General features: G+C 35.1%; 5 protein-coding genes across 8 annotated transcripts; 3 read left to right on the top strand and 2 right to left on the bottom strand.

Annotated features, from left to right (window-relative positions):
- Nucleotides 1-20,739: 20,739 nt before the first annotated feature.
- Nucleotides 20,740-24,824, top strand: LOC139862761 (uncharacterized). The gene is made up of 8 exons (XM_071851386.1): nucleotides 20,740-20,944; nucleotides 21,480-21,517; nucleotides 22,403-22,474; nucleotides 22,636-22,719; nucleotides 22,800-22,834; nucleotides 23,394-23,479; nucleotides 24,160-24,225; nucleotides 24,572-24,824. Exons 1-8 carry the CDS (start codon nucleotides 20,878-20,880, stop codon nucleotides 24,604-24,606), a joined length of 483 nt encoding a protein of 160 aa, XP_071707487.1. The 5' UTR covers nucleotides 20,740-20,877; the 3' UTR covers nucleotides 24,607-24,824.
- Nucleotides 24,825-25,986: 1,162 nt separating this feature from the next.
- Nucleotides 25,987-26,945, bottom strand: LOC139861955 (ras-related protein RABA1f-like). The gene is made up of 3 exons (XM_071850482.1): nucleotides 26,931-26,945; nucleotides 26,558-26,763; nucleotides 25,987-26,416 (listed from the first exon to the last, which is right to left on the bottom strand). The coding sequence occupies exons 1-3, from the start codon at nucleotides 26,943-26,945 to the stop codon at nucleotides 25,987-25,989; spliced, it is 651 nt and encodes a 216-aa protein (XP_071706583.1).
- A 5,363-nt stretch (nucleotides 26,946-32,308) lies between these two features.
- Nucleotides 32,309-32,926, top strand: LOC139865034 (pathogenesis-related genes transcriptional activator PTI5-like). Its single transcript, XM_071853589.1, has one exon. The coding sequence runs from the start codon at nucleotides 32,393-32,395 to the stop codon at nucleotides 32,903-32,905; it is 513 nt and encodes a 170-aa protein (XP_071709690.1). The 5' UTR covers nucleotides 32,309-32,392; the 3' UTR covers nucleotides 32,906-32,926.
- A 6,765-nt stretch (nucleotides 32,927-39,691) lies between these two features.
- On the top strand, nucleotides 39,692-42,095 carry LOC139865035 (uncharacterized). 4 transcript variants are annotated; one of them, XR_011764575.1, is made up of 6 exons: nucleotides 39,692-39,957; nucleotides 40,076-40,135; nucleotides 40,344-40,495; nucleotides 40,850-40,970; nucleotides 41,209-41,361; nucleotides 41,840-42,095. XR_011764575.1 is itself a non-coding variant. In XM_071853591.1 (4 exons), exons 1-4 carry the CDS (start codon nucleotides 39,930-39,932, stop codon nucleotides 40,945-40,947), a joined length of 390 nt encoding a protein of 129 aa, XP_071709692.1. In that variant the 5' UTR covers nucleotides 39,692-39,929; the 3' UTR covers nucleotides 40,948-40,970. The 4 variants fall into 4 exon arrangements, 1 of the variants encoding a protein (XP_071709692.1); XR_011764574.1 differs by having other exon boundaries at nucleotides 40,300-40,495; XR_011764576.1 differs by lacking the exon at nucleotides 40,076-40,135.
- Nucleotides 42,096-42,447: 352 nt separating this feature from the next.
- On the bottom strand, nucleotides 42,448-43,299 carry LOC139864425 (ethylene-response factor C3-like). Its single transcript, XM_071853003.1, has one exon. The coding sequence runs from the start codon at nucleotides 43,297-43,299 to the stop codon at nucleotides 42,448-42,450; it is 852 nt and encodes a 283-aa protein (XP_071709104.1).
- Between the last annotated feature and the right edge of the window lie 28,790 nt (nucleotides 43,300-72,089).

Here is a 72,089-nt window from a genome sequence, read left to right as displayed (position 1 = left end):
CCCTAATTGACGCGAATCCTAAAGATAGATCTATTGGGCCTAACAAACCCCATCCAAAGTACCGGATGCTTTAGTACTTCGAAATTTATATCATATCCGAAGGGTGTCCCGGAATGATGGGGATATTCTTATATATGCATCTTGTTATTGTCGGTTACCAGGTGTTCACCATATGAATGATTTTTATCTCTATGTATGGGATGTGTATTGAAATATGAAATCTTGTGGTCTATTGTTACGATTTGATATATATAGGTTAAACCTATAACTCACCAACATTTTTGTTGACGTTTAAAGCATGTTTATTCTCAGGTGAATACTAAGAGCTTCCGCTGTTGCATACTAAAATAAGGACAAGATTTGGAGTCCATGTTTGTATGATATTGTGTAAAAACTGCATTCAAGAAACTGATTTCGATGTAACATATTTGTATTGTAAACCATTATGTAATGGTCGTGTGTAAACAGGATATTTTAGATTATCATTATTTGATAATCTACGTAAAGCTTTTTAAACCTTTATTTATGAAATAAAGGTTATGGTTTGTTTTAAAAATGAATGCAGTCTTTGAAAAACGTCTCATATAGAGGTCAAAACCTCGCAACGAAATCAATTAATATGGAACGTTTTTAATCAATAAGAACGGGACATTTCAGTTGGTATCCGAGCGTTGGTCTTAGAGAACCAGAAAATTTGCATTAGTGTGTCTTATCGAGTTTGTTAGGATGCATTAGTGAGTCTGGACTTCGACCGTGTTTTCTTTAAAAATGATTGCTTAACATTTTTGTTGGAAACTATATATTTTTAACATATGAATATTATGTGATATATTAATCTCTTAACGTGTTTGATATTATGTGATAGATGTCTACCTCTAGAACAAGTCTCATTGACTCACCTAATAATAATGAAGAGTCAAATGTAAATTGGAATGATTCATGGACTGATTCACAAGTTCCCGAAGAGGAACCGGAAGAAGAGTCGGAACCGGAAGAAGAATCAGAACCGGAAGAAGAATCGGAACCGGAAGAAGAAATAGAACCGGTGGGGGGAAATAATAAAACGGTTAAGTAAAAGAGAATCCTCAACCAACCGACCAAGGTTAATTATGGTCAATGGTGTTTCCACCAAGGAAGTAAAATATTGGGAGGATTACCAATTCTCCGATGAATCAGATTCCGACGAGAATTCCGATGATGTTATAGAAATTACCCCAACTGAATTTAAAAAGGAAAAAGAAAATAATAAGGGAAAGGGCATAAAAATAGAGAAATCTAATTCCAACCCCGATGAACTTTATATGTATCGTCAACCCCCGAAGTCCTTAAGTTGTAATAATGACCCGGGAACCTCTAAACCACCAGGTTTTTCTAAACCAATGTGGACAACGACGGCTCGTATTAGGGGAACATCATATATCCCTAGAAACTTGGCAAAACGAACCAAAACCGAACAAGAAGAAACGAGCGAGTCGGAATAAGATAGTTATATTCGTGTGGTGTAATATATGTAATATAGTGTGCTTATGCTTTATGATATATGTAAAAATTGCTTGTATTAATAAGTATTTTTTTATGAATCTAACTCTTGTCTATTTTACAGTATAAAAACACAAAATGGATAGACAACCCAATATTTTAAGAGACCTACCCGGAGACATGATTGATGAAATCTTGTCTAGAGTCGGTCAGAATTCCTCGGCACAACTATTTAAGGCGAGATCAGTTTGTAAGACATTCGAAGAACGTTCCAAGAATGCCTTGGTTTATAAAAGGCTTTCGTTCGGAAGATGGGGGATATCACATTGGGAAATCCATAAGTTACGATGTGTTTACTTTGACGCATATATTGCGGGGAACCCAAATGCTATTTTACGCAACGGGTTAAGAAATTATTTTGACTCAGTATATCCGAATATAGGACTTCGTGATTTAGAAAAAGCGGCTAACATGCAACATAAAGAAGCATGTTATGCTTGCGGGTTAGTAATGTTCGCTTCTCACCAAAGTGAGAACAAGAACATCGGGCTACAACTATTAAACAAAACGTTCCCACAAGTAACGGAGTCGGTAATTGGGATAAGAAATGAGGTTTTTAGGTTATTACGAGACTGTTGGTCATTACGTAACCCTCGTCCCTTTGACGACGTTACAACACGCTGTCTTATCAACGGCCATAACGGTTATGTTCCACAAGACCAAGGATGGGAAGTAGTCCTAGTAAAACCAGAATGCATGACTTGTTTCTGGACGTATGAATTACGTGTCTTTATTGCCTTTGCTGAACGACTTGTGTACTAGCTAGAATTATCTTCACAACTATCTTGTATCAAAGTTATTGTGTGCTATATTTCATGCTTTATGTAAAATAAGCGGTATTGTAAGTTTGTAAAATATTGTATAAAAGTTTGAACGTGAAATATTATTACAATCAGTTTTTCATATAGAATTGTAGTAGTTGAATTGTATATTAGCTACTAAGTATGAACTTAACGGGTAGGTACTACCCGAATTTAAACTTATAAAATGCTAATATGAAGAAAAAGCTTTTATAAATGAGTTCATATTATGCTACGAAATACTATTAACTACTCTTAATATTTTGTATGATTAACTTGTTCCATTTAACTATTTTGAAGGAAATGGCACCGACTACTCGACACACCGTGAATATGAATGAAGAGGAATTCCGTACTTTTCTAGCTTCAAACATAGCCGCGGTACAGGCTGCGCTACATACCAACAATAACCTTGGATCTGGCAGTACAGGAAATCGTGTAGGATGCACCTACAAAGAATTCACTGCCTGCAAACCTTTGGAATTTGATGGAACCGAAGGACCGATCGGATTGAAACGGTGGACCGAGAAGGTCGAATCGGTGTTTGCCATAAGTAAGTGTACTGAAGAGGACAAAGTGAAGTACGCTATGCATACCTTCACAGGTTCTGCGTTAACATGGTGGAATACCTATCTAGAGCAAGTGGGACAAGATGATGCGTACGCACTACCGTGGTCAGCATTCAAGAACTTGATGAAAGAGAAGTACCGTCCCAGAACCGAGGTCAATAAGCTCAAGACAGAACTTAGAGGGTTACGAACCCAAGGATTTGATATTACCACGTACGAAAGACGATTCACAGAATTGTGCCTATTGTGTCCGGGAGCATTCGAAGATGAGGAAGAGAAGATCGACGCGTTTGTGAAAGGATTACCGGAAAGAATCCAAGAAGATATAAGTTCACACGAGCCCGCCTCCATACAACAGGCATGTAGAATGGCTCACAAACTAGTGAACCAGATTGAAGAAAGAATTAAAGAACAGACTGCTGAAGAGGCCAATGTGAAGCAAGTCAAAAGAAAGTGGGAGGAAAACGGTGATAAGAATCACCAATACAACAACAACAGCAATTACAACAATAATCGCAACAATTATCCCAACAATCGCAACATCAATCGCAACTACAACAAACGGCCCAACAACAACAACAACAACAACAACAACAACAGCAACTACAACAATCATCCCAACAACAATAATAACCGCAACAACAACAACAATCAGAAGCAGCTATGCCAAAGGTGTGAAAAGTATCACTCGGGGTTCTGCACCAAATTTTGCAATAAGTGTAAAATAAATGGTCATAGCGCGGTGAAGTGTGAGGTCTACGGACCAGGGGTTAATAGAACGAAAGGAACAAATGGTGTCGGAACGAGTAATGGCGGAGCAAGTAGTGTCGGAGCAAGTTATGCCAATGTAGTTTGTTATAAATGTGGAAAATCGGGCCACATTATTAGAAATTGCCCGAACCAGGAGAACACGAATGGACAAGGCCGCGGAAGAGTTTTCAATATTAATGCGGCAGAGGCACAGGAAGACCCGGAGCTTGTTACGGGTACGTTTCTTATTGACAATAAATCTGCTTACGTTTTATTTGATTCGGGTGCGGATAGAAGCTATATGAGTAGAGATTTTTGTGCTAAATTAAGTTGTCCATTGACGCCTTTGGATAGTAAATTTTTACTCGAATTAGCAAATGGTAAATTAATTTCAGCAGATAATATATGTCGGAATCGAGAAATTAAACTGGTTAGCGAAACATTTAAGATTGATTTGATACCAGTAGAGTTAGGGAGTTTTGATGTGATAATCGGTATGGACTGGTTGAAAGAAGTGAAAGCAGAGATCGTTTGTTACAAAAATGCAATTCGCATTATACGAGAAAAAGGAAAACCCTTAATGGTGTACGGAGAAAAGGGCAACACGAAGCTACATCTTATTAGTAATTTGAAGGCACAAAAACTAATAAGAAAAGGTTGCTATGCTGTTCTAGCACACGTCGAGAAAGTACAAACTGAAGAAAAGAGCATCAATGATGTTCCCATTGCAAAAGAATTTCCCGATGTATTTCCGAAAGAATTACCGGGATTACCCCCACATCGATCCGTTGAATTTCAAATAGATCTTGTACCAGGAGCTGCACCAATAGCTCGTGCTCCTTACAGACTCGCACCCAGCGAGATGAAAGAACTGCAAAGCCAATTACAAGAACTTTTAGAGCGTGGTTTCATTCGACCAAGCACATCACCGTGGGGAGCTCCTGTTTTGTTTGTCAAGAAGAAAGATGGTACATTCAGGTTGTGTATCGACTACCGAGAGTTGAACAAACTTACCATCAAGAACCGCTACCCACTACCGAGAATCGACGACTTATTTGATCAACTACAAGGCTCGTCTGTTTATTCAAAGATTGACTTACGTTCCGGGTATCATCAAATGCGGGTGAAAGAAGATGATATTCCAAAGACTGCTTTCAGAACACGTTACGGTCATTACGAGTTTATGGTCATGCCGTTTGGTTTAACTAATGCACCAGCTGTGTTCATGGACCTTATGAACCGAGTGTGTGGACCATACCTTGACAAGTTTGTCATTGTTTTCATTGATGACATACTTATTTACTCAAAGAATGACCAAGAACACGGTGAACATTTGAGAAAGGTGTTAGAAGTATTGAGGAAGGAAGAATTGTACGCTAAGTTTTCAAAGTGTGCATTTTGGTTGGAAGAAGTTCAATTCCTCGGTCACATAGTGAACAAAGAAGGTATTAAGGTGGATCCGGCAAAGATAGAAACTGTTGAAAAGTGGGAAACCCCGAAAACTCCGAAACACATACGCCAGTTTTTAGGACTAGCTGGTTACTACAGAAGGTTCATCCAAGACTTTTCCAGAATAGCAAAACCCTTGACTGCATTAACGCATAAAGGGAAGAAATTTGAATGGAATGATGAACAAGAGAAAGCGTTTCAGTTATTGAAGAAAAAGCTAACTACGGCACCTATATTGTCATTGCCTGAAGAGAATGATGATTTTGTGATTTATTGTGACGCATCAAAGCAAGGCCTCTGTTGTGTATTAATGCAACGAACGAAGGTGATTGCTTATGCGTCTAGACAATTGAAGATTCACGAACAAAATTATACGACGCATGATTTGGAATTAGGCGCGGTTGTTTTTGCATTAAAGACTTGGAGGCACTACTTATATGGGGTCAAAAGTATTATATATACCGACCACAAAAGTCTTCAACACATATTTAATCAGAAACAACTGAATATGAGGCAGCGTAGGTGGATTGAATTATTGAATGATTACGACTTTGAGATTCGTTACCACCCGGGGAAGGCAAATGTGGTAGCCGATGCCTTGAGCAGGAAGGACAGAGAACCCATTCGAGTAAAATCTATGAATATAATGATTCATAATAACCTTACTACTCAAATAAAGGAGGCGCAACAAGGAGTTTTAAAAGAGGGAAATTTAAAGGATGAAATACCCAAAGGATCGGAGAAGCATCTTAATATTCGGGAAGACGGAACCCGGTATAGGGCTGAAAGGATTTGGGTACCAAAATTTGGAGATATGAGAGAAATGGTACTTAGAGAAGCTCATAAAACCAGATACTCAATACATCCTGGAACGGGGAAGATGTACAAGGATCTCAAGAAACATTTTTGGTGGCCGGGTATGAAAGCCGATGTTGCTAAATACGTGGAAGAATGTTTGACGTGTTCTAAGGTCAAAGCTGAGCATCAGAAACCATCAGGTCTACTTCAACAACCCGAAATCCCGGAATGGAAATGGGAAAACATTACCATGGATTTCATCACTAAATTGCCAAGGACTGCAAGTGGTTTTGATACTATTTGGGTAATAGTTGATCGTCTCACCAAATCAGCACACTTCCTGCCAATAAGAGAAGATGACAAGATGGAGAAGTTAGCACGACTGTATTTGAAGGAAGTCGTCTCCAGACATGGAATACCAATCTCTATTATCTCTGATAGGGATGGTAGATTTATTTCAAGATTCTGGCAGACATTACAGCAAGCATTAGGAACTCGTCTAGACATGAGTACTGCCTATCATCCACAAACTGATGGGCAGAGTGAAAGGATGATACAAACGCTTGAAGACATGCTACGAGCATGTGTTATTGATTTCGGAAACAGTTGGGATCGACATCTACCATTAGCAGAATTTTCCTACAACAACAGCTACCATTCAAGCATTGAGATGGCGCCGTTTGAAGCACTTTATGGAAGAAAGTGTAGGTCTCCGATTTGTTGGAGTGAAGTGGGGGATAGACAGATTACGGGTCCGGAGATTATACAAGAAACTACCGAGAAGATCATCCAAATTCAACAACGGTTGAAAACCGCCCAAAGTCGACAAAAGAGCTACGCTGACATTAAAAGAAAAGATATAGAATTTGAAATTGGAGAGATGGTCATGCTTAAAGTTGCACCTTGGAAAGGCGTTGTTCGATTTGGTAAACGAGGGAAATTAAATCCAAGGTATATTGGACCATTCAAGATTATTGATCGTGTCGGACCAGTAGCTTACCGACTTGAGTTACCTCAACAACTCGCGGCTGTACATAACACTTTCCACGTCTCGAATTTGAAGAAATGTTTTGCTAAAGAAGATCTCACTATTCCGTTAGATGAAATCCAAATCAAGGAAAAACTCCAATTCATCGAAGAACCCGTCGAAATAATGGATCGTGAGGTTAAAAGACTTAAGCAAAACAAGATACCAATTGTTAAGGTTCGATGGAATGCTCGTAGAGGACCCGAGTTCACCTGAGAGCATGAAGATCAGATGAAGAAGAAATACCCGCATCTATTTCCAGAAGATTCGTCAACACCTTCAACAACTTAAAATTTCGGGACGAAATTTATTTAACGGGTAGGTACTGTAGTGACCAGAACTTTTCCATGTTTATATATATTAATTGAGATTGATATTTACATGATTAAATGTTTCCAACATGTTAAGCAATCAAACTTGTTAAGACTTGATTAATTGAAATAGGTTTCATATAGACAATTGACCACCCAAGTTGACCGGTGATTCACGAACGTTAAAACTTGTAAAAACTATATGATGACATATATATGGTTATATATATAGTTAACATTATATTATGATAATTAAACATATCATTAAGTATATTAATAATGAACTACATATGTAAAAACAAGACTACTAACTTAATAATTTTGAAACGAGACATATATGTAACGATTATCGTTGTAACGACATTTAATGTATATATATCATATTAAGAGATATTCGTACATCATAATATCATGATAATATAATAATTTAAAATCTCTTTTGATATTATAAACATTGGGTTAACAACATTTAACAAGATCGTTAACCTAAAGGTTTCAAAACAACATTTACATGTAACGACTAACGATGACTTAACGACTCAGTTAAAATGTATATACATGTAGTGTTTTAATATGTATTTATACACTTTTGAAAGACTTCAACACACTTATCAAAATACTTCTACTTAACAAAAATGCTTACAATTACATCCTCGTTCAGTTTCATCAACAATTCTACTCGTATGCACCCGTATTCGTACTCGTACAATACACAGCTTTTAGATGTATGTACTATTGGTATATACACTCCAATGATCAGCTCTTAGCAGCCCATGTGAGTCACCTAACACATGTGGGAACCATCATTTGGCAACTAGCATGAAATATCTCATAAAATTACAAAAATATGAGTAATCATTCATGACTTATTTACATGAAAACAAAATTACATATCCTTTATATCTAATCCATACACCAACGACCAAAAACACCTACAAACACTTTCATTCTTCAATTTTCTTCATCTAATTTATCTCTCTCAAGTTCTATCTTCAAGTTCTAAGTGTTCTTCATAAATTCCAAAAGTTCTAGTTTCATAAAATCAAGAATACTTTCAAGTTTGCTAGCTCACTTCCAATCTTGTAAGGTGATCATCCAACCTCAAGAAATCTTTGTTTATTACAGTAGGTTATCATTCTAATACAAGGTAATAATCATATTCAAACTTTGGTTCAATTTCTATAACTATAACAATCTTATTTCAAGTGATGATCTTACTTGAACTTGTTTTCGTGTCATGATTCTGCTTCAAGAACTTCGAGCCATCCAAGGATCCATTGAAGCTAGATCCATTTTTCTCTTTTCCAGTAGGTTTATCCAAGGAAATTAAGGTAGTAATGATGTTCATAACATCATTCGATTCATACATATAAAGCTATCTTATTCGAAGGTTTAAACTTGTAATCACTAGAACATAGTTTAGTTAATTCTAAACTTGTTCGCAAACAAAAGTTAATCCTTCTAACTTGACTTTTAAAATCAACTAAACACATGTTATATATCTATATGATATGCTAACTTAATGATTTAAAACCTGGAAACACGAAAAACACCGTAAAACCGGATTTACGCCGTCGTAGTAACACCGCGGGCTGTTTTGGGTTAGTTAATTAAAAACTATGATAAACTTTGATTTAAAAGTTGTTATTCTGAGAAAATGATTTTTATTATGAACATGAAACTATATCCAAAAATTATGGTTAAACTCAAAGTGGAAGTATGTTTTCTAAAATGGTCATCTAGCCGTCATTCTTTCGACTGAAATGACTACCTTTACAAAAATGACTTGTAACTTATTTTTCCGACTATAAACCTATACTTTTTCTGTTTAGATTCATAAAATAGAGTTCAATATGAAACCATAGCAATTTGATTCACTCAAAACGGATTTAAAATGAAGAAGTTATGGGTAAAACAAGATTGGATAATTTTTCTCATTTTAGCTACGTGAAAATTGGTAACAAATCTATTCCAACCATAACTTAATCAACTTGTATTGTATATTATGTAATCTTGAGATACCATAGACACGTATACAATGTTTCGACCTATCATGTCGACACATCTATATATATTTCGGAACAACCATAGACACTCTATATGTGAATGTTGGAGTTAGCTATACAGGGTTGAGGTTGATTCCAAAATATATATAGTTTGAGTTGTGATCAATACTGAGATACGTATGCACTGGGTCGTAGATTGATTCAAGATAATATTTATCGATTTATTTCTGTACATCTAACTGTGGACAACTAGTTGTAGGTTACTAACGAGGACAGCTGACTTAATAAACTTAAAACATCAAAATATATTAAAAGTGTTGTAAATATATTTTGAACATACTTTGATATATATGTATATATTGTTATAGGTTCGTGAATCAACCAGTGGTCAAGTCTTACTTCCCGACGAAGTAAAAATATGTGAAAGTGAGTTATAGTCCCACTTTTAAAATCTAATATTTTTGGGATGAGAATACATGCATGTTTTATAAATGATTTACAAAATAGACACAAGTACGTGAAACTACATTCTATGGTTGAATTATCGAAATCGAATATGCCCCTTTTTATTAAGTCTGGTAATCTAAGAATTAGGGAACAGACACCCTAATTGACGCGAATCCTAAAGATAGATCTATTGGGCCTAACAAACCCCATCCAAAGTACCGGATGCTTTAGTACTTCGAAATTTATATCATATCCGAAGGGTGTCCCGGAATGATGGGGATATTCTTATATATGCATCTTGTTATTGTCAGTTACCAGGTGTTCACCATATGAATGATTTTTATCTCTATGTATGGGATGTGTATTGAAATATGAAATCTTGTGGTCTATTGTTACGATTTGATATATATAGGTTAAACCTATAACTCACCAACATTTTTGTTGACGTTTAAAGCATGTTTATTCTCAGGTGAATACTAAGAGCTTCCACTGTTGCATACTAAAATAAGGACAAGATTTGGAGTCCATGTGTGATATTGTGTAAAAACTGCATTCAAGAAACTGATTTCGATGTAACATATTTGTATTGTAAACCATTATGTAATGGTCGTGTGTAAACAGGATATTTTAGATTATCATTATTTGATAATCTACGTAAAGCTTTTTAAACCTTTATTTATGAAATAAAGGTTATGGTTTGTTTTAAAAATGAATGCAGTCTTTGAAAAACGTCTCATATAGAGGTCAAAACCTCGCAACGAAATCAATTAATATGGAACGTTTTTAATCAATAAGAACGGGACATTTCAGTATATATATCAAATCGTAACAATAGACCACAAGATTTCATATTTCAATACACATCCCATACATAGAGATAAAAATTATTCATATGGTGAACACCTGGTAACCGACAATAACAAGATGCATATATAAGAATATCCCCATCATTCCGGGACACCCTTCGGATATGATATAAATTTCGAAGTACTAAAGCATCCGGTACTTTGGATGGGGTTTGTTAGGCCCAATAGATCTATCTTTAGGATTCGCGTCAATTAGGGTGTCTGTTCCCTAATTCTTAGATTACCAGACTTAATAAAAAGGGGCATATTCGATTTCGATAATTCAACCATAGAATGTAGTTTCACGTACTTGTGTCTATTTTGTAAATCATTTATAAAACCTGCATGTATTCTCATCCCAAAAATATTAGATTTTAAAAGTGGGACTATAACTCACCAACATTTTTGTTGACGTTTAAAGCATGTTTATTCTCAGGTGAATACTAAGAGCTTCCGCTGTTGCATACTAAAATAAGGACAAGATTTGGAGTCCATGTTTGTATGATATTGTGTAAAAACTGCATTCAAGAAACTGATTTCGATGTAACATATTTGTATTGTAAACCATTATGTAATGGTCGTGTGTAAACAGAATATTTTAGATTATCATTATTTGATAATCTACGTAAAGCTTTTTAAACCTTTATTTATGAAATAAAGGTTATGGTTTGTTTTAAAAATGAATGCAGTCTTTGAAAAACGTCTCATATAGAGGTCAAAACCTCGCAACGAAATCAATTAATATGGAACGTTTTTAATCAATAAGAACGGGACATTTCAGTAGCCACATCACCTTTCAAATTAGGCCACCAATACAGCTCCTTAAGATCATGATACATATTTCCTGAACTAGGATGAATAGAGTACCTAGACTTATGAGCCTCATCTAAAATAAGTTGTCGCAGTTCACCAAACTTCGGAACCCAAAGACGTCCTGCAAAGTATCTAGTACCATCTGCTCGTACCTCAAACTTCTTAGCCATACCTCTTACGTTCTCATTCACAAAATTCTCTTCCTTTAAGGCTTCTTGTTGTGCCTCAAGAATCTGCCTTGCGAGGTTTGTTCTAATTGTCATATTCAAGGCCCTAAACCTGCGAGGTTCAGCCATTTCTTTACGACTCAACGCATCCGCCACAATATTGGCCTTACCCGGATGATATAAAAGTTCACAATCGTAATCATTTAACGTCTCAATCCATCTTCGTTATCTCATGTTCAACTGTTTCTGATCGAGGATATGTTAAAGATTTTTGTGATCTGTGTACACAGTACTCTTGACCCCATACAAATAATGTCTCCAAATCTTAAGCGCAAAAACAACGGCCCCCAACTCTAAATCATGAGTTGTATAGTTCTGCTCGTGAATCTTCAATTGACGTGACGCGTACGCAATAACTTTCTTTTGTTGCATCAAAATACAACCAAACCCTTGACGCGAAGCATCACAATAAACAACAAAATCATCATTACCCTCAGGTAGTGACAATATCGGAGCGGTAGTCAACTTCTTCTTTAAAATCTGAAAAGCAGTCTCTTGTTCATCCTTCCACTTATATTTCTTCCCCTTGTGCGTTAAAGCAGTTAGAGGTTTTGCTATACGAGAGAAATCTTGAATGAACCTTCTATAGTAACCTGCTAATCCTAGGAACTGACGAATCTGAGTAGGAGTTTTTGGAGTTTCTCACTTTTCAATCGCCTCAATCTTAGCAGGATCAACTTGTATCCCTTGTTTACTAACAATATGTCCAAGGAATTGAACTTCTCGTAACCAGAATGCACACTTAGAGAACTTAGCGTACAACTCTTCTTTTCTTGTAACAACCCAACCCGTATTAAAACCGGCCCATAAAATTTTTTCTTTTTAATACGCGTTAAATAATACTTTAGGTCCCATTACACAATTTTCAAAACATATTTGTTACCAAAGTAAGTTCAACAAACTTAAAACATTCATTAATAATTTAAACTCCCTAATACAATGGTTCATTAATTAAATCGTAAACCGGTTATAATCATTATGACCCGACTAGTTACGTTTACACAAAACCGAGCATGGTGATTTGGGACTACGCTACCCAAATCCTAATAGAGTCCAAAAGCATGCCTCTAAAGCAACTACGCAAGTCCACTAGTCCCCGCACTTACCCGAGCCGCCGCGTCCATGCAATCTATAAAAATGTCAACAACGAGAGGGTAAGCTAACGCTTAGTAAGTGAGAATATACTACATACATATATATGCATAAAATGGACACGCCACATAAATAAACAAATACCGCATACCGAAGCATCCAAGCATATAGGCAAGCTAATCTAAGCATACCGTACAATCACTAAGCAACAAGCTAACAACATCAACAATGAGTAAGTTCACCAACGACAATGTGAACAAATGCCAATAAACTACACCCGGAGGGTTAGCTACATCACGACGATACAACATTATACGTATACAATATTTAACATGCTAAACAATTACAAACACAAGATGGCTAACCATAACGCTATGGTGCTACCAGCTCGTGGTTCACACCATACGTATTTGAGTCATACTCTTTTATAGAGCTACCGGCTCGTGGTTCACACTTCGACGCTACCGACTCGTGGTTCACGCCTCGTTTTATAGTGCTACCGGCTCGTGGTTCACACTCGATGCTACCGGCTCGTGGTTCACATCTATTTTTATAGTGCTACCAGCTTGTGGTTCACACTCGATGCTACCGGCTCGTGGTTCACATCTATTTTTATAGTGCTACCAGCTCGTGGTTCACACTCGATGCTACCGGCTCGTGGTTCACATCTATTTTTATAGTGCTACCGGCTTGTGGTTCACACTCGATGCTACCATAACATCCACAAACAAATACGCCATAAACATGAACGCATAATTATTCCACTCACAATATTAACCCATCGCCATTAGGGTTATATAATCCACATCACCCCGCCCATATGATAACGTACACACAAAAGTGTGCACCTCGTCAAAGGTGGTCAACCAAAACGCACAACCGTGCCAATTGGACCTATACACACGTCCATCAATCCACCTATATGTGAAGTGAGCTCTATAACGGAGAACCACTTCACCCGACCCGCACTCATCCTACACATACATATGCACATATGATATTAACACTCACCTAGTCGTCTTGATGAATGCTTCTAAGTAATCCGCAATGCTCCAAATGGAAAGTACCTATTCCATTATCACAAACACAACAACACAATTAGGGTTGACTTACAAACCAACCCAATTGACACCTAGTGCAAATTCGACCCATTTGCACTTCCAAGCACGAAACGCGCCCACACTAACCAATATCTACTAACACGAGTGAAAATGGTCCTAACACACCGATTAAGCCCGACTACAAGTGTTAAACACGTGTCATACCCATTTTGACACCAAAACCCTAATTTGACCCATTTCAAAATTAGGCAACCAAACACACCAAAATGTGTTCCAACACTTCCATAATCACTAAACCTAATGATTAAACTCACCATCAAACCCTAAACAAGGCCAAATCGTCAACCGACCCAAAACCCACCAAGTGACAAGAATAACAAGTCACCATAAACCCATTTCATCATCTAAAAGGGTTTCTTAACAAACTAGCTCAAAGCCATAAATTGAATATCAAATCTAAGCAATGAAATTTGGAGTTTGAGCTTACCAATACCACCACAACGTAGCTAGGAGCGAGATGAACAACTATAGAACCCGAGCTTTTGCGAGAATCCGACTCCTTCTTCTCCAAATCCACCTCTCTCTCTCTAAAACTCTCCTCTCTCTCTAAATAAGGTTGAGAGTGTTTTTGGTTGGTGAAATATGATCCAAAGTGATCAATGGATCATCCTTGAAGGCTCCAAACTGGCACCCAAGTGAAATTACCATTTTGCCCATTTTTAACAAATTAAAACAGCTGGCTCGACAGACAGTTTGGACTGCGTCCCAAACTTTGGACGGTGTCCCACCTTTTGTTGCTGGACGGCGTCCCCCCTATCGGGACGGCGTCCCACCTTTTGTTGCTGGACGGCGTCCCGACCTACTGCAAAATCAGAAACAAAAACAGGGTGTTACAACTCTCCCCCACTTAGAATCGATCACGTCCTCGTGATCTTCTTCACTTAACCAAACGGACCACACTCCACGGTCCTCAAACATATGTCCCAATCCGACTTTCCTAGGTGACTCTTCCCAATGAATCACCTTTAACAACTAAAATCGTCACGCGCGATTTATCATTCCACAATTCCGAGCACTAAGACCATGCTCATTCCCTAACATGGGGAAAACTCAACCAATCTCTGACCGAGATATCAAACCCCTAGCGTACCATTACCAAGTACAATGCTAAGGTAACCAAGTCGCAATCCTAAGGTCAACAACCCGAAACGATGAAGACCGATCCAAACGAATCTTTACGGATAACACCAATCACTAACATCCCTTGTAGTGCGTAATACGACCAATACACAACTACCGTAACATCATAACAAACGGTTTAAACCAAAAGCGCCCAGAACGACTATGGCAACGCTAGTCCTAAGGTGTACAAAATCGGCTATTGTCACACCCGTGACAACATGTGAGCGAAACAAGGCTATCGCATCACAAATCACACCACACGGTCCTCACGACCCCACCATCGGTGTATAAAACAACCGATAGTTCCCACAACACAACTCAAGAATGGTACTCTCATTTCCCACCGGTACTCGCATTTCCCGATAATGTTATGCCATGCCGACATAACACTACTCTCCTGATGAAGTCAGCGGACCCCGAAGGCCATGCTTCACCAATCTCAACACCGGATGAAGTCAGCGGACCCGAAAGTCATGCTTCACCGATATATCACCTCGCTCATGATGAAGTTAGCGGACCCGAAGATCATGCTTCACCAATCGCATACTCCCATGATGAAGTCAGCGGACCCTAAAGGTCATGCTCCACCAATCAACAACCATGATGAAGTCAGCGGACCCGAAAGTCATGCTTCATCAGTCACATACGCACTTTCGGCCTCAAATAACGAGTAGTGCAACATCGCGCTCTGTTACACTATAGTGAACCCTAGCGGATACCACTAACCATCCACAATCGAGCAAGAATCACCTATATCGAACATAGGTACCAAACAATAATTCTCCAAAAGAAGGGGGCTTTCTTTGATCTATTTTGGGCTATTACTTCTCCCAGTGTCCATTTAACCTTGATTAGGGCCCAAAAGCTAACCCTTAAAACCCCTAACTAGAGAAATACACTCATTTATCCTCCCTTAACCCTAACCCATGAAATTTGCAGCCACATATCATCATCTTCATCGTCAATCATCATCACCATCATTCTCCATTCAATTTTGATTGTTTGCTCTTGCGTTCTACACGAAAGTGCTTCCTTTGATCGTGCTCTACACGCTAGTACTAATTGATTGTGTTTCTAAGGTATAATTGAAAACCCTAATATTATCAGATCTGATTTTTGTTCAATTACATAGTGTAATCAAGTCTAGTGCTCAATTGATGATGTTTTGTGTTATCGTTTATCGTTTAATTGATCAATCGTTGTTGTTGCATGAAAAACGAATTTGAATCTTGTGAATCTGATTATATGAGTTTATTTACTGATCATATAATGTATATAGATGGATAGATCTCAAAAAATTAATAAATTTGGACTTTGGATTTGCATGATTTCGTTACCGGATGCTTAAGTTATGATTTATCGAAGTTTTGTTAGGGTTTCACATGTAATCCGAATTTTCTGAGTTGCATGCTTTGTGTTTTAGCTTATGAAATGTGTGCTACTGTATTCCTTATAAAAAGTTATGCAATTTAGACTAAATATTTGCGTCGAAAGGTTATGTAATGGTCCCGATATGATAAAACGAAGATTTGATTTGTAAAGTATGCTGAATCTGTTTTTAAGTTTACATAAAAATTGCTAGAACAAACTAGGAATTGATTTAGACTTTGAGCTTCTGGAATATGTTAGTCTAAGTGTTTATTGACATGTTTCATTTGTATGAAAACTTGCGAGAACGTGATTTGCCATGAGTTATATGCTTATCTTTGTGATGTGTTCGATTGATGCTCAAAAACTGATGAGTCTGTAATGTTTTGCAAAACTGTACAAATTGGCTAAAGCAATGCTTCTGATTATTTTATCACTAAAATTTTGAGATGTTATGAGATCACACCAATTGGCCGTTCGTCAAAATCTATTTTCTATATTTTATGAAAAATGTTTAAAAACTGACGCGCGAGCAGAAATTTCTGTAACGAACCTGAACTTGATCCTTTCTGATATTGGACTTTTATTTATCGTATGAGGCTTTGGCCGGACTTTTTGGAATTAATTTTAAGTGTAGTTATGATCTGGAGTTGTTCATTATTTAATGATTTATGTTCTATGAGCTATAGTTGGATCTTTCTACGACATACGAATTTCTAAAGCATGCTTTAAGGTGCAAAAGTGCAACATGCTTAATTATGACTTGTAAAGTGATACTTGACCTAGGTTTGACTTATTGATTATGTTTGTATGACCTACTGAGATGTTTGACTTTAGTTGACCACTTTGACCGAGTTGACTTTAGGGTTGACTTTGGTTGACTTTTGTTACCTTGCTTGTTTTAGTTGGCTTTTACTCGTTCGTTGAGTCAGTCTGAGCACTAGGACTTTGCGTACACTATGGGTTGACATTATGACCTATATGTGTATACTTAAGATGACCTATTTGACTAGGTTACATTGTTCGATCGTGATTGTTCGACTACAGTACGATTTGCTAAGATATCTCTCTCTACTTACTAAGGTGAATTCATAGCCCCTCTTTATTGCTAGCAAAACTTACTTACTTTTGGAGTGAGACACATGCTATTTTTACTTTTTACAACTTAGACACAAGTACCAAACTATTAAACTGTGATATGTTGGGCTATGACCAGCAAGTCCCCAACCGACAAGTATGAACAATAACTTGTCACGGGGCAAACTTGAAAGTCTAGTCTAAATGTCAGTACAAACTATTAAACTATGCTATACCCGGCTATGTCCGACTAAGTCCCTACAGTGATATTTTTAAGTGCTGCGACACGCTTAATTATTGGGGGTAGGCCTATCGGGAGTAACGTCCCCGATACATTTGACTAAGTCTTTGTATTACTTGATAATGAAATTTAACTGACAAGGAGAACTAACTTGTCATGGGGCAAACAACGTTTAGACTAAATATCACGCATTGACATAAACTTTTGATCTTGCGAGATCAACTTTAAAGATCTTTGTGATCTTCCTTGAAAACTTAAGATCTGTGTGATCTACTTTACAAACTAAATCTTTTGGTCTAAAAACAACGATAACTACTTTTGTTAAACCTATGAACTTCACTCAACCTTTTTGGTTGACACTTTAGCATGTTTTTGTCTCAGGTGCTGTTTGATTCAAGCTTTCTTATCTACTACTTATGTGATGCTACTTGGACTTAGGATCAAGAGATATCGCATTTATTATTCTTGCATATGAAACGAATACTTTATTGTAATTTCCATCATTGTAACGACATTTCATTTTCCGCTGCGTACTCAATAAAGTTTAACTTTATCATTTAGTATTGTTCTCGTATTATAATATGTTGGTTTATTTGATATCAGTGACGTTTCTTCCAGACCCTATTGGGAGGACGTTACAGTTTGCGTGTATTGTACATGTTGGTTGCATGTATGTTAAAACAGGGGTACTTATTATATAGACGTTAAAGTTTAGTTACCAGGGTGCTCAATCTTGTAGAATAATTTAATAAACGTTTCTGGATGAAACAACTGAAATCTTGTGATCCACCTTTATATACAGATTATGCGCAACAATTAAACTATGAACTCACCAACCTTTGTGTTGACACTTTTAAGCATGTTTATTCTCAGGTTCCTAGAAGTCTTCCGCTGTTTGCTTATACGTTATACAAGCTGTGTGCATGGAGTCATACATGCTTTATTCAAGAAAACTTTGCATTCACAAAATTATCACCATGTATCTTATTTTGACTGCATTATCAACGGATGTAGTATTGTAAAATATTATATACGGTGATTGTCTATACGTAGAAATCATCAGACGTCAAAAACCTTGGATTTATATATTCATTTATGGTGTGCTTTTTCAAAAAAATGCAATGTTTACAAATCGTATCATATAGAGGTCAGAACCTCACTATGAAATCAATGAATGATGTATTCGTCTAAAGGGATTTGGAAGGATCATCATAGAATTTGAATTCATTAACATCTTACAATATAAATTATAATTTCTTCATTAAGTATAAGTAAGTTAATCCGATATTATTAAGATGGGGAAATAAAGTACCTAATTCAGATTAAAGATAAAATGTATTTAAAACTATTACGTTAGAATGATGATATGAGTTGTTATGGTGATGAAACATATATTTTCTGGTAGAAAATACACCCTAACCCGTGATCGAGATGATGATCTCGATAGGGTGGTAGACGAATTTTCCATCGAACGATGAACGGGATATATCGACGCCGAAGAGAAAAAACCAATGAGGAGCTGCACGTAAAAATCGTGTTGTTGATAGTTATGTTCTGATCGTATAGACGATTGTGGAGAAGCAAGGATTCAGCACAGGGATGGATACCGTATGCGTTGGGGGAGGTGACTTCTTGAAGTAGGTTTTTGCCCCATTTAGATGGGAATTAGGGTTTTTGTGACTTGTAAGTCAAGTCAACGTACAAGCTCTAATTAGAAAAACCATACATCATCCTACGGTGAATTACTCATTTTAAGAAAAGATGTATGTGCATATAAATATTTTATCTTCTTAGTCTTTCATGATCCATTCATCTTAACGCTACTAGTAAAGTCTTGTCTTATGCTATAAATGCATAAGGAGGTAAAGAGTAAACGACGCCGCATGACGAAGCCTTCTTAATTTTGCACACCTCATTTCATATAAAGTAGAGTAGTCTAGTCAAGATTCAAAAAATGAAAGAAAAAAAAAAAAAAAAAAAGGGAAAGAGAGAAGTCTATTAACAATAATTTGAATGGAATTAATTATGTGAATGGAACTAATAGAAGTTGAAAAATAATTAGTTGATTTATTATATGCATCAATCGTCGATTTGATTTATTATATGCATCAATCGTCGATTAAGTGCTACAAGATGAATAATACATGTATACTAAGTAATTATTTATAAATATATTTAATTTGATTGAAGTGATGGTTAATAAACCCGTACAATATTTTTAGAACAATTTGTCATACATAGTACGGAGTATTTATTATGCAAATTAAAAAACATAAAAAAGTGTACGATACGCGATTATTATTTTAAGTTTTCCAAGCTTCGTTAGAGCATTCTCAATGGTATTATTCATACATTGCCAATCTCACTCGGTCACCCCCCAACTTTGGTATCATTGGCAGTATCATGCCAAAGTGTAGCCAATCCTGACTAGTCATGCATTTAATCTATTTCAAGCATAACGTATCATGAAGGAATTGAGAAAAATCATTTGCACATTTTGCTTTTAAATTTGAACTCTATAGTGTTTGAAGAAGAGTGTAATGGTTGAAAGCGATATTGATGAGCTAGTGTTAGGAAATAAATGAGAAGGAAATGATGATAATATGTTAATACAAAAACACATATAATACTTTTAAACAAGGTTGCAAAATTCGCTATTCAGGGATTAATCGGTCGGGAACTTTGGAAAGATTAATCGGTAATTCCAGGATTAATCGGGTTGTACTGTATACATTTAAATATTAAATTTAAAAAATTATATGTGTAAATATAGGAAAAAAAATCATAAATATAGAAATAAACTTTAACAAATTGTATAAAATTATTTATTTTTCTCCAAAACTATAAAGTTTTAGTTTAAATATATGTTAAAATAGTAACCATTTTTGACTTTAACGACTTTGGTTATTAAATTAAATTTTGACTCATGAATTGAATTTTTAAAAATCGAAACGAATTGCTCTTAAAATGATTAATCGAAAATTTATGGACTAGTAATTGAGTTTTTAAAAACATTGCTTATAGAAATACCCTAAATAAATATAAATATAAATAAATATTATATTAAATTAAATATAAATATAAATATAAATATAAATATACGGCGATTAATCCACACACGTCCCACTTCATTTGATTCCTTCTCTTTTCACTATTTTCACTAGGTTTTTTTTTTTGTTCCTTCTTTACTAGTATTCCCCATTCCCCGTAATCCCAAATTCCCACTAATAATTTTACAAATTGTTAGCGTTCATCTCAATCAACTAAAATCAAGTATGGGGAGAGGCAAGTTTAAGGGAAAACCTACTGGTCGCCGTCAATTTTCAACTCCTGAAGAGATGCGTATGTTGTTTTTTTTCTAATAATCATCTATACATACATATTCCTTTTTCTGTATTTATATTATTATATGATCTGCATGTGTAATTATCCTACAATGAAGTGGATTGTTACAGTTACAACGCCGAGTCGAGTTTATTTATAAGGTATTTGTTCATGTAGGGTTTAGATTCAGGAATTTGCTGATATTTTTGAACTTTTGTATATCAGTAACTGAATTTATTAACAATTGAGATGAATGAGATTTGGATTTTTAGTAAGCTTTTTGTATTAGTTATATTCCGATTCCGATTTCTTCGAAAATAATGGTGTGATTGGTGGTGTGTTGTGGAGACTGATCTAATATTGGAGTAAAATGTTGGTGTTGATGTTGGTTAAGGGATTAGGGAGTAAAATAATTATACGGAGTAGTGTCCGTTTTTGGTGTTTGATAATTGGATTTTAATTTTTGATATATTTTGCAATTTTAGACACTTTATATGTTTAGTTGTATATATAAAAGTAAGTGACTGATATTTTGTTTTATTGATGATGGCAGTTGCAGGAACTTCTTCTCGTCCTCGTACGTTCAAAAAGGTGATTCTACGTTTAGTTAAATTTAACAGAGTTGAGCCTTGAGTTTATTTGTGACTTTATTTCCTTTGTTAATAATCTATGATCACTTGGTTGTTTATGAACTGGTAAGCAACCCTCAGATTCTAGTTGGCTGATTAACTTGTTCAATCTAACTGAACTCGTGGTTGAGTGAATCGATTGTCCCTGATTGGGATTTTGGAAAGCTGATGATTATGCACCGAGAATAATGATGAATCTCATTTTATAAATAGGCGTTAAACAAAGCTAACATTTGCTTTGCATATTTGGTAATGTATGGTTACATTAAAATTTATCAGGTTTGCAATGGAGTGTAGTTAGTATTTAATTTATCTTTATTTTTGAGAAGTTTAAAAGGACTATTGTAGTTGCAGCACCTGATATAAGTTTCATGTTAACAATCATCGAAATATGGTGCATGACATGCCGTACAGGAAGGCGTGTAGCTATATCACATCCAAAAACAATGATGTTTGTTAGATGTGTCCAAATTTTTAGTGACACTCATGTGTAGTTTATCTATGTAAGGTTGACACTAGCTCATAAGTTCCATTAAAAAGAAGCGTTAGCTTTGGTTAGTATTACGTAAACGATTTAAGCACATGGCATGCTTTTATCACCAACTAATTGAACATGCATAAATACCTTATATTGGATTTATGTGAATTGAAGGAAGCATAGCATACATTTGTATATTTAAGCATCTACATCTCACATTTATATGAATGAAAATTAATGCTATGTATTCATGCAATAAAAGTGAATGAAAGAATAAACATACTGATTACTACAATGAATATATATTGCCTTCATTTGTTTAGTTGTTTTATAAAATAATTTGGAGCTGCCTAATACTTGATTTATCAGGAAGAAGAATTGGACATTGAAGAAGAAAGATCTGATGAAGAATCTGAAGAGTCGTCAGATGAAGAATCTGATGTCAGTCATCTCTCTTTCTCTCTCCCTCTCTCTCTCTCTCTCTCTCTCTCTTGCTTATTTTTATGCATACAACACAATTCTGCTCATATTAAATAAATCTTCCTCCAGGATTGGTACAGTTTGTATAGAATAATTATTTTTCCATCTTTTGGGTTATATAGCGGAAGAAAGGAACCCAGGGTGTTATTGAGATTGAGAACCCTAATATGGCTAGGCCGAAGACTTTGAAAGCAAGAGATGCTGATGTAAGTCAAATATTAACATATTTTCCTACTTTAAGTTTTTTCAGATTTTATCGTGATTGCTCATTGCTCTTGTTTTTCAGCTGGAAAAAACTACTGAACTATCAAGACGTGAGAGGTTGGCATTTTTTATTCTTTCTTTTTCTTCATATTTAAACATCAAAGGTTAGCTTGTTTTAACTGTATGTTATATTGCGGGTTGAGTTGTTCTGCTACAATTTTTTCCTGCCGGTCCTACTGAACTTTACAAATATATTTAGTGTGTTAAATAATCATGTAGGATATTGTATCAGCATTTAAATACACTTGAGGCGACTTTCAACCCGTTTACCTAATCTACGTATAGTTGCGGGTTTTTACTTCAATTGTTTGGCCCACTATCAATAAAGTACAAACGGATCTCACCAGCGTTCATAGTTGATTAATCTTAATGGTATTTACCAAGAGTTGGGTTTCGCTCTTGCTGTTATAGTTCGTTTTTTTTTCTTTTTCACCTCTGCGACACATCTATAAACACAACCCGAATTGACCATTTTTCCCAGTTGAGTAATGTTACTGGTTTTTATTAGGATTGTTAAGTTAATCTCATTATCTAAAAGTCACCCAAGTGCTCATGTAGTCATGTATGATTAGAAGTAAGATATTCTATATATTGATATTTTATTTTTATTTTGCAGGGAAGAAATTGAGAAACAGAGGGCTCATGAAAGGTACATGAAGATGCAAGAACAGGGGAAAACAAATCAAGCAAAGAAGGACTTAGGTGAGCGTTTTAAATTCAGTTTTACTGTTACTTTAATAACAACGAGAAGGAAAATTTCTTTTTTAAAAGCAATAGCATTACTATAATGATGACCTTGTATATATTAGTTGATTGTATTGGTACATTATGAGAAATAGTGCTGCAATAGCATTACCTTTAATAATGACAACATAATAATGAAATCTGACGTGTTCTGAAACCAATACCATAAATATAAAATATTACTAGTATCTTTTCAATTTTCCAAGGAATAAATAAATTTTAGGATATCCATATATAAAAGTTTGTTGCCGTATACAAGATATCTCATGCTCCGCTTTTCGTTGACTAAGTGATGTAAATAAATAATGAGTACTAAACACAAACATTATTTTTTTTGAATTGAAATCCAAGAATACTAGAAGGTCGTATAATTTTTCAGAAGTCTCCTTTTATTTTGTCACCATCGAGTGTATGCTAAAATTAGATGGATATGCATGCATTTCAGTTGACTTCAATACAGTTCTAAATGTTCATATATTTTTTTCAGATAGAGATCTTTATACTTGTTTTTTTATGTGCCTATAACGACCACAAGCACCCTTTTTCATGATTCCCCTTTGTACTATTCTTCTTCAATCCAATTCTATATATATGCATGTATCTAAATCTGACAACTCGGTTATGCAATGTATTTGCAGAGCGCTTGGCTCTTATCAGGCAACAGAGGGCTGAAGCTGCTAAGAAACGGGAGGAAGAGAAAGCTGGTAATCTTCTAAATCTTGTTACTTATTAGTGGTGGTGTTGTACTGTTGTTCTACTCACTCATGAATTGGGTGGGCAATTTGGGTTATCTTTTATCTCATAATGGGTCAGAATGGTGACATAAAAGTTTTTTGCTTATAATTTTAAAATCTCCTAAATTAGTTCTTTCCAAGAAATGGACTATCATGGTAGGAATATCACATCTTTAATCATATATAGTACCTGTGCAAAAGGCCAACCAAATACAGCAAGTGTTACCTGAGATGACCTTATTAATTATTATCTTTTTGCTTTGTTAAACATGGAAACCGACACGTCTCTTATATCCACTTGGTCTTATGTTTTCAGCCAAAGACCAAAAGAAAGCTGAAGCAAGAAAGTAAGACGGTTTGGGATCTGTGAAACGATTGTCTGATACAAGTAGTTTTCATATTACCAAATGTTAAATTGGTTTAAAGTTGAAGATTTATATTTCGCCTAATTTGGCTTTATTGTGGGGAATCTGTATTTCGCAATTCTAACCATCTTGTTATGTTTGAAGTAAAGCAATTCTGGTACTTTGTTTAAGGCATTCTGCTGTTATTTATTTTGGTTACCTGAAGTTGCTTTCGGAATGTGAAATCAATTTTGTGACTAGTGAAATTGACGTATACCACACCTTAAACGTCATTTATGGGCTTTCTGGAAGTTCTATTTGAAGCTTTCAAACGACTCATTTATTTTATGATTTCATTAAAACTAATGAATAAAGGGTGGCACGTTCAGCTGAAAAATTTATGGTGTATTTGGCTTAAAATTGATTGTCACTTTGTTGGTTAGGATACTAGGCTTATAACTTTTTAGTTTTTTGACTTTTTCATAGTTTCTTGCCATTTAGAATACTAGGCTCATCATGTCTGTACTATATTCTAATTTTTCTTTCCTAGTGTTCAAATGAATATGTATTCTACTATATAACCATAACAGTGAACCACATTTAACTATTCTAGTTATGTGGGAGACCGGGAGTATTTAATTTTAAGATTTTTCTATTGTTAGTTCTTAAAGCTATAATTATTTAAGCTTTAACAGTGGTACATGGAAGTTAGGAGGGAAGTTATTTAGAGTGGTTATGAAAAATGTACAAGTGATATATGTCCTAAAGTCCTAAGATTATGGCTCTGTTTAGAAACATATTTTATTTTATTTATATTTTTTTGGGAAAAGAAAACACGAAAGAATATGGTAAAAATGCATATTTAATTAGTAAACAATTTTTTTTTTTTTAATTATTTAAGGGCTCTTTAAAGATTGTTAGGCAATACATCCATGGACCATGATCCATCTATCTGATATGTCTGGCTCATCTGGAGACGTTAATTATTATTAATAGTTGAAATACAAATCAATGATTTAAAAATAAGACACACAAATAATTTAAAATAATCATTTAACGGTGGTTAGAGTTACATTGATTAGATTAGATAGAGTAAAAGATTAGATAGATTAAAAGTAAGAATAAATTAGATTAGATTTTATATTTATTTTGTGTAACAACTAACAAGTAACTAAACATTCTAGCTTCGCCATTGATACTTTCAAGGCCCATTTTCGGATCGTAAGCAAATAACTCAAGATGCAACTTTTTACGGAGTAACTCTTTAAGTTAGAGATGAACAAGAAAATATCATAAAGAAGGGGCAAAACCTAAAATATATTACAAAATCTTCACCACGATATCATATCATTAAAACTTCTACAAAAACCCTAAATTAACTTACAAATTAGCAACACCCTGATTTCTTAACCTCAGTTACATCATCTGTACCTCCAACGACATTGATCGTTTTTCCTTTAGGTAACGACATTGGATCATTACCGATATCTAGAGCCTTCTTGCTCATCACATGATAAATTCCTGTTAATAGTTCTGTAAAAGCGTTCTCAACGTTTAACGATTCAAGAGCAGATGTTTCCATGAAAAAGTTATTCTGTTTTTCGCAAAATGCCTTTGCATCATCCGTTTGAACAGCCCGTAAGTGACGTAGATCAGCCTTGTTCCCTACGAGCATTATCACAATGTTTTGATCCGTGTGATCCCGAAGCTCTTTGAGCCATCTTTCAACATTTTCAAATGTAACGTTACGTGTGATGTCGTATACAATAAGTGCACCTACCGCTCCTCGATAGTATGCACTAGTTATTGCACGGTACCTATATTTGGTTGGCATATAAAATTGTACATCAAACTAAAAAATGATAAAATGCATTCAAAGATCCAATTTAAACAATGTCTTAGGTAGATAACTAACAAAAGTGATTGTACAAATTTACTAACAAGGTGTGGTGAAATACCTTTCTTGACCGGCGGTATCCCAAATTTGGGCTTTGATAACCTTGTCATCGACTTTGATGCTACGTGTGGCAAATTCGACCCCAATGGTGGATTTACATTCCATACTAAACTCGTTCCTAGAAAATCGTGACAAAAGATTGGTTTTACCGACGCCAGAATCACCAATCAAAACAACCTTAAACAAGTAATCATAGTTGTCATCCGCCTCCATATAGATCTCTCGTGGTGCTAAAAGGAGATCGAGACCTTGTTCATGGAGAAGACGAAAGAGATTCGACGAAAATTGAAGACAGAGATTGGATATTCGATAATATATGATGTTTTGTCTTATATTTATTCTTAGTTTACAAATTAGATTATCATTGTATAAGCTCTATATGCACACATTAAAGAGATGCAAAAGAAACTAAAGGTCTAAAAGTGTTGCGTTTTAATATGAATATGGATGTTTGAAATGACCCAAACCCAACTCGAACCGATTAGAGCTAAAATTTTGGTGATAGTTGTTTACTAATTCTTCTCGTTGCTGGATCTAAGGGCAATCATCCTATAAATAAACTTGTTATGTTTAAATTATGGGTAGAATTAAGTGATGTTAAAATTATAAGTTTTAACCTTTTTATGTATCTCAAGCTCATTTTAATAAATGTAAGTTTTACTATTGTATAACCTTTGATTTATCATCGTACATGATATAAGCAAGTAACGAGTAAGGGAAGGCTCACTTTGTTGGAATAAAAAGCCCAACAAAAATTTTCAAGAAAAAAAGACACGAAAGAAAGAAAAAAAAAGATAACTACTTCGAGACAGAGGAAAAAAAATCATGAAAGAAAATGAAAAGAAAAGAAAAGCATATGAATGAAAATGATGGAACTTTTAAATTTGAAATGAAAGTTCAAAAGGAAAATACACTATAATAATTTTCCGACTTCCTTTTCTTTCCTTTCCTTTACTCTCTATAAAACTTGGGAACACCAGTATCTTTTAAAGATACTTCCAACGGCGATGACATATGTTTCACACGGCGTACAATTTCACGAATAGTACATTCGAGATCATGATGGAGGACATAACTTACGATCATCGGCTTTGATCATTCCACTAAGTATTTGATTCGATCTGAACACTTTATCGTATCTCTTCGATACGAATACAATAACGACCATAGCGATTTCCTTTGGTAGCTACTGGCACGTCAGGATCCGATTGGTCATGAACATCATGATTGTTTCTTTCTCTTCAATATAACTCAGTGATAGTATGTGTTAATGGTTAACAAATCATACCATACAAGAAGTTAAACAAGCTTAAGTAATTAAGAGAAAATAGAGATCGAGCACCAAGAGACTACCAAATTATTTTTGAATCCAAAGATATAGAAGGCCCAACTAAAAGATAAACCCCTAACTTACATCATATCATATTGGATTAGTCGCTTCGAGATCCCATTCTAATCTATTCATTTCAAATAAGATCTTAGCCACGATCCATTTTAATATCAAGGTGATTCTTTTTCTATTTCACCGTTTTAATCCTTAATCCCTAAAAATTCACAATAAATTTTCTGAATCAAAGGCAATGAAGTTTTAACAAATCAAACATGCATGCAACATGATCATATGTTAGAGATGAGCGTGACTAATAATAGGTATTAGACTATGGTTTAGTATTAGTTGGCCCAAGTTCGATAGTTGACTTGGGTCAGTTAGGGTTTATTAGTTTTTTTTTTTAGAGTTTTATATACTCTATGAATAATGTCTAACTTAATCAATAATAACAGTGGGGTTTCATTGTTTAATAAAAGGAACCATGAAGTGACTCGATTAATGTTAACCCCCACTCATTTGTCATCACAATATGCCCCGGTGACACACTACACCACCACTAAACGCATCTCTGACATCACTATTCAACCATAACCTCAAACGCCACATCGTTTATAAACACTATCTATTTATCCGTCATCACGCTTTCCTCCACACCTACATTATTACACATACAAGTATTACATGTAAGTACTACTTCATTAATGCAAAATATATTATTTTGTAGAGAACAATACCTTAAATATCATTTATATTTGATTGAACAATGGTTGTAGAAAAAGTTGCAATTGGTTACAGTAGTGGTGGTGATGTGAAGGAAGCGGTAGCAAGTGATCGTATAGAATTATGATAGCATTTTCATGATACTATATCCTTTTGAGAGACGGAGCTATATTTTAAATTAAATGAGACTCGACTTATTTAAAAAGAATAATAATAATAATTTAATTTGTGTAAATAACATTATCAACCTTTTTAATCTGTTTTTTAAATGTAAAAAGTACATCTAATAAAAACATTATTAATTTTGGTTCATTTGTTTTTCTTTCTTTCTTTTCTTTTTGGTTCCTTCTTAAGAAAGAATCACAAATTTGTGAAACTTTTATTTACCTTATTTTCCTTTACATGGTTGAATTAAATTAAACAAGAAAACTATATATATATATATATATATATAGTGAAATGATTCAGAGAGAACCAAAGGTGTGTGAGAACCCAGAAACTAAATGAACACGTTGTAGCGTATTTCAATCTGCATCTTCAAAAAAATAAAATCCATGAAATTGAAGCACGAAATTAATTGCACTAATTTGCGTGACCGACGAAAAACATGTTTGCATGAAGAACTCAAGCCAAACAACACCAATTTTCAGAAATCACGAATGAAAAGCAAAAACCACCATTGTTGAGCTTCAAACTCAAAATTGAGATCTGGACCGTTTCAAGCTATGAATCCAACACGAAAGGTGTTTGGAATCATCTAACAAAGACTCGACAAGCAACTATTATATCTGAAATCGTTCGATTTGCTCCAATTGAATTGTTGACCGAACGAACATGAAACTTCATGAAATTGAAGTTGACACTTAGAGTTCAGATCTGAGATTTTGTGTAGAGCATCACGACAAGGTTTAGAACATAACTGCATTAAAACATTTTGTTAATTCATCTCAGAATCTGTCGGAACTCTAATAATCGATCTTCAAGGAACGAACAAAAGCATGTTAATCTAAAGAAATAAATATTGTTCAAGGGATAATAATCATCTCAAAGTTATAAAATAATATAATTGATCATGTTTTTTTTTTTTTTTTTTTTTTTTTTTGAAAGACACATTTACCATGCATGATATGTGAGAGAAAAAAAATAAAAAGCCTACTATTTATTATTTTATTATTAAATATTGTTTATGTATAAAAAGTAACTTGATGGGTCAAGTTATTAGTGGCGGAGCCACGTGAAGAGTAATGGTGGCACCAGTCAACTTGAGGCTATATAAAGTAATTTACAGTAAAATCATGTATGTCTTTCTCGATCAGTGGTTAAGTGCCACCACTTGAAGCATGTGGTCAGTAGCTCGAGCCATACATCCTATATGTTTTGTTTTGACTTTTTCCATTTTAATTTGTAACACTCCGTATAATATAGTTCGTCCGTCCCAAATCTATAGTTCTCTATTTCATTTTCGAATGTTCCAACTTTTTCTTAAATACTACGTCCGTCTCAAATCTATAGTTCAGTATTTCATTTTGAGATGTCTCAACTTTTTCTTAAACTGTGTTTTTTGTCTGGAAACAATAGATTTGAGACGGAGGGAGTAATGATTTTTCCCATTTTAAATTGTAATACTGGGTAGTATGACTTTTCTCATTTTAATTTGTAATACTCCTTATATTATAATCGAAGCAGTTTAGTTTATGAGAGGTGATACTCACACATCATTTTTTGATCCATACACACTTAATTTACTAATATGTTCTTACTTATAATAATAGTGGTTCAACTCCCTACATAAATTTAAGGATATAATTGTAAGTTTCATAATAAAAAGTGTGTATGGATCAAAAACTGGTATGTGAGTATCACCTCCCTTTATGTTTATACTTCTATATAACATATTGGTGACTAATTCAATTGGTAGAGTGTGATTCTCTTTGATCTAAACTTCAAGACCCACTTATATTCATATTTTTATGTATGTTGTTTTGATTTTTTACTTTTGATTTTTATTGTTTAATTATATACAAATAGATTTTAATTATTTTCATTTTCATCATCTATTATCTGATAGTTTTTTTCTATTGATGTTGGGTATGTTTGAATTAGAGCTTGAAGGAATTTTTAAGAGCTTATATCAATTATCAGTAAATTCTAATCTAATAAAAAGTTTTGTTTGATTAAAAAAGCTTAAAACTGTTTTAAACGGAAGGAAAAAATCTAAAAACTACTAAAACTAACGTCTAGGAAAAGACCTCTTACTATTTTCATTTAATTCTTTTATAATAGTTTCAGCTACTCTGTCAAACACCCGAAGAGATGTAAAAAACTAAAAGCTACCAGTTTATATGATCAACCATACCCCTTGTTTAACTACAACTAAATACATATCAAACAATACTGCTTAAGAGTTAAAATTTAGAACGGAAAAAAAAAAAATTGTGCCACCAGTGATACGAATTTCTGGCTGCGCCCTTGATCTCGACCCTTGTGCAACTGTTAAAATAATAGATGAACGACATAAATAAAAAATATAAAAGACTAAACATTTTTTTTTATATTTTTTTTTGATATAACTACTAGGACTAATCACACAAATTTCTCTAACAAAAACTAAAAAAAAAAAAAAAAAAAAAAAAAAACCTAACAGATTGATGCATGAGAAAAAAAAAAACAAATAAAAATGTAATAGTTAAATTAAGGATTTTGTTAATGACAGTTTATATGGCTATCGTTACATAGCAGTTGATATTAATTTTCTGATGACGGTTATGTAAATATAAAATTTGCACGTTTATTGTTAATTTTTTTACATTTAATTTAATTAAAAAACTAAAATAAAAAGTCAACGATTCCTCATATGGAGGTGTATGCAGAATTTGCCTTTAATGATTTCGACTCAAATATTTAGCGGTGAAATTGGTCTTAGAACTAGATTCAAAAAGTCTAAACATTTACGCAACGTTTGACGTCATCGCTTACCGGTTTAATTTGCACCTCTAGAACCCGTTGAATTGTCTTCAATTCGTTTCTTCTAGTCTTCTACTACGTAATCATGCTTAACAAATTAAAAACGTTACACCATTGCATCATTAATCGAACTATTTCTTCTACAACTTATATTATGTAACTTCAAACGTATTTTTATGGTTGACAATTGACGAGAAAAAATTTGAGCCCCACGCTCAAGCACGAGTATAAATTCAAAAGTATACTTGTTAACGGATCATGAGCTGATGTAGTCACTACAAAAAAGTGCCCTTTAACGATAAGGTTGGTCACTAAATTGTGTTAGTGACCAAAATAGGTTGATCAAATTTTTTTTTTTCGTCACTATTGATCCGTCACAAATATTATTAGAGACCAAAATAGTAAAACTGATCGCTACAATGACCATTTGTTTGGTCCCTAATATCGTATAGTAACTAAATTTAGTAACGACTTTTTTAACGGTAACTCAATAGCATTATTATTGACTAAATAATTAATGAGTGATCACTAAAAAAATCATGACAAATGATCATTTTCTTGTACTGAGTCATGCATAAAATCCGATCCATTAAAACATCAGACTTTTTTAAATGTTCAAGTGGAATATTCAAACACATATGCATAACAACTTTTCTTTCACTTGCCCAAAATTACATCATGTTTCTAGAACACCCCCAGAGCCATTTATCAACTTCCAACTGCTTAAAAGTTAAACCACACCCTGGCCAACACACAAGTTTAAATACAAAATATTCACCATTTTATACAATCAAAAATTCAAATCCCACAAGAGAAAGGGAAATGGTACCATCTTCTAATACTCATGATTTACCCTTAAACGAAAACGATTCACAAGATATGGTAATTTATCAAGTCCTAAACGGGGCCGATGCTATATTTAGTCACGACTCAAGAACTCGTGCAACAACTAGTACTAGCCTTGATCCAACTCGTGTTATCACAAAGAGTAAACACTATAGAGGTGTAAGACGTCGTCCATGGGGTAAATTTGCAGCTGAAATTCGTGATTCTAATCGACATGGTGCGAGAGTATGGTTAGGGACATTTGAAACGGCTGAAGCTGCTGCGTTGGCTTATGATCGAGCTGCGTTTGAAATGAGAGGTTCTAAGGCTCTTTTGAATTTTCCAGCTGAGCTTGCGACAACCATGCCGAAAAATATTGGCCATTATTCGGCCTTGGGTAAAACTGATTTGCAAGGATCATGTACAAGTAGCAATTTATGTGAAATTGTGAGGGATACAAAAAAGCCTAAAGATAATCAAGAGTCATCTAATATGTTGCAGTTGCTTTAAACTGTGTGAATATTTTTGTATATAAAAGAATTATTACATATAAGTGTAATTATTACATATAATTCTTTCAATTATACCCTTAATCTTTCAAATATAATAGTAAGTATGGAAAATCAAGGAGAAACATGATATCAAATTATTAAGAATTTTTGTTGGGATCCAAATCTCACATGTAATAATTGTTATCATGTGTCGTGAGACACACATTTAGATATATACTTTAAAAAAAATAGAATATTGTTATAATAATAATAATAATAATAATATAGATATGGATAGTCAATTTTGGTGTATACATATAGTCAATTTTGGTACACAAAGTATGTATTTTTATATTGAGATTTTAGGCTATAAATACTCATGAATGCAAGCATTAAACTTGCACCATTTCTCACACTTACAAAGTGTTTCTTTCTTTCTCTCCATTATCATCTTTGTTCTTACACTTCATTATTAGTATTCTAAATCAAGAATCAAATCACTAAAGGTAGTTATAAGCCTACTGAATTATAACATCAAGAATCAAACCACTAAAGGTAGTTATAAGCCTACTGAATTATAACATCAAGAATCAAACCACTAAAGGTAGTTATAAGCCTACTGAATTATAACACGTTATCAGCACGATAATCTTAATACTAAATATGGTTGGCTCTGCCACCAAAATGATATATGGTCGGTTATACCACCAAAATGATATATGGTCGGTTATACCACCAAAATGATATATGGTCGGTTATACCACCAGAATGATATAGGTCGGTTATACCACCTGAAAAAATATATGGTCGACACTGTCGCCAAATTTTTCATTTATGTTTACTAATATTTATATTTTTGTTATATAACATTTATTTATGATTGCTTACACATGGTCGACACTGTCACCTACTTATCATTTATGTTATATTAAATTTATGTTTAATGTTTATATACTTATGAATATAAATTGACTCTAATTTATCATGATGTTTGTTTTAATTTTTGATAATAGAAAATGTCGAATCTGGAAAAGCTTAAATTTACTCCTTTAGAATCAACTGGAAACAACTACATGCCATGGGTTATAAAAGTAAAAATGCATCTTAAATCAATGGGCATTCTTGAAACCATAAATGAAAACAACACTTGTTCTGAAAAAGAACAAGCTACGGCATGTTGCTTTATTCATCAACATATTGATGAATGCTTACAAAATAATTATGTGACTGTAGAAGATCCCCATGTTTTATGGGAAGGTCTCAAAAGCAGATTCAATAATCAAAGAGAAATTTTACTTCCAGCTGCAATGGAACAATGGAGAACATTAAGGTTCCAAGACTTTAAGAAAGTAAATGAATACAGCTCAGCTCTGTATAATACATGTTCACAACTTAAATTCTGTGGACATGAAATTAGTGATGCAGACATGATGGAGAAAACTTTCTCCACAATGAATGCTGCAAACATCACAGTGCAAAGAAATTTGAGAATGCTAAAGTTCAAAACATATCCTGAACTTAATTCATATCTCTTAGTTGCAGAGCAAAATGATGAGCTATTAATGAAAAATCAGCAATCCCGTCCTACTGGTACACTTGCAATCCCTGAAGCAAATACTGCAAATAATTATAAACAGGGACAAGGACGCGGGCAAGGCCGTGGTTATAATAACCATCACCATCATCATGCCAAAAGCCATAACTATGGTAGAAACCATCCTTATGGTAATGGTAATGGGCGTGGACGTGGTCGTGGTCGTGGCCGTGGTGGTCAAAGAAATAGTAATCCACGAAAATATAAATATCAACCACAAAACAAGCCCATTAAACAAGATGTTGAAGAAAATTCTTCTAAAAATTCTGAAGAATCTTGCTACAGATGTGGTAGAATGGGCCACTGGGCTAATACTTGCCGAACATCTAAACATCTTGTTAAGATGTATCAGGATTCGCTGAAAGGTAAAGAAAAGGAAGTAAATTTTGTGGATAATATTGATCCAACAGTCACTGAGAAACCATCTGATTTATATGAAGATTTCTTGAATGTTTAAGTTGTGTGTCTTTTGAAAAATAAACGATTTAATATCGTCTGTCTTTGTCATTATGTTTGCTAAATGTTTCAGTACTATCTATTTGCGTTTAAAATATTGTGTAATATTAATGTACTCACTATTTATTTCTTATATATGAAGTTCAATATGAATTTTGCTGGAATACAACATCAATCAAGTGGTGGAGATCTCTGTATAGCAGACAGTGGAACTACACACACTATACTTAAATCCGAGAAATATTTTATTGATCTAAAACCAACGGAAGGAACTATACATACAATATCAGGACCTGCTAACTTGATAAAAGGGATAGGAAAGGCAAATTTCATACTACCAAATGGTACAAAATTTTTAATAAATGATGCCTTATTTTCTCCCAAATCAAGCAGAAATTTATTGAGTTTCTCCGACATATACCTTAACGGGTATGATTATCAGTCAGTGACAACAGAAAATGAGAAATATTTAAGTATCACTGACAAGAGTCATGTGGTTGAAAAACTGCCAAGACTTAGTTCTGGATTACATTATACACATATAAATGTACCAGAAATACATATGGTAGTTAACGAAAAATATATTGATCCTGGTGTATTCAGTTTATGGCATAACAGATTAGGCCATCCAGGATCAACAATGATGAAAAGGATTATTGAATGTACTCATGGACATCCACTAAAGGATAGAAAAATCCATCATGATACAATGGTTCCATGTACATCTTGCTCTCTTGGAAAATTGATAACTAGACCCTCACCACTTAAGGTTGAGAAAGAATCACCAATGTTTCTTGAAAGAATTCAAGGTGATATATGTGGACCAATTCATCCACCATGTGGACCATTTAGATATTTCATGGTTCTAATAGACGCATCTAGCAGATGGTCTCATGTTTGTCTGTTATCAAGCCGTAATGTGGCATTTGCAAAATTTCTTGCCCAAATTATTAAATTGAGAGCTCATTTTCCTGATTACACCATTAAAAGGGTGAGACTTGATAATGCTGGTGAATTTACATCTCAAGCATTTAATGACTATTGCATGTCTATAGGAATTGTTGTTGAACATTCTGTTGCTCATGTGCATACACAAAATGGTTTAGCCGAGTCATTGATTAAACGTTTACAGTTAATCGCTAGACCATTGATAATGAGAACAAAACTCCCTGTATCTATATGGGGTCATGCAATTTTACATGCTGCTGCATTGATTCGCATCAGACCAAGTGCAAGTCATAAATATTCCCCCCTACAACTTGTTTTTGGTCAAGAGCCAAATATTTCCCATCTTAGAACATTTGGTTGTGCAGTGTATGTTCCAATTGCGACACCACAACGTACAAAAATGGGTCCTCAAAGGAGGTTGGGAATATATGTTGGATATGAAACATCTTCAATATTAAGGTATATTGAACCTATGACAGGTGACGTTTTTACAGCACGTTTTGCTGATTGTCATTTTAATGAAACATTGTTCCCTAGATTAGGGGGAGAAATGAAAAATAAAGAAAATGATGTTTCATGGTGTGAACCTCAATTAAAGTATCTTGATCCTCGCACAAAAGAATGCGAGACAGAAGTTCAAAAGATAATGCATATACAAGAACTTGCAAATCAATTGCCTGATGCATTTACAGATACAAAAACGGTGACAAAATCATATATACCAGCAGTAAATACTCCAGCTCGAATTGAAATTCCAAAAGCTGGCAATAACGTCACTCATGAATCTTTGCCACGTCAGAAACGTGGAAGACCAATCGGTTCAAAGGATAAAAATCCTCGAAAAAGAAAATCAGCTGATAATGAAGTAAAAGAAAGTGTTCAAGAAGAACCACAAATCAGTACTCCTACTGCAGAGGAGATTGATGATGTCAATACAGAAATTGCAATCAATTATGCATATTCAAAAATATTATGGAACCGAAATGAAATGAAAAATCTTGATGAGAAATTTTCATTTAATGTTGCATATGACATCATGAATAATGATGATGATCCAGAACCAACATCTATGGTTGAATGTCAAAATAGACATGATTGGGCTCAATGGAAAGAAGCAATACGAGCTGAATTAGAATCACTCAATAAAAGAAAAGTTTTCGGATCCATCATTCTCACTCCTAAAGATGTGAAACCTGTAGGATACAGATGGATTTTTGTCCGAAAAAGAAATGAGAAAAATGAAGTTACAAGGTATAAAGCTAGACTTGTAGCTCAAGGTTTTTCTCAAAGACCGGGAATTGATTATGAAGAAACTTATTCTCCTGTTATGGATGCAATTACTTTTAGGTACTTAATCAGTCTGGCAGTTTCTAAAAATTTAGAAATGCATCTCATGGATGTTGTGACTGCTTATCTATATGGATCACTTGATAGTGATATATATATGAAGATACCTGAAGGATTTAAGGTACCAGAAGCATCAAATGCAAAACCCAAAGAAATGTATTCGATTAAATTACAAAGATCTTTATATGGGTTAAAACAATCGGGACGTATGTGGTATAACCGATTAAGTGATTACTTGATAAGCAAAGGGTATACAAATAATCTTACTTGCCCTTGTGTTTTCATTAAGAAAACAACATCCGGATATGTGATCATAGCTGTTTATGTTGATGATCTTAACATCATAGGTACAAATAAAGAGATCCATGAAGCCATTCAACTTCTAAAGAAAGAATTTGAAATGAAAGATCTCGGAAAAACCAAGTATTGCCTTGGTTTACAAATTGAGCATATGCCTAATGGTTTACTTGTACATCAAACAACATATACTGAAAAGATTTTGAAACGTTTCAATATGGACAAGGCAAAACCATTAAGTACTCCTATGGTTGTTAGATCACTCAATGTTGAAGCTGATCCATTTCGTCCATGTGAAGATCAAGAAGACATTCTTGGACCAGAAGTACCATATCTTAGTGCAATTGGAGCTCTTATGTATCTTACAAATTGTACAAGACCTGACATTTCTTTTGCAGTTAATTTGTTGGCAAGGTTCAGCTCTGCTCCTACCAAAAGACACTGGAATGGGATCAAACACATATTTCGATACCTTCGAGGAACTACTGATTTAGGATTATTTTATTCTAACGAATCAAAACAAGATTTGGTTGGTTATGCAGATGCAGGTTATTTATCTGATCCACATAAAGCTAAATCTCAAACTGGATATGTATTCCTAAATGGAGGTACTGCAATATCATGGCGTTCTCAAAAACAAACACTTGTTGCTACATCGTCAAATCATGCCGAAGTGATTGCATTACATGAAGCTACTCGAGAATGTTTTTGGTTGAGATCAATGACACAACTCATTACTGATTCTTGTGGACTAGAACGCGATAAAAGTCCAACAACTATCTTTGAAGATAATGCAGCTTGCATAGCACAGATGAAAGAAGGGTATATCAAAAGTGACCGAACAAAACACATACCACCTAGATTCTTCTCATACACTCAAAATCTCATTAAGGACAACCAGATTGAAATGAGATATGTGCAATCTAGCAAAAACTCTGCTGATCTTTTCACGAAAGCACTTCCAACTGCTATTTTCAGAACACACGTTCATAACATTGGCATGAGACATGTTCAAAAGATGTAACAGCTGAAGCGATGTCTACTTGAGGGGGAGTCAACTCCATGCTGCACTCTTTTTCCCTTAGCTAAAGTTTTTTTCCCACTGGGTTTTCTTTAGCAAGGTTTTTAACGAGGCAGTAATTTATAGTTGATCTTCAACAAAATAAAATTGCTATCCAAGGGGGAGTGTTATAATAATAATAATAATATAGATATGGATAGTCAATTTTGGTGTATACATATAGTCAATTTTGGTACACAAAGTATGTATTTTTATATTGAGATTTTAGGCTATAAATACTCATGAATGCAAGCATTAAACTTGCACCATTTCTCACACTTACAAAGTGTTTCTTTCTTTCTCTCCATTATCATCTTTGTTCTTACACTTCATTATTAGTATTCTAAATCAAGAATCAAATCACTAAAGGTAGTTATAAGCCTACTGAATTATAACATCAAGAATCAAACCACTAAAGGTAGTTATAAGCCTACTGAATTATAACATCAAGAATCAAACCACTAAAGGTAGTTATAAGCCTACTGAATTATAACAAATATTAACTTTTTAAAAGCTTTTGGACAATAAACTTTTATTTGTTTGTAAAGTAACAAATTACCCTCGGAGTTAGTTACTTTAAATAAGATTCTAGATTCTAGATTTATTAGTAACTAACATCGGAGTATTTGTGTAATATTGTTAGATGCCATCTTCTTCATTCTCCGCAAGTTAGATGGCATTATTTAAGATCAAAATGGAATGGGCGATAGGTTTAATGGGCTAATACATGGGCTGATAATTTTTCTCTCATGTGTACAACAATGAAACAATTTACCGAAAAATGTCATTGTATATAACAATCTATAATCTATAATTCTATAATCTATCTATAATCTATAATCTATAATCTATCTATAATTCTATAATAATAATATAATAATAATAATAATAATAATAATAATAATAATATATATAATAACAATATATAATAACAAAGTCAATTTTTTCTAATCATTTTTCAAAAATTTGAGATGAAGTAAAAAGAACCATTAAGATTAACTCTAAGCTTTTAATAATAGTCATAGATTCACTTGATCACTCAAAATTCATCCCTGTCCTCCATTTCATTTGTTTGTTGACTAAACTAACCTATACAAGTCGCGTCTAAAGATAATACCGGGACTAGGTTGAACTTAAAAAAACTGCAACACTCTCTCAATTTCACTAGAGAAATCGGGAGGCGATAGCTTCAGAGATACCTTTGAATCTTCCAATTTCAGTATATCCTCTCCCAAATCAAAATTAGTTTTCATTCTGTAACAAGAACTATGAACGTGGCGTAACATCAGCATATGCTATTAGGGTTCACATAAAACATTACGGATCGAACTATTCAAGCATATGCGATTAGGGATCTCAAAATCAAAGGGTTAGTTGAATCTCTGTTATTGATTTTGTTCCATCTATGTGCTTGCTTTAGGTTTTTTTGATTTTTTTTTTTAATATGGGTATGTTTATTTCATTTTTTTATTTTATTTTTGGCAAAGATTGATTCCCTGAAAGAGTACAATGGTTATGCAGTTGAAGTTTCATCTGTTTCGGAATTGGTACTAATATTTAAGCTTGCTGCTCAGATTTTTATGTCAAAGGTTTATATGTTACACTTAGCATTGCGTTCTTTAGGTTTAATCATTGCTATTAATAAAACAGAGAATAAAAGCAAATTTTATGAATAAGATTAACACATATGTTATGCTATTTGATGTTTTAGGTGTCGTTCTATTCTTTACTTGTGCACTTTGCTACATTAAGCAGCACACAAACTATTGCAGCACACCAGATTGGTTCTACATGCAACACTATGAACATGTTTTGCGGTATTCCTTGCAGTGGAGGCAAAACAGTTGGGTCAGCTAATGGGCTAAAATGGGTTGGGGGTTGGAACTGGTTCGTAACTTTAAGTTCAGGTCAGGTTGACTTGACTATCAACTTATTTCGTCATTTATTTGAAACTAATAGTTAATGGTCAAATGAAATATGTTGAATCATTGTGTACACAAAAACCAGTTTCAACTTTCACTCATCAAACTCCTTACACACAAACTACCCAAATCAACTAGTTGCATGATTTTTATTTCTCATTCTTATGGTCATTGTGAAAATGCACGTCCAAATACCCGTTATTTGACTCTAGAATGTCAGAAGAGCGATTAATGTCATATTTTTTTTTATCATGAAAGTCACGTGTACATTAACTTAACTGTATTTGGTTTGTAAGATCATAAGGGTAATAGGCAATTTGATTGTTTTGGGGAATTCAGGTTTTTATGCTTGGATTAAGCATGTTCCTGGTGAACCAATACTTGCAAGTCAACCCAATGAAGGAAGTGTCAAATATAGAAATGAAAAAAGCGGATAGGACTGTGGCGCTCCTTAATACTGGTACGATTCTGTCATTTTATTTATGTTTATTTCATAAAAAATTAGTCTTTATGTATTACACATTTTCATAAACTCATATCCGATGTTCATAATCTCATGAGATGATATACTAAAATGGAGTGGTATAATCTAATTTATAATGAACGTGGTTTATTTCTATCTCACTTGAACTTAACATAATTTCTTAGTACACATGAAGTAGAGTTAACTTGTTATTCAATGATTTGCGATATGAAAGTGTGTAAGACAGAAGCAGCTGTGGCAATTTCGAGCGATTTACTTTTATATCGACTGAATTTACGAATTATCCTCAAGACAAAATGTCCCTAACAGATCAAATGGGACAAATCAAATCATTTTGTAAAAGATGAACACTCTAATCAGGATAAAGGTAATCGAAAGTATATTTTTAACGCTTTAAATTAATTAGATTATAATAGTCATAACATGGTGTTTGTAATCATATTTAAGGCCTCCTAATTGTTTTGTCTCGGATCCCTAGGGGGCCTGCAATTTTTTTTCCCTTGGAAATGATAGAAAAAACCAATTGTAACCACACAACATTCATTTACTTCCAAGTATGTGTCCGATGATTTACGATCCATTTATCCATTTGGACCCGTTATACTTACCTTGATCAACTATGTAAGCTTAACATATTGGATCAGTCATATATGAAAACACGACTTGATCTAAACAATAAATAGCTAAAAGTCTAAATTGCGACCTTTAGTGTTTATGATATCTTGAAGAGAACAAGTTACCAAACTTAGAATTTTGACCTCTACCCCGTACTCACCCATTTTCCAGCCTCTAACGACCATTAAACGTGTATATATGTGAATTTGGTATCGATGATACAAAGGCAGAAAAGAAGAAACATAAGGCTCGGATGCAAAAAGCCAACCGCAAGAAGAAGATTCAAAGGATATAACGAAAGATGGTTGCAGTTGCCAGGGACTGAGAATGGGACGAAATACTGTAAGAGTTGCAGAAGCTCGATGAAAACAAAAAGTATTCGGCCATGACTTGATTCTTCATGTTACAAATTTCTAGATGATCTGGGTTTGTTAAAATAACTGCCTCATTTTGAATATTAGCCTCTGGATTTTTACTTTTAGTCCTAAGATGTCTTCTTATAACGTTTTATTCTTTCTTTTATAATATATAAATGAATAACATAATTTTTTTATAGCCCCGTGAATTCGCGAGTTATAAACTAGTTAATATTAATTAGAGTTGTTAAGCGAAAATTTCTCGAGAATTATGTTAAAACTACAATCCTAGAAACATAGAAAATATGTAATAAATATAATTCATAAAACGTAATTGGAAACAATAAAGAATTCATATGTACACTATAGATATATATATCAACTTATCGGTATATTTATTTTCTTTAAATCACAAGTGATTCATTTCTAATAAAACCAATCTACTTGAAACTTTGTTACATATATTGCTATAATTTTATTTTTTAAAAGCCTTTGGACAATAAATTTTCTAAGTAACTAACTCCAAGATCCTCAAAGGCAAATACATTAATGTTGTCATCCCAAAAAGGTCCTTCCAAAGTTTCCAATATTTTCAATGGAGGGGATTCATCCATGACTACCTCTTCTTTAAGTTCATTACATTCTCTAAAACTCCTTTTATTTGCATTATTGCAACTTTTGTCTTGAAAACTTTGAATATGAATATTTGTGGAACAAATCCCTTGTGAGCTCGTTGAAGGATCATTCACGTCACTTTGTCGATGACTGATCATTCCCAATGTATCTTTCACAACTTTGGTCGGAAAATTTAAATGTGCTTTGGATCCTCTAATTCTCAATGCCGCTTTATCATACGCCAAAGCAGCTTCTTTGGCCGTTTTGAAAGTTCCTAGCCAAAGCCTAGCTCCTTTTCTTGATGAATCTCTTATTTCGGCTGCATATTTTCCCCACGGACGTCTCCTGACTCCCCTGTAACGTTTCTCAACTTGCACCACGTTTGTTTCTAGACTCGTAATAGTGTCTCCACTTTTAAAAATTGACTCTATCGAATTTTCCAACTTACTTGAAGATTTATCAATCCCTTCAAGAATTTGTTCCCATTCTTCGGCTCCCATGGATATCCATCTTCCTAAGCTCGGTAATCGTTGTAAAAATCCCATTGTTTCGTCCTTTTTATGATCAAGGTTTGGCAATTCCTCCCATGATTCGGAAACTTCGAATGTTTTTGTTAACATTTCCTCATTTGAATGACGATTTTCGCTTACAAAGTTTGCCCATACGTCCTCTAGAATCCCTTCCAACGGAGGAGTTTGTGATTGTTTTTCGACATCCATATTTCAAGATAGAAAGGGAAAGCAATGGTTGTAAGATATATATGTACACATATATTGTTGGCTAGAAACAACTAATGTATGAATGGGAAAATGATAAGAAACTTAGTACTTTGGCAATGGTATTACCATATATCAAAGATGATTTGAAGATTAAGGTTTAAGGAAAGTAGGGTTGGAGTGTTGACTTTGGTATAAACTCTAAAATCTTTATTATTAATTTAATTTTTCAATCATAGGATATAATAATAAATGGTGGATTAATGTGTAGCCAAGTAAATATATGATAAATAAATAATTATCTTGGGATGGTATAATTTGTGTTCCCATTGGCCAATTTCATGTTTACTTAAGTACAAAGACACCACTTTAAGACATTCCTTTTTCTAATTAATATTCATTTTTCTAATTAATATTCATGGTACAAGTTCATGTTAGCCATCACCCATTGGTTATACTGAGGCAAAGTTATGAATCTTTTTAAATTATTTTTAACACACTAGCATAAAACTATTCATGTACATTTATTCTACACTATATTTACATTTTGTTTATCAGTTTTGTATAAAAATTACGTATTCAGTTTTACTAATTTTAAAAAGGTTTTGTTAATATACTATAGTTAAGACTTATAATTACAAGTTACTAAGGATTTGGGGAAAAATTTAAGAAAATGAGGCGACTTTAACCCCGACCTCTAAATAAATTCAAATCTTTTTCGAGTTTGCACAAATGAGATCTTTTTAACACTTTTAAAGAAGTGAAAACACTTTTGCTTTGAGTTTGCGCACATGAGCTATTTTTAGCACTTTTAAGGAAGTGGAGACGAATAGTTGTGATTTGTACCAGCTAAAAAATTAAAATAAATTATACTATGATGTAATAAAAAATAAAAAACATTAAAAGTAGATGAATGTAATTTATTTTAAATTGTGGATTTGTGTCGATTACTAGTGAACAACTTAGCTATCAACTTCGACTATGTAATTGATCAATAACGGATACATTATTGTCTGTATCTCTTTCTCTTTTATATATGTCACTTGTACTAGTGAATAAAAATAAAGAATTCATGTTACAAAGTATTAGGTTTTTTATTGGTTAAAGTTTAGCAAAAACCAGAAGTAAACACCAATTAAATTTGCATTCAGTGTATAAACAAATTGAGTAAGAGAAGGGCATATAATCATATGTCTTGAACCTCAAGAAAATGTTGAAGTAATTCTTGGACAATAGTTGAATAAATAAAAGATCACACGCTTGTCAATATGATATTATTTCTCAACGACAACGTAGGACTTTATTTGCAATTTGAAACAATTTATTTGGATCTTAAGGTAGAGACGGATCCACAAAGGGATAATTAGTAATTACCCCTTCAAAATTCTTTAAGGTTGTGTTTATATGAAAGTAGCTGGAGCTAGAGCTTATGAGATAGAGCTGGAGCTGGAGTTTATTTTTTAAGCTGGTAGCTGGAGCTTATTATTTTTTATAAGTGTTTGGTAAACTAGCTGGAGTTATTTTCCAGTTCATAAGCTCTACTTTTTTTCATAAGCTACTAAAAGTAGCTTATTTTTTCAGAGTTTATGATTTTCATAAGCTCTACTTTTTTTCTCTACCAAACGAAGCTTATGACTTGAAGCTTATTAAAATCATAAGCTCAAGCTCTTATAAGCTTCCATAAGCTCCAACAAGCTCGTTACCCAAACACACCCTAAACAGCGTACTTATATTTATATTTAAGGTAAATTTTAGTTCTAACTTGATATTGATATTGAGTACGCATATAATGATAACTAACAATAACACATTAGCAGTTAACACAAACTATTGTATTACTACAGTGTTTCAAATCTATACGCGGTAGTACGGTCATTTTGGGGAGGTGATCTATGTCTTGAAAGCTACGGCCATTTTTGAAAACATTGGTTCTTTTTCATTGAATCAAAGTGTTCCAAACATATTCACGGAGCTTTTGAAGTTAAGCTTGCCTGAACAAATCGGTTAAGGCTTTGATTCAGGGTAACAAATTGGTGAGCCTTCAAATTTTTCAAAATTGATTGATGATGTTTTTTTTAAATCCCGAATTGATTTTCAAGGTCAATCGTGTGGTTTCGCTAGGGGATGATAACATTCGAGATAATGTGACTGTCTCAGATTTTTTTCGATCGAGAGATTGTGGGGTTTACGTTGTGTGTATGTAGCGTATTCAAAGCATTTGAAGGAGGTTTAATCTTCCTTGAAGGTTGCTGGAGTTCCTATTAGTGGAAAGACTAGTCCAGGAGGTGTTTTTGGTAATGTTCATGTTGAAAATGAGGGTGAAACAGCTTCGGTTCAGATTGAGCTTAATGGTTCGGCAAGTGATTCAATGCAGTATGTTGAAGATATGGTTGATGTGACGGTACATCAACAACAGGATCATTACAAGGTCAAACACTATATGCTGTTTGAAAACCAGTTTTGCATTCATGAACAGATAACGTTTTACAAAAGATGAATAGGAAACATTAACATGAGTACATGATACTAAGGTCATTACAAAGCTATTGTTTTGAAAATAACATAAGTTGGGAATGCAAAGTAAAAGTTTCATGCTTGAGACATCTCTAAGTAATGCAGCGGAAGTCTAACACAGCAAGTCTGTAACAGCAAGTCTATACACCGAGACTAGAACAGCAAGGCTAACAGCAGAAGCAACAACGTCTAAACACCTGAGAAATACATGCTTAAAAAGTCAACACGAATGTTGGTGAGCTATAGTTTGTTTGTATTCAGTAATGTAATGTAGGCCACGAGATTTCAGTGCTTCAAACAAGCGTTTCAAATCAGTAATTCAAATCAGTATGATAAAGTATATGTATAACCGTGGGCACTCGGTAACTAACTTAACGTTTATACCCCCTGAAAGTACACTTGGCAAGTGCGTATGTCTACGAAGTATTAAACACTCGTTAAATGCTAGCGCGACTAACCCGAGCGGGGATGTCAAACCCTATGGATCCATATCTAAGATTCGCGTTCACGGTTCAAAAACCAATGATTAAACGTTACCGAGCTAAAGGGAAAGTTTATGCCGTTGTATAACCCAAACATATATAAGTTTAAGTACTCGTGCCTAGTATGTAAAAACATAAAATGCGTATGTATTCTCAGTTCCCAAAATAGTTAAAGTACAAAGGGAATGCTATAACTCACAGTGATAAAAGCGGTAAAGTCGGTAATGAAAGTACGCAAGTAGTAAGTCGGTCCGAAAGGTCGTCAACCTAAATCAAGGGTTACTAGGTCAGTAGGTTGTTTTTATAAATTCTAATAGTGCATAAAATAAGTTTAAGTGTCATCATCATCATCATCATAAAAGCTAAGTAAGTTCGACAAGAATAGAGATCGAAACAATAGGCTGAATTCGGTCAGCTGCTGCGACCTCTACGTAAATCGAAAAGATGCATAGTCAGTGGCTATGGCTCTGTATGTGAGTCCCCTAACCGCTGACCAATTTTCAGAACCTAACTCGTCTTCGTTTGACCGTGGCGACGGTTTAAGTGCGAGTAGGTCAGAAATTTCAGCACAACGTTAATAGGGTGTAGTGACTCTCGGAGGGCCATAAATCCTAAACCGTAACTCGGATTAAGACGAGGCCTAAACGGAAAATCATCTACTCGAACCGAATTAACTGAAAATCAACTTTCCAGTAGCCCAGGTGGTCTGATAAGATACGAAAATCAGTGGACAAGTGCTCCGGTGAGGTTCTTGGTGCTTGATGCTCATCACGGTTCTCATCCTTGATGCTTGTAGCTTCAAGTGTACAACTCGTTGATGGTTTAGCATCACTTTTGACCAAGATTCTACCATCAATACACAATATGTTAAGACCAAGTGGTAACACAACTCATTTAAGAGTCTTAGATGGATGATGAACCAAGGTTACATCATATCCTTAGTCTTAACACAATTACAAGTCCTATTTACAAACAAAGTTACAAACTTTACATCAATCAAACAAGTATGAACATGATCCAAGTCAAAAGAGGTGATGAAACCCTAAGCTAGAGAGCTTGGATCCCTTTCACACAATTTATAAGGTCACAAAGCTAGAAAGCTTGAACCTTTAGTGTTCTTGAAGATCTTGAAGCATAAAGCTTGGATCTTTAAGATATATGAAGATAACAAACAAAAGTTTGAATCTTTATCACAAAATAACAAGATTAAAGTAAAAGAAAGATGAATCTACAAAGTTGGTGAAGATTCAAAGCTAGAAAGCTTGAATCTTCCATGTTCTTGAAAGATTCATGCTTGAATCAACAAGATATAAGCAAGATCAAAGCGAAAAAGAACTTTAATCTCCATAATACGATGATGATGGCCACGAAAATGAAAGGAAAAGAAGAAGAAAAAGAAGACTTACAAGCAATACTAGAAAGGGAAGAAAGAAAGAACAAGTGTGTGTGAAAACGAAATGAGCAAGTGATTTGAATGAGAGGTAAATTGCTAGTATTTATAAGCAAGGAATTTGACAAGGATTGATGACATGGACAAGGGCTAGTATTTATAAGCAAGGAATTTGACAAGGATTGATGACATGGACAAGGGCTAGTATTTATAAGCAAGGAATTTGACAAGGATTGATGACATGGACAAGGGCTAATTAATTGGGTCACTAGCTAGAGTAGGGTGGGCTTGAGCCCAACAAGGTAGAAAGTCCAACAAGACTAACTATTGTGCATAATTAAATTACTACGCGTAATTAAGCATTCAAAAACCCAGGTAATTATTATCATAAAATAATAATTAATATTTCGCAGTCATAATATTCCGATTATGACAAAAGTTAAACGTGCGCGCAAGTTCGCGGTTTATTCGAAACGCCAAATAACACTAACGGTTATAAAGGCTTCCAATGATCAAGTTATGTATCCTACGTACTCTAAGGCACGTTTTAACATATAAATGGAAGTAAACCACGTAAATCAAGTTTCCAGAGTATAAAGTAACACAGTACGCACAAATACGCAGTTTCGCAAAAACACAAGGCACAAAAGCAAGTCGAAAAAGCCGGGTCGTTACATTACCCACCTGTTAATGAAAATTTCGTCCCGAAATTTGAGGAGTGACAAAAAAAAATGGTACCGTATTTAAATAAGAAGTAGCGTATCAAAGTTCCGAAAGATTCGTGGGCTAAAAAGTGAGCTATTTACCTTGAAAGGTACTCTGGCGTATAAAAGTAAGAATAGGTATATGCTATTAATTAAGTCTCTTAGGAGATCCAAAAATTGATTTCGTTTCTGGATAACACGAGTATGTTGTCTGAATATATCCACAAAAGAAAAGATGATGTTTTTAGCCTTACAGGCATCTTTAGTAAGCTGGATGCATGAAATACATCATGAATGTTACTAAACTCATCTAAAACATTGAGCGCTTATATCGCAATACAAAGCTGACAGGTAGGATGGAAAACATGGTGATCATAACCATGCGATTTGATGTCTGGATAGTGTTAGCCACGTATTTTACTAACCCCTTGACTTCGGAAAGAGACCATAGGCATAAAGAACTCGATATTTAAGAACGTTTCATTTGACTATATGAATTGAAACTTTTGATGAAAGTGAATAATCGAACTTATATGCAATGAAAGCCATAATTATCTATAGTGCCTTCAGGACGGTCTGAACGAACAATGAAGGATATCACCCAGTTTACCATACTGCAGGTGAACTTATCCTTAGATGGAATGAAAGAACAGTTCCATAATGTAACTTTATCCTTTCAGTTACATGTTGAAGTTAGGGTTAACATTAACTAGAACAACATATAGTTGCAACCAACGAAGAAAGGAATGTGTAGAGTAACCATATCCGTATTACAGATGTTTTAAGCAGTCCCTTCCAAGAGGATAACAAGATTCATAGATTCCTAAAGTATGTTACTTTACATTTCCGAAAGAGAATCGCACGAAAGGTGTGATCTTTGAACCAGGGGGAACTCTTCGAGCGGTTTGTTCTGAATTTATCCTTATACTTAAGGAGATGCGCGGACAAGAAGATACGTGGACCCTTGGTCGTAAAGAACGGTTTACTCTAAGTGAAAAGAATCTCAAAACGATTCCTTGTACCTCAACCTACTAATTCATAGAGATGATTTTTACGAGGATGTTGCGATTAGCCGTGAAATATTGAGAATAGAAACCCACCTAGTGTCCTTCCTACAATGGGGTGACCATTGAGTGTACCTCAGAAAACTGATTTATCGGCCCGCGATTTTGCCATGTTTAACCTTAAAAGGAACATTTTTCGAGTACAAAGACTTCCTAACAAATTTTTTTTTATAAATCTGCCACCCAAAGTGGCTCAAGCATTTTTAACAAGGATTTTAATAGTAAGCTTCATCCCTAACGGAGGGAGAGAAGAAGTGTGATCCCTACATGGTGTAGTCTAATACGGAAACCTTTAATAAAATCAACCGAGGAAGTTTTGAAAAACCTTTAAACGTTTGATGCGACAACATAAATGGAACGAAGTTCTTGGTAAATTTAGAAGTATGTATAACGAGTACCATTTGCACAAAATTATTTGACATAAAACAACTCAATAAAGGAGCGATTTTTAATCATCTTGAAGGTATAACGTAGTATGTACTAACCCAAAATAAGTAAGGGTAAATTTATACATATATGATTTTATAAATCGCGTAAGTGATAGAAAAGTTTTTAGTACTTTCATTTGTCCATAAATCTCGTGAGGACCGCACAAATAAGCAACGTGTAAATCAACATGTAAAAATTTTGATAAACATAGTTTTTCGTATTTCAGAGGTTACGAGTTGAAAAAGGTCGAGTGAAAAATCTTTGAATCATCGGTTAACATGTTACTAGGTAATGAAAACTAATGAATTAAATGTAGTTTTGATGATTATCCGAACTTAAGTCTTTGGCCCAAAAATGTTTACGTCCGAAGCCGTTGCTAAAAAGTGAGGTATGAAGGATAGAGCATGAGGATGAGAAGTTAATCGCTTCTTGACTTTGCAGAATGCCACACAGGTTATGGATAATATTAAAGTAGGAATACTAATGATGCTAATATCGCTAGATGAGAATTTCCTTGGAATAGGTCAGGACTTTGAGTTATGTAAGATAGAGCATCGCTCCGACAGATGTGAAGAATAAGATCCCTGGGGTAACGCAGTAATTTTGAATGGTTTAAGTGTTTGTGGATGCCCGAAGGCTCTGCATGATGTGGTAGTAAGTGCCTTCATCACATACACACACATGAATCTCTTAGTTTCGACAGTTGTCTGTCTTCATGATGACTTGGATACGAATAAGCAACGAAAAATTTTATATTGACAAGCAACGAAAATTTTATAGAATTCATTTAAGGTGACGATGTAAGAAAAGAAATTAAGTTCTTAGCAAACTAGGGTTATGTACAACACGTACCATTCAAGGTAAAATATCCTTTGAATAAAAGATTTGATTTGTAAAAGTGAAAGTAAAATTTCATATGTATTTGTCAAAAAGAAGTAATTATTTACTTTATTTTATATAACGTATACGATTTCAAAAATTTGCACGAATGGCAAATAAAATAAATTTATTTTTATTAAGTTTTGAGAGGATCGCACAGTAAAATAGTGTAAGTAAAATTTTGACAAACAAAATTTTCATATTTCGGAGGTTACAAGTTGAAAAAAGATTGATGAGAATCGAGTAAAAGACTTTTGAAAATCTCGGGTGATATTTGAGCAAAAATGTTACGAGGTAATGAAAACTGTTGAATTTTAATGTGGTTGATGACTATTAGTAGGGCATAAGTCCTTCGACCAAAAATGCTTAAGTATAAAGTTGTTGCTTATAAGTGAGAAACGAAAGGGAGAGTATGAGGACGGGGATTAACTACCCATTGATTTTGAAAATTCTGAACTGGTATGACTAATATCGAAGTAAGAAGGGTGATGGTGTGATTATCATTGATTAAGAATTCTCTCGGAATAAGTTAGTATTCAGTGTCGCATAAGAATGAGTATCAAATACGATTCTTGGGTAGTATAGTATTTGAATTGCTGAAGTGACGGGATACAATTTCCTTTATGTATCGTTGTCCATTGTATCGGTTTCTTTCATGGCTAGAAAGTGAGTAGATTTGGTGAGGCGATCAACGATAACCCCGATAGTGTCATAACTGCTGACTGTTTTCGGTAGTTTCAGAATGAAATCCATCGTCATCCCTTCCCATTTCCATTGTGGGATCTCGGGTTGTTGAAGTAATCCGGATGGCTTTTGGCTCACCATTCTCGTGAGGTATACGAATAATCTTCTTACTATAAATAACTTTCGCTTTCGTCCTTGAAAGTCAGTCCGTTCCAATTATTTCCTCAAAGCTTTCTAACTCGATGAGTATTAGGTTAATTTTAAGGTCCATTCCAACCAAATCTTATTATACTGCCGTGAAAATTTTTATCAACCTTCTCAAATAACATCTGCTTGTGCGCAGGTAACCAATCCTTTCCAACTACTACTATAAAACTTCCAAGTTTTGTTGGCATGAGGTCATCTCCAAATGACCCACCTGTTAATTTTTAAGGTACTATCTTAAATTACTCCTCTATCTCTGCCAACTTACCATTAGCTTGTCCTATAGAATACTTAACTCTCATGATTGTTAATGGCTTATTAGTCATCACACTAGGATTCTTAGGTATAAGGTTTCTATCACTCTAGTATTAAACAATTCCGAGACGATAAATCATTGTAAAGAAACGTACCCTAACTAAAATCAGGATCCATGCGAGTCTCCATAGCTGAGATAACGATTGCTCTATCGTATGTGAGTCCAAAGTTTTTTTTTTTTTCCTATTTGAGAAATTTTCCTTAAGTATCCAGGGTGTCTATATCTATAACAAATTTTCGGGTTATCAATTCTGCAGTCCAGGCCCTTCTCGTATAGTATCTAGACTAAGTGGTTATTCCTGCCTTTATCAGACCATAATGCGTATACTCAAGTGGTTCCTACCAAAATTTCCTTTGAATCGCTTCATATTCCTTATGTATTAACATTGGGACTTCTGCATAATTCACTTCAATATAATTACGCTGGCCTGGCGTCATTATATTGTACTAAATCGTACGTTCATTCCAATATCACTCCATATGGTCAATGTAACGTGATCACTTTCAGTTCTACTCAATTTCATCCCACGGTGCTTTATCTATGCTATCTCAAAACAAAATCTACATAATTAATCTCACGGTTTCTCGGTGTGGGTGCGTAAGTTCCGTAGGTCATGCACCAATGCCTAAATGTCCTGAAATTTCTTCAAAATGTTCAGGTTCAGGTAACATCGTTAGGTTCCTTTCTAGAAATTCAATCTGGGTCTCGCGTCGAGTTGTATGTGTAGCAAGTAGTAGTACGATATGTCTTGAGGCGACTCCCAAGTCTTTGGGTATGGTTGAGCATCAGTAGAAGGCACTCTGACCTTGTGAAAGGAGATGTCCTCCCGACTTCCCCAATGCCTAAGAGTGTTAGGGTACTAAATCCAGAAATGTCATCAGATCGTCGAGCAGTGGTGAAGAACGAAAGAGATAAGTGACGGTCATGAAAGCGTACGAGATACGAGCCATCTTGCAGGAACTGAACAACCTTCGAATGTTCACACGTCGTACGTGGCTATTTAGAGTGAGCTCGGAGTGCGGTTACTCCGACAAATCCTCCAATATCTCCTCCTCCGAGGATCGACTTTAGTGGGCGTGTAATCCGAGGGGTACTCCTCCTAGATTGCGTGAAGAATCGTTTCGATCTCTGGAACGGTGGAACAGTAGTAACAGGTGGATTACAATACTAATCCTTAGGGTTAGACGTGTGGGAAATGGGTTCAGAAGAACATCTGAACTAGGAAAGGTAAGTTTTTACAAGTCGGTGCAGCGAATAGCAGGCATGAAGCAAGCACGTAATCAGGCACTACAGCAAGCTAGCTCGTTTACAGCAGTATATAGCATGGCAATATTAACAGTACTAAACAGAAGTAACATGCAATCGAAAGCAGATAGTAGCATGCAGTAGCTAGAATAAGCAAAAGCATGCAGCGAGTTTACATAGCAGTAAAAGGAAACGGTAGCATGCTGCAAGTTCATACGTTAGTAAAAGTAAGCAGTGGCATGCAGTAGTAGTAAGCAGTAACATGTAGTAATATAACACAGTAGCATGCAGCAGGTTCCGCAGAAACAAGTAAACTAGCAAGTTGTAGATTAGTCCTATTAGTGAATCCTACTTGGGTCGGTCCTAGACTCACTAATGCAACCTAATTCCCTACAACCAATGCTCTGATACCAACTGTGACGCCCCGTACAAAATCATCGTGTATGGTACATCAACAACAGGATCATTACAAGGTCAAACACTATATGCTGTTTGAAAACCAGTTTTGCATTCATGAACAGATAACGTTTTACAAAAGATGAATAGGAAACATTAACATGAGAACATGATACTAAGGTCATTACAAAGCTATTGTTTTGAAAATAACATAAGTTGGGAATGCAAAGTAAAAGTTTCATGCTTGAGACATCTCTAAGTAATGTAGCGGAAGTCTAACACAGCAAGTCTGTAACAGCAAGTCTATACACCGAGACTAGAACAGCAAGGCTAACAGCAGAAGCAACAACGTCTAAACACCTGAGAAATACATGCTTAAAAAGTCAACACGAATGTTGGTGAGCTATAGTTTGTTTGTATTCAGTAATGTAATGTAGGCCACGAGATTTTAGTGCTTCAAACAAGCGTCTCAAATCAGTAATTCAAATCAATATGATAAAGTATATGTATAACCGTGGGCACTCGGTAACTAACTTAACGTTTATACCCCCTGAAAGTACACTTGGCAAGTGCGTATGTCTACGAAGTATTAAACAATCGTTAAATGCTAGCGCGACTAGCCCGAGTGGGGATGTCAAACCCTATGGATCCATATCTAAGATTCGCGTTCACGGTTCAAAAACCAATGATTAAACGTTACCGAGCTAAAGGGAAAGTTTATGCCGTTGTATAACCCACACATATATAAGTTTAAGTACTCGTGCCTAGTATGTAAAAACATAAAATGCGCATGTATTCTCAGTTCCCAAAATAGTTAAAGTACAAAGGGAATGCTATAACTCACAGTGATAAAAGCGGTAAAGTCGGTAATGAAAGTACGCAAGTAGTAAGTCGGTCCGAAAGGTCGTCAACCTAAATCAAGGGTTACTAGGTCAGTAGGTTGTTTTTATAAATTCTAATAGTGCATAAAATAAGTTTAAGTGTCATCATCATCATCATTCATCATCATAAAAGCTAAGTAAGTTCGACAAGAATAGAGATCGAAACAATAGGCTGACTTCGGTCAGCTGTTGTGACCTCTACGTAAATCGAAAAGATGCATAGTCAGTGGCTATGGCTCCGTATGTGAGTCCCCTAACCGCTGACCAATTTTCAGAACCTAACTCATCTTCGTTTGACCGTGGCGACGGTTTAAGTGCGAGTAGGTCAGAAATTTCAGCACAACGTTAATAGGGTGTAGTGACTCTCGGAGGGCCATAAATCCTAAACCGTAACTCGGATTAAGACGAGGCCTAAATGGAAAATCATCTACTCGAACCGAATTAACTGAAAATAAACTTTCCAGTAGCCCAGGTGGTCTGATAAGATACGAAAATCAGTGGACAAGTGCTCTGGTGAGGTTCTTGGTGCTTGATGTTCATCACGGTTCTCATCCTTGATGCTTGTAGCTTCAAGTGTACAACTCATTGATGGTTTAGCATCACTTTTGACCAAGATTATACCATCAATACACAATATGTTAAGACCATGTGGTAACACAACTCATTTAAGAGTCTTATATGGATGATGAACCAATGTTACATCATATCCTTAGTCTTAACACAATTACAAGTCCTATTTACAAATAAAGTTACAAACTTTACATCAATCAAACAAGTATGAACATGATCCAAGTCAAAAGAGGTGATGGAACCCTAAGCTAGAGAGCTTGGATCCCTTTCACACAATTTATAAGGTCACAAAGCTAGAAAGCTTGAACCTTTAGTGTTCTTGAAGATCTTGAAGCATAAAGCTTGGATCTTTAAGATATATGAAGATAACAAATAAAAGTTTGAATCTTTATCACAAAATAACAAGATTAAAGTAAAAGAAAGATGAATCTACAAAGTTGGTGAAGATTCAAAGCTAGAAAGCTTGAATCTTCCATGTTCTTGAAAGATTCATGCTTGAATCAACAAGATATAAGCAAGATCAAAGCTAAAAGGAACTTTGATCTCCATAATATGATGATGATGGCCACGAAAATGAAAGGAAAAGAAGAAGAAAAAGAAGACTTACAAGCAATACTAGAAAGGGAAGAAAGAAAGAACAAGTGTGTGTGAAAACCAAATGAGCAAGTGATTTGAATGAGAGGTAAATGACTAGTATTTATAAGCAAGGAATTTGACAAGGATTGATGACATGGACAAGGGCTAGTATTTATAAGCAAGGAATTTGACAAGGATTGATGACATGGACAAGGGCTAGTATTTATAAGCAAGGAATTTGACAAGGATTGATGACATGGACAAGGGCTAATTAATTGGGTCACTAGCTAGAGTAGGGTAGGCTTGAGCCCAACAAGGTAGAAAGTCCAACAAGACTAACTATTGTGCATAATTAAATTACTACGCGTAATTAAGCATCCAAAAACCCAGGTAATTATTATTATAAAATAATAATTAATATTTCGCAGTCATAATATTCCGATTATGACAAAAGTTAAACGTGCGCGCAAGTTCGCGGTTTATTCGAAACGTCAAATAACACTAACGGTTATAAAGGCTTCCAATGATCAAGTTATGTATCCTACGTACTCTAAGGCACGTTTTAACATATAAATGGAAGTAAACCACGTAAATCAAGTTTCCAGAGTATAAAGTAACACAGTACGCACAAATACGCAGTTTCGCAAAAACACAAGGCACAAAAGCAAGTCGAAAAAGCCGGGTCGTTACAGTTGAGATCACAGTTTTAGAAATTTCTGTGGTTCAAAATATTGCTAGTAAGACCCTGGAAGATGGGTCGTTGGTGTGCCCATGCTACGATTTATCACAAATGACAATCAACGGCACCATTTTTCGACACCGGGTTATTTAAATCAAGAGCTTGCCTTGTTTGTTGCTCAAGTCTTTCCACACCAAGCTCTGAGTTGCTTCTGGTTTGGGGGGGGGGGGGTTAGAGACAAGATACGTAATGTAACGACCTCAAACCGGGCCTGGCGTTAAATGGCCATTTTGCCCTTATATGTTATTATATGTGATTCTAATAATCACATATATTTTTTAATTATTTGATTATTTCGTTGAGTACGTTTTGTGATAAGGGTCACATTACATATTTGTTTATTTGAATCGGTCCTCATTAAGACCGCTTAATGAGGTGCGTTGCGTTACAGATAACTGATAATTATTTGTGTAACATGCGGTATAGGATACCTCATATTGAAGTAACCTATTTTGGCATATAATCTAGTGATTCATATGTATTTCCTTTTTTGGAAACTTTGAACAAACGCACCATAAATCTTCCTAATTTCCCTTGCGCCTAAATCCTAGATTCTTGAGATTGTGTAATAATCAGCTACTGTAATCTATTCCTTGTAATTTCAGCTTCATATCAAGGTATTAATCTCAGGTTTTGATTTGGTATCAATTATGTTTATTGGGTTTTATGTAAATTAGGGTTTTACTTAGATTCACGATTCGAAGTGTTTGTAATCATTGTTTGTTGTCTGATATACTGTCTATATGTGTTATATGATGTTTTTGAACCATTGAATTGATAAAAAAACAAGCTAGAATCGCATTTGAATGTTAAAAACCCGAAAACAGTAAGCTGGTACTGTTCTTCAACTCTCACACGAGTGACAAGTCACTCTTACGAGTGACCACAAGAGTGAGCTGATTTCACGCGAGTGACAGGTCAATCTTACGAGTGACCACTCGAGTGAGATTCAGAGGCCACTCTTACGAGTGACTTCTCACTCTTACGAGTGAGGTGCTCACTCGTGCGAGTGAGGTGTCAGCCCACAAGAGTGACATTTCAGCCACAAGAGTGAGATTTTCAGCACGCGCGCGATGCGCTAATTACACAATTTGAGGCTCATACGCGCGTACAGTGGCTCGATTAACACGTATAATCTAGTATAACATATGGCTATGATTAAATGATGATTTTGATACATGTCAGGTCCCTCGCGCATTCCATTTGTCAGTCATGCGAATAATCTTATTTGGTTCGTGCGAATGCGCTTCTCGATCGTGCGAACCACATTGTATATATGATGTTTGTTTAAATGCTGAACCATGTACGAATTAGATATGACTCATACGAACGAGCCCCTCATCCGTACGAATGGGTGGTCGATCGTGCAGATGACTTTGTCTGATAATGGGTTTACTGTAAATTCGACCCACTTGTTGTGTGGTTGTAATTAACTGCAAAGTTAATTGAATATTGTTGAAAAAGTATACTAACTTAGTATATGATGTTTGCAGGTGACAAAGTGAGGTGAATACTTTGTAATATTAAATCTCTGAGTTTCTGCTGGTAATTGGTGAGTGGGAATACCTTTATGTGTATTATCATACGGTATAAAGTTTAATTACTGTTTTTAGTATGATGTACCCTTGAATGTTGATGGTATGAATTTTATGTATACAATTGATGGTATGATAAGATAATAACTATTATGTGCACTATTGATTTAGCGTCTATGACGTTTAGAAGAAAGATGTCAAACATGACGTACTGATTGGGTTCAAGTGCTACTATCTAGTAGTATAGTTCAAATGACGCGTGCGTTGCGTCAGGAAGACACTGTTAAAGAGTCAGTAGCAGGAACTATCGGTAAATCCTAGCTTGATCAGCTGGTGGTTGCTGACCTGGTACAGGTCTTCGGTCCTCTAGCGATGACGTATTCGCATTTTTGGATGTATGTTGTATGTTGGACTTGTTGTTGTGATTATACACATGTTGGTCTTCTCATTTACTTAGCGGTGCACTAATTCCCTAAATTTTCTCCCCTGCAGGTTATATTGTTTGACATGCTAGAGTCGAGAGATAGTTGGTGTGTACTTTTGGCTATGTTTGACACGCCTGAACTCTGATGTTTGTAATTATAATATCAACTGTTTTGAAACGTAACACTTGATGATTCATGTAATATACGTTAATGACATGTTTCATTGTATATATAAATATCATGTTTGTTTAAATACTTTTGTTGTGACTTAAAAAAACGTAAAACTACGATGTTACACGTAATCATGGCCATGATACGCTACCTAATGGACAAGTTAAATATCAGTGTATTTAGAGAGGAAGATAAATAATATACTTATAGATTATGTTTAGTTAATTATAGTGTAGATATTCTTATGATCATATTGTTATATTGAGTTTAACTCTAATTCCTTTTACTGGTAGGTTCATCTCAATGCATTTTTTAATGGTAAATACTAAAAAGTGTTGTTGGTATTATGTTTGGTGCTAGTGATAACCCAAAACTACATATGCAATACAAATCAAAGTATATAATATTTTATAATAATGTTTAGAAAAACATAAGTGCGTAAATGTAAAGTAGTTGAATTCTTTATATATATATATATATATATATATATATATATATATATATATATATATATATATATATATATATAGTGTTGTAAAAAACCCGATTACTCGCCGATTAATCCCCGACTAATCATTTTTAGGAACAATCCGTTCCGATTTTCAAAAATCCGTTTAATTAAACTGTCAACGTGAATTGATGGATCAAAATCGAATTTGGTAATCAAAGTCAGTAAGTAAAAAAAGGTTAATAGTTTAACATGAATTTAAACTAAAATTTTGTAATTTTGAAGCAAAATGAACAATTTTAGACAATTATGTTAAAAATTATCTTTATATTTATGGTTTTTTCTTATAATTACTTATATAAATATTAAAATTTAATATTTAAATGTATACAGTACAATCCGATTAATCTCCGATTAATCCCCGAATTATCGATTAATCCTTCCAAAGTCCCGACCGATTAATTCCCGAATAGCGAATTTTGCAACCTTGTATATATATATATATATATATATATATATATATATATATATATATATATATATATATATATATATATATATATATGATTTTTTTACCTAAACATTATTTCTTTATATTGAATTTACAGAACCCGTATTTGTATGAAAGAGCTTAACAAAAAAAAGTAGAACCGTGTTTCCCAAACTCGATTTGTGACATTTCACCTAAAACTGATTTTGTGAAGGTCGGTTTTGTATTATGTGGGTTCAGATTACATGCATAAGGTAAAACCGAGTTGCCAAACTCAGTTTGTGTACTTTTTATGATGCTCTTCTGAAACCGACTTTTCCATAGTTAGTTTGTGCACTTTTTGCTATATTTAGAAAAAGTACACAACCGAATTTGACAAGCTCGGTTTTACCTAATGCATTTGATCTGGACCAACGTAATACAAAACCGACTTTCACAAAGTCAGTTTTAATTGATTTGTCACAAACCGAGTTTGAAAAACACAGTTATATATATATATATATATATATATATATATATATATATATATACATATATATATATATGTATATATACATATATATATATATGTATATATATATATATATATGTATGTATATTTTTTTTTGTAAAACTCGCTCATGCAAATACAGATTCTGTATATACAATTTAAATAAACACTGTTTAGGAAAAGAAATCATATACAGTATATATATATATATATATACACACACACACACACATATTACAACGATTAGATTAAAATGATTAACTCCTAACGTAATTTCCTCAAAAAAAAAAAAAAAAAAAAGATCACTCCTAATCCCAGATTTACAACAATCAACTTATTAATTCAAACTGAATGAAAGCGCCACTTAAGCTAATTTAAATCTCCATTGAAACGCTTTAACTTGATCTCCTTAATCATCTGGAAGTGTGTAGAACTTTCAACCTGTAATTTGCTTGCACATTTAGTCTGTAAATTAGCACAAGTCTGTATAGTTAGAGACTGAATCATCATTTCTCTACTTTTACGACAGACTTTAACACCTAGTGAAAATTTCATTTTCTAGACTTTTGTTTAACTTAATTAGATTTGTAAATTGGATTCGAATATTGTTTTTCAATTGTTTAGTAGCGAGCCCATTAAAAATATTTAAATTTATGTATATAGTGACAGATCGTTTTTAGTTTTCGTTATCGTTGATCTCGTACCCTTGACTCAAGTCGGCTTGTGACTTGGATCAACATAGTTGTTTTCTCGTTTTAATAAAATTTGCTTTTCAAAAAAATATTTATAATTTAAATTATATATTAAATTTTAATTAAATAACTTATATTTCAAAAATTGAATTCCGTTAATAAATTTTTTGTACGTATACATTTTTGTACGTGCTTCATCCCACAATACCCTTGTTTGAAATTCAAAAATATGTATGTTGTCGTGGTTATTTCATAAAAATGGTACTGTATCAACAAAAGGGCTAAAACCTATGCCTTTGTCAAAATTATAGCAATACAGAAAGTCATGGGCAACAAACCTAGTAGTTTATATTTAATATAAAAAATGCACTATTTTGATGTTATTATTTTCATGGGTCATATACATTAAACTTTTTTATACGTATATACAGTTATAGTTATAGTTATATATTGACCAATTAAGTAACTGTCACTATAGATTCAATCCCTATAAATCTAGTTGGGGAAAATCAAATCCAACAACGGTCAAAACGAAAATATAAGTGATGATCGTACTTCTATTTATTGCTTAGTTACCAAATTTACTACCGAGTATATCAATGACACCACCTCGATACCCTTTTGATTGTGATTTGTAGTTAGGAATAGGTGATGGTCCTTACATTAATATTTTTTAACTATATACCATTAAATATGCTTTAAATCATTATACTTTATAACACCATAAAATATACTTAGTAGTGCTAGTCGTAGTGCATGAGTAAAAATGATCGTGTAAGCAAGGGAAAATCTAGTGTCAAGCATGTGGAATCACGGCACATCACTAGTTCGAAAATTTTTAGCAGAAAAAACTCTTCAAATTGTATGGGACACCACTAAATTCAACTGCAAGACCACGTAAAATTTTCAAATTTATAGTTTTTCATTTTCGAATTTGTAGTTTTTTAAAGTAAACTGTCACCAAAATAGCATTCAAATTCAAATATAATTAATACTGGAAAAAAAAAATTGCGAGACCCTATTAAGTTACAATTCTGAAATCACCACCGAGTGTAAGCTAGGATCACCTCCCATTAGGAATCTAAGTTTGCCTGATCACAATCTTTTACGTACAAAAAGAGGTGGTAAGACTTGTTTTCTTTTTAACATTTCATCGAAAATATTTCGCGTATTAAGTTGGTAACCAAAGGTTTTTAATAAGACCTAGTTTGTTTCAACTTGTCCTCTAACTCACTTTACTATTATTCAGTCTCGATAGCCTCTTTTATTGGTAGGATACTGAAGTTGTTAAGTGCCAGTTGCAATTGTTTTAGTTAGGAATTAGGCGCAATTAAAAAATAGCGTGATTGCTTACCTAGATTGTACTCCCTCCGTCCCGCCACAAGTGTCCACATTTCTATTTTGGGATGTCCCATTTCAAGTGTTCACTTTGTATTTCAACCAATGAGAAGGGGTTATTCTGGAGAGAGAAGATTTCTGATTGGTGGAGAAGAGAGTTAGTGGAATTTCCTAAAACTGTGTACAAAAAGTAAGTGGAAACTTGTAATGGGACGGAGGGAGTATTCAACAACTACACGTGGAAAACCATTTTAAAAAGGCATCATAACACAATGCTCTTTTTTTCAATTATATTATAATTATAACTATATTTATTTAGAAAAAATTGAAGAGTAACTTTCAATTGAGCCTTCAAAATTGAATTTTGTCAAAATCAATAGTTTTAACAGTTAAATAATTATCTTAAGTTCATATATTAATCAAAAGCATCTACAACCTAATGCTTGTTCCTTGCTTTGTATCTCAAATAACCCATGTTCGAGTCCTAGCTCTTGTATCTACTTTTTATCCATTATTCAAATTAAACTCGAGTAAGGGCGGATTTTGACATGTGCTAAGTGCAGTGGCGGAACTTAAACTCGGATACAGACAGGGCGGTGTAAAAATTTAATTAATTTTTCGTTGTCAGCAGGGGTAAACACTAAAAAAAAACCTTATTTTTTTGTAATTTTTTTTTCTAGTGTAAAATTTTTCGTTCCGTAAAATTTAGGTGGGGCGGATACCCCCTTTGGGTTCCACTAAGTACCGCCCCTGGCTAAGTGTGTCATCGCACATGGCTTATAATTTATAATGGCACAAGAAAAACTCAGCGGTTAGTATATATAATGATTCAGCCCATTAATTGATCAATATTTTTAATTAGAAAAATATAAACTACGAAATATAGTACATAAATGCTTAGACGAGGTTCTCAACTCCCTATTCGACTTTTGTGCGCAACCTCACTTGTCGATTTACATTATCTATGCAGTCTGCAACTGCAACCTGAAGGTTATTTGTTTCGTTTATTAGAATATTTTAATAAATCTAATTTTTACATATCACTTTATTAATCTGCCAACCTACTTTATGATTAGTTTAGCAACTAAATTTGAATTGTTAATTTTAAACATTGTAGCTTCACATATGTTAGCTAAAAAAGTATAATTAATACGGAGTATATGTTTTCTCATTTTATTATATCATAAACATGGGTATATAATTGAATTATGTTTTTCATGTCGTTTTAAATATGTAATGATAATTTTTATTTTTTTATTTTTGAATACTTTAATTTACATATACTTCATGAATAGAATCCGCAGGTAAACCTGCGACCAAGGTTGGAGAACTCGGATCTCTGAGAGATCTCGTTTGGATATTTTTTGGGAGATCTCTGCATCTCGGAAAGTTCTCGGGGAGATCTCAGACGTTGACTGATATCGCGTATTTTATACACATTTTCATTGGCGATATCGGTTACATTTTGGTCCATTTGGATACGATTTGGCGGTTATATTGATAATATTGAGTTGTTCGAAGTTTGACGAGCTAATTATTAGAAAGTGGTGTTTTATGAAGTTTATGGGGCATTTTGTTGGATTGTTATTCCTAATGGTGCACCGAGGATGGAAACGTTAAGTAATTAGCAGGTATATTGGGTTTTTAGATGATTCAAGATAAGAAAGTGTGTAAAAGTCGAAGGAACCAGAAACAGTTAATTGCCGCGGCGCGAGAAAGGTCTCCGCGGCGCGGCCGTACACGTGTTTTCAAATCAGAACTTGAGTTAAGAAGATCAAAATTTCATGTATAATGTCGCGGCGCGACCATTAACTCCGCGGCGCGACAGGTCTGTCGGTTCAGCTATTTTGGCAAGTATTTAAGCCCGAATTTAACCCTAATCAAGAATAATCGTATCCTGACGAATTCCAGCCACTTTTTGACGAACCTAGGTGATTTTTGGAGATCTTCAAGTTCATTCTAAGGTACCAATCATTCCGGAATCAAGTCTTGATTCGTGTGTTCTTCGGGATTCAATCTTTAATTAGTTTTATTCTTTTGTTATCAACAATGAATTATTCTATGTCTTTGATTGTTATTTTGATTTCAGCCATGATTGTAGGCTAAACCTTTAATGTTTGTCTAGATTGAATATTTGCAAGTGTTTGGATGATACTTTAATGTTTTATTGATTGATGCATGATTAATTATGAGTTTTGATTAAGAACCATTCTTGTGGGAGTTAATTATTGATACTAGGTTGATTAGTGAATCTTGTTTGAACAAAGGGAACCCTGTTTCAATTTAGTGATCTAATTTCCAATTGATTTGTCTTAACCGATTGGGTGCTTACTGGACCAAGGGGGTAAACCGGGTAACGTAATTGAACAAAATAGGGGTGAATTGTGTGGAGCGAACGCGTAACCAATTGAATCTTAATCTTATAATTAGCTAGTTACTAAGTCACAAACGAAAGATGGTATTTGGTAAAAGGGAACCCTAAGCCAATTAATCCTAGTTTGACGTGTTTGCTAAAAGAGAACTCTGGGTAAACCGACTCTGTAATTGCGTGCATTGATTAATAGAACTAGTGCTTAATAACAAATCATCCAACACTGCGAATAGGATATCTGGGCGAACATTCTTTTATCCATTGAATTCAAATATCTTTATTTTACTGTCGAGTCTGCATTTCTTTTATTTAAACTTAAAAACCAAAAATATTGTCTTTTATTTTCAAAGCTATCTTGATTTGGCTAATCGTTAAATAGCCGCAAAACAAATTATCTCGTAATTTCAATTTTCATAGTTTAACTTAGTTTACTTTTCTTAGTTGCAAACTTAATTCTCAAGTTAATACTGTCCTTGGAACGATACTTGGAATTACCATTTTTATACTATTGCACGATCGGGTACACTGCCCGTTAGTGTGTAGTAATCTTTAAACCAGGCATATTTCCAGAGATAATTTATATACTAGATTTCACACATCAAGTTTTTGGCGCCGCTGCCGGGGACAGTTGTGTTGAAAATTAAGTTTGATAATTAAGTTTGTTCTTAGTTAATTTTAACTGTTTAGTTTAATTTAATTCTAATTGAGTCGGTGCGTTTAATCGGTTTATTAGCTGTGTTCTTGCAGTTACAGGTAGTGCATGCAACATACGCGTTCTTCAGATTCTCCAATTGTTAAACCATTTGACGAGCCTGAAAGAGAGTTGTTTAAAGCTTTAAGTCAGAAGCAAAAGTTAACAGTGGATTCATCAGTTTCATCGGGTGATACTTACGTTAATTTGGGTAGTACTTCTGAGACTGTGGTGCCCGAGACACCACCTGAAATTTTTAACGAAGAAGACTCTTACGCTTCGTCTGATACTACAGAAACTGAAGAAATGGCCGAAGGAGAAGCACCCCGTCCTCAGACTATGGCTGAAAAGTTAAAGGCCACCCGAGGAGGCCAAGGCAATTCGATTACTCAACCGAATATTACTCAGCCTTTTCAAATTACAGGGCCGATCCTGAATTTGATTTCTTCTGATTGCCGATTCTATGGCAAAGATACCGAGGATGCTAACGAGCATCTTCGTAATTTTAATGATGTTTGTAACTTGTTTAAGCTACATGAGGTTGCCGACACTTCAATTAAGACAAGACTTTTCCCTTGGACTCTTAAGGGAGAAGCTAAGAGATGGTTAGATAAGCAACCAGAAGGTACGATTACATCTTGGGAGACTTTGGAGGATAAGTTTTTGTCAAAGTTTTTCCCTGCATCTCGAGCTGCTCGACTTCAAGCAGATATTTCTCAATTTAGACAAAAGAGCAGTGAGACATTGTTTGATGCTTGGGACCGTTTTGCTACTTTGTTACGCTCGTGCCCGCAACACGGGTTGAATGATTTACAGAAGGTTCAGATTTTCTACAAAGGTTGTGATATTCCTACGCGTCAGAGTATTGATCAAGCTGCAGGTGGTACGTTAATGGATAAGACTGAAGAAGAGGCGTTAGAGATCATTGAAAAGCAAGCTGCTTATTCTCATGAGTGGCATCAGGATCATGAATCTTACCCTTCAGCTTCAGTTAAGAGAACAGAGACTACAGGTACAGGTGCTTATGATGATTTTGGGTCTATCAGTGCTAAGTTGGATTCGTTTGGTAGGAATTTGGAGAAGATGAACAAGGATATTCATGGTATGAAGGTTGGTTGTGAATACTGTGGAGGTTTGCATCTGGGCAAAGATTGTGATGCGGGTTTGACTATGAATCAGAAAGAAGAGGTCAACTATATTAGTCAGCAGAATAACAATCAGTTCCAGGGACGTGCGCAGTTTAATAGGAATTTCAATAATCCTTATAATCCGCAAGGTAATCAGGGTTCGAGGTTCCAACCGGGTTCTAGTGGAGGTTTTCAGCAGCAAGCTCCCGGTTATTTTCAGAAACCACAGGTCGAAGAGAAAAAGTCCAACCTTGAGGCTATGATCGAGAAGTTAGTGATATCTCAGACTCAACTTGTCACTACCGTTACTCAGAATAATGAAAAGAATGACCAAATGTTTCGAAATCAACAAGCAGCTATTCATAATCTTGAACAGCAGATTGGTCAACTTGCTAATAAGAGTAGTGAGAGGAAACCGGGAGAGTTACCTAGCAAGACGGATACTAACCCGAAAAACGGGCATGTTAATGCTGTCACCACCCGAAGTGGTTTAGCATATTATCCACCGAGGAAGCCCGACGAGTATGATTTGAGGGTACCGTTAGTTAATGATAGTGAACCGGAAAGGGAAAAGGAGCCGGAACAGGTGGCTGAAAAAGTTGTTAAGGAACCGGTTACTGTTGCTGCTAAACCGGTAGTTAGAGAGTATCAACCACCGCTCCCATTCCCGAGGAAACAGCGATTGGAGAAGCTAGAGGCCGAAAAGTCCAAGTTCATGGACTTGATTAAAAAAGTTAACATAAATATGCCTTTTATTGATGTTATTGCAGGTGTGCCTAAGTATGCGAGGTTTCTTAAGGATTTGCTGACTAACAGGCAGAAGCTGAAGAACGTGTCTTCAGTCAGGTTGAATGCCGCATGCTCAGCGGTTGTTGCAAACAAGCTTCCCGAGAAGCTTGAAGATCCTGGAAGTTTTACCATTCCTTGTTTACTTGGTAATTTGGACTGTATGAGGGCTTTGGCGGATTTGGGGGCTAGCATTAATTTAATGCCTTATTCTATTTACTTAAAGCTAGACCCCGGGGAGTTAAAACCCACGCGTATGGCTGTGCAGCTAGCCGACCGCTCTATTAAATTCCCTCGTGGAATCATAGAGAATATGCTAGTGAAGACCGGGTCGTTAGTTTTTCCGGCGGATTTTGTGGTTTTGGATATGGAAGTGGATGAAAGGATTCCACTAATTTTGGGTCGGCCATTCTTAAATACTGCTAGGTGTATGATTGATGTGTATGGCCAAAAGTTGACCCTTCGGATAGACGATTTGAGTGCAACATTCTCAATCGACCATGCTTTGAAATATCCTGGTTACACTGATGATACATGTTATTTTCTTAACACTGTGAATGTCCAGTCTGAGTTTTTGCAGGAATTCCCAGAGTTACAGGGTTCAGGAGAATGCTCATTGGTTGAGATTGATGAGGATGTGCAGGTTGAGGAGGTGGATCTTTTAACCACCTTGATGGAAAACGGCTATGAGCCGACTGAAGAGGAGTTCAAAGAACTCGAACGTGATTCAAATTACCGGAGCAAGTCTTCAATTGAAGAACCTCCCGAGCTTGAATTGAAGCCACTTCCAGATCATTTGGAATACGCTTACTTGCATGAGGAATCTAAGCTTCCGGTAATTATTTCTTCTTCTCTTTCAGCAGGTCAGAAAACTGAGCTTGTAACCATGCTAAAGGCCCATAAACCGGCCATTGCATGGAAGATTCACGACATTAAGGGTATTAGTCCCTCCTATTGCACCCACAAAATCCTAATGGAGGATAACTCCAAACCTGTGGTGCAACGCCAAAGGAGGTTGAACCCGCACATGCAAGATGTCGTGAAGAAAGAGATCATAAAGCTCCTTGATGCAGGTCTGATTTACCCGATTTCTGACAGTCCATGGATTAGCCCGGTACACTGTGTACCTAAGAAAGGTGGTATGACTGTTACCACCAATGATAAAAATGAGTTAATTTCCACCCGGACTGTCACGGGGTGGCGTGTTTGTATCGACTACCGTAAGTTGAACGACGCCACACGTAAAGACCACTTCCCGCTACCTTTCATGGATCAAATGCTAGAGAGGTTGGCGGGAAACAGTTTCTATTGCTTTCTAGATGGTTTCTCGGGCTATTTTCAAATTCCTATCTCGCCCGAGGACCAAGAGAAGACTACTTTCACGTGCCCGTATGGCACGTTCTCTTATCGACGCATGCCCTTTGGCCTTTGCAATGCTCCGGCCACTTTTCAAAGGTGCATGATGGCCATATTCCATGACATGATCGAAGATTGCATGGAGGTGTTCATGGATGACTTCTCGATCTTCGGTGACACTTTCGATTCATGCCTTCTTAATTTAGAACGGATGTTGGTCAGGTGCGAAAAATCTAATCTTGTGCTCAACTGGGAGAAGTGCCATTTCATGGTTCAAGGGGGCATCGTTCTCGGGCACAAGATTTCTAAAAACGGTATAGAGGTGGATCCCGCAAAGGTTACCGCTATTAAGAACCTTCCACCCCCTACCGATGTTAAGGGTGTTAGGAGTTTTCTCGGGCACGCCGGTTTTTACCGGCGATTCATTAAAGATTTTTCTAAGATTGCCAACCCGATGAATAAACTCCTTGAAAAGGACACCCCGTGGAACTTCTCCGACGAGTGCCAAAAGGCATTCGAGCTTTTGAAGGAGAAACTCATCAATGCGCCAATCATAATTGCTCCGAATTGGTCCCTTCCGTTCGAGCTTATGTGCGATGCATCTGATTTCGCTGTTGGCTCAGTTTTGGGTCAAAGGGTCGAGAAGCATTTCCGACCCATCTACTATGCAAGCAAGACCTTGCAAGGAGCGCAATTAAATTATACTACCACTGAAAAAGAGCTCCTTGCGGTGGTCTTTTCGTTTGATAAGTTCCGGTCCTACTTAGTCTTATCTAAGACTATTGTCTTTACGGACCATTCTGCTCTAAAGTACCTTTTTGCCAAACCGGATGCAAAACCCCGACTTCTTAGATGGATCTTGCTTTTGCAAGAATTTGATGTGGAGATCCGGGATAAAAAGGGTGCTGAAAACTTGGCGGCCGATCACCTTTCACGTCTTGAGAACCCCTCCCGTGAGGTTCTCGATGAGACGACCATTCGTGATGATTTTCCCGGCGAATATCTCATGAAGGTGGATAAGGTTGATGAGCCGTGGTACGTGGACATAGCTAATTATCTTGTTGGGAGATTCTTGGAGAAAGGGTGGTCACATCAAAAGAGGAAGAAATTCTTCAGTGACCTTAAGTACTATTTCTGGGAGGATCCCTATCTTTTTCGTTGTTGTCCCGATGGTATTATCCGCCGGTGTGTTTCCGGTGATGAGTGTATGCGGATTTTAACCGAGTGCCATAGTGGACCTACCGGTGGACATTTTGGACCCCAAATTACGGGGCGTAAAGTCTATGATGCCGGCTTTTATTGGCCGACAATCTTCAAAGATGCCCACCTGGTTTGTAAGTCATGTGATTCGTGCCAAAGGGCCGGTAAAGTCACCAAACGTGATGAGATGCCTCAACAAAGCATCCAAGTTTGCGAAGTATTTGACGTTTGGGGAATTGACTTTATGGGGCCATTTCCGAAATCTCAGAATTACAGTTACATACTCGTTGCCATTGACTACGTGTCTAAATGGGCCGAAGCGCAAGCTTTACCCACAAATGATGCACGAGTTGTGATTTCGTTCCTTAAGCGTTTATTCTCTCGATTTGGAACTCCTAAAGCTTTAATTAGCGATAGGGGTACTCATTTTTGTAACGCCCAAATGGAGAAGGTATTGAAGCGATATGGAGTTCTCCATAAAGTTTCTACTTCATACCATCCCCAAACGAGCGGACAAGTTGAGAATACCAATCGAGCTCTTAAAAGTATTCTTGAGAAAACTGTGGGTTCGAATCCGAAGGAGTGGGCAAATAAGCTCGATGAAGCTTTGTGGGCGTTTAGAACCGCCTTCAAAACGCCACTTGGAACCACTCCTTATCGGTTGGTTTATGGGAAAGCGTGCCATCTCCCATTGGAGATTGAGCATAAAGCTATGTGGGCACTTCAAAAGTGCAATTTAGATTTGAAGGAAGCCGGACGCCTAAGGGCGGGGCAATTGAATGAGCTTGGTGAGTTACGCCTTGATGCGTACGAGAATTCATTGATTTATAAAGAAAAGACCAAGCAATGGCATGATAGGAAGTTAAAGGGTCCAAAAGAGTTTAACGAAGGCGACTGAGTGCTTTTGTTTAACTCTAGATTAAAACTTTTACCGGGAAAACTTAAGTCCCGGTGGACGGGACCATTTGAGGTTGTTAAGGTGTACCCATACGGTACGATTGAGTTAATAAATGCAAATGGTATCACCTTTAAGGTTAACGGACATCGTGTGAAGAAGTATGTTGATGGTCCGTTAGTGATTGATGACGAGGTTCACGTTGAACCCGATCCCAACGCCACTTGAAGTTGGGGACGAGTTGCGTGAACGACTCATTAAATAAGGTTCACATTGTTGTATAGTGTGTATAATTAGGTGCGATCACGGGTTTGTTGAGTCCAAATTGCTAAATGATTGATTTTGATTGATTACTAGTTGGATTTGTGGTAGTTTTTGGTTATTGTTTTTTTTAAAAAGGATGCTGAATTGTAAAAAAACGAAGTGGTTTTTCCCTTTGTATTGCCGCGTCGCGGCAACGGCCTTCGCGGCGCGGAGAAGTGCGTAGGTTGGAAACAGAAAGGGACTTAAAGATGATATTTAAATATGTGTATTACCGCGTCGCGGCAATTTTGGTCGCGGCGCGAGGCATCATTGGGTTGGGGATTCACGTTTCTCAAAAGAATTAACCATCAGGGGTAGTGTACTGCCGCGGCGCGGCAGTTAACATCGCGGCGCGACGAATCACGCGACCAGATACTGAACCCCCGGTTTTGTTTAAAGTTAAATGGGCCAACCCGAATAATTACATGACCCGTCGCGAATTTGACCCTTTTTAGGGTATATGCATCAGTTTTACACCACATATTATCACACACTTATCTCAAGAACACCTAAGGCTTTTCAAACCCTAAATTCAATTACCCAAATCACTTCTTAATTTCTTCAATTAATTGCTACATCATGCCGGTTAAGGTCCGATTTTAACTAATCTCTTGCTTTTTCTTTCATTAATCTTGATTAATCTTGTTAATTTTAGGGTTCATGTTTGAAAATTTAAGGGGTTATGTTTAATTGAATCTTTTATGCTTTAATATGAATTTGATATTATTGTGTTTCTTCATGATTTATTGTGTTGATTATGCATGATATTGATTCTTGAAATTATGGTAGTGATTAAATTCGAATTTCATGTTAAATATTTGGGGATTTTGTTTGAAAGGGTGTTGATTGTTAATGATGGTATGTTTTAAGATAGTGTGGGGTAATTTGGGCGGGTTTCATGTGAGAATTTGGAATTGGTTAAGTTTGTTGAGTTTTTGTGATTAATGAGATGACTATTTGAACGTGGAGTTGTTTAATCTTGATGTAATTGGATGGTTGATATGATGAAGTTTGTTATATGGAGTTTAAAGTTAGTTGTTTAAAGAAACACATTTATGCTATAAGAGTTTTGGAATTAGTTTGAATGTGATACATGAAACACAAACATATGTTTTGGATACTTGCTATTGTTTAAATGTTTAATTGAAGTTGAAACGAGTTTGATGACAATTGATGCAAGTATGTGGAACATGTTGATTTCGCTTAACGCTAACTCTTCAATGTTTGTGTCTGGATTTGTTTTTGTTTAATTTGTGCAGAGAAGCAGAGCTAGTGCACCATCATCCTCCACGGCTCAGGCCCGTATGGAGGAAGAACGACGAACCGACCCGGAAGTGTGGTTGGAAACAGTTCAGGAAGAATTTTCTCAATACTATGCATTTATTTCGGTTCGAAACATCCA

Source organism: Rutidosis leptorrhynchoides, chromosome 8 (genome assembly GCF_046630445.1).
Source record: "Rutidosis leptorrhynchoides isolate AG116_Rl617_1_P2 chromosome 8, CSIRO_AGI_Rlap_v1, whole genome shotgun sequence".
NCBI classification, from domain to species: Eukaryota; Viridiplantae; Streptophyta; class Magnoliopsida; order Asterales; family Asteraceae; genus Rutidosis; species Rutidosis leptorrhynchoides.
Note: the sequence above shows the minus strand (reverse complement) of the source record. Positions and strands in the feature narration are given on the sequence as shown.

Coding starts and splice junctions, on each gene's coding strand:
- LOC139862761 (XM_071851386.1), top strand. CDS start 20,878: ATGGGGAGAGGCAAGTTTAAGGGAAAACCTACTGGTCGCCGTCAATTT. Junction 21,518..22,402: donor GTCCTCGTACGTTCAAAAAG/GTGATTCTACGT, acceptor TTGATTTATCAG/GAAGAAGAATTGGACATTGA. Junction 22,475..22,635: donor CGTCAGATGAAGAATCTGAT/GTCAGTCATCTC, acceptor TGGGTTATATAG/CGGAAGAAAGGAACCCAGGG.
- LOC139861955 (XM_071850482.1), bottom strand. Junction 26,417..26,557: donor GATACCGCCGGTCAAGAAAG/GTATTTCACCAC, acceptor AACCAAATATAG/GTACCGTGCAATAACTAGTG.
- LOC139865034 (XM_071853589.1), top strand. CDS start 32,393: ATGGTACCATCTTCTAATACTCATGATTTACCCTTAAACGAAAACGAT.
- LOC139865035 (XM_071853591.1), top strand. CDS start 39,930: ATGCGATTAGGGATCTCAAAATCAAAGG. Junction 39,958..40,109: donor AGGGATCTCAAAATCAAAGG/GTTAGTTGAATC, acceptor ATGGTTATGCAG/TTGAAGTTTCATCTGTTTCG. Junction 40,496..40,849: donor GTTCGTAACTTTAAGTTCAG/GTCAGGTTGACT, acceptor TGGGGAATTCAG/GTTTTTATGCTTGGATTAAG.
- LOC139864425 (XM_071853003.1), bottom strand. CDS start 43,299: ATGGATGTCGAAAAACAATCACAAACTCCTCCGTTGGAAGGGATTCTA.